The 60,900-nt window shown below is 45.7% G+C and overlaps 14 protein-coding genes across 14 annotated transcripts in view; 7 read left to right on the top strand and 7 right to left on the bottom strand.

Annotated features, from left to right (window-relative positions):
* Positions 1-154, bottom strand: part of J4E78_009670 (uncharacterized protein) — a gene marked incomplete at both ends in the record, with an annotated part of 1,408 nt that extends 1,254 nt beyond the window's left edge. The window contains one exon of the mRNA XM_049370259.1: positions 1-154. This exon is cut by the window's left edge and continues 103 nt beyond it. Within this exon, the coding sequence (XP_049218006.1) occupies positions 1-154 (154 nt within the window).
* Positions 155-5,039: 4,885 nt separating this feature from the next.
* Positions 5,040-7,600, top strand: J4E78_009669 (uncharacterized protein; the record flags this gene model as incomplete). Its single annotated transcript, XM_049370258.1, has 3 exons — positions 5,040-5,203; positions 5,254-5,830; positions 5,879-7,600. 3 exons carry the CDS (start codon positions 5,040-5,042, stop codon positions 7,598-7,600), a joined length of 2,463 nt encoding a protein of 820 aa, XP_049218005.1.
* Positions 7,601-8,458: 858 nt separating this feature from the next.
* CIA1 (Cytosolic iron-sulfur protein assembly protein) lies at positions 8,459-9,484 on the top strand (the record flags this gene model as incomplete). Its single annotated transcript, XM_049370257.1, has 1 exon — positions 8,459-9,484. One exon carries the CDS (start codon positions 8,459-8,461, stop codon positions 9,482-9,484), a length of 1,026 nt encoding a protein of 341 aa, XP_049218004.1.
* Positions 9,485-10,218: 734 nt separating this feature from the next.
* Positions 10,219-11,711, top strand: J4E78_009667 (uncharacterized protein; the record flags this gene model as incomplete). The annotated part of the gene is made up of 3 exons (XM_049370256.1): positions 10,219-10,994; positions 11,042-11,441; positions 11,532-11,711. The coding sequence occupies 3 exons, from the start codon at positions 10,219-10,221 to the stop codon at positions 11,709-11,711; spliced, it is 1,356 nt and encodes a 451-aa protein (XP_049218003.1).
* Positions 11,712-15,699: 3,988 nt separating this feature from the next.
* Positions 15,700-17,789, top strand: J4E78_009666 (uncharacterized protein; the record flags this gene model as incomplete). The annotated part of the gene is made up of 2 exons (XM_049370255.1): positions 15,700-16,653; positions 16,701-17,789. The coding sequence occupies 2 exons, from the start codon at positions 15,700-15,702 to the stop codon at positions 17,787-17,789; spliced, it is 2,043 nt and encodes a 680-aa protein (XP_049218002.1).
* Positions 17,790-20,022: 2,233 nt separating this feature from the next.
* Positions 20,023-21,305, top strand: J4E78_009665 (uncharacterized protein; the record flags this gene model as incomplete). Its single annotated transcript, XM_049370254.1, has 4 exons — positions 20,023-20,211; positions 20,265-20,568; positions 20,625-20,823; positions 20,873-21,305. The coding sequence occupies 4 exons, from the start codon at positions 20,023-20,025 to the stop codon at positions 21,303-21,305; spliced, it is 1,125 nt and encodes a 374-aa protein (XP_049218001.1).
* Positions 21,306-24,148: 2,843 nt separating this feature from the next.
* Positions 24,149-25,064, bottom strand: J4E78_009664 (uncharacterized protein; the record flags this gene model as incomplete). Its single annotated transcript, XM_049370253.1, has 2 exons — positions 24,149-24,604; positions 24,732-25,064. The coding sequence occupies 2 exons, from the start codon at positions 25,062-25,064 to the stop codon at positions 24,149-24,151; spliced, it is 789 nt and encodes a 262-aa protein (XP_049218000.1).
* Positions 25,065-28,310: 3,246 nt separating this feature from the next.
* Positions 28,311-30,623, top strand: J4E78_009663 (uncharacterized protein; the record flags this gene model as incomplete). The annotated part of the gene is made up of 2 exons (XM_049370252.1): positions 28,311-28,401; positions 28,450-30,623. 2 exons carry the CDS (start codon positions 28,311-28,313, stop codon positions 30,621-30,623), a joined length of 2,265 nt encoding a protein of 754 aa, XP_049217999.1.
* A 190-nt stretch (positions 30,624-30,813) lies between these two features.
* Positions 30,814-32,175, bottom strand: J4E78_009662 (uncharacterized protein; the record flags this gene model as incomplete). Its single annotated transcript, XM_049370251.1, has 2 exons — positions 30,814-31,602; positions 31,654-32,175. The coding sequence occupies 2 exons, from the start codon at positions 32,173-32,175 to the stop codon at positions 30,814-30,816; spliced, it is 1,311 nt and encodes a 436-aa protein (XP_049217998.1).
* Positions 32,176-34,785: 2,610 nt separating this feature from the next.
* J4E78_009661 (uncharacterized protein) lies at positions 34,786-35,730 on the bottom strand (the record flags this gene model as incomplete). Its single annotated transcript, XM_049370250.1, has 1 exon — positions 34,786-35,730. One exon carries the CDS (start codon positions 35,728-35,730, stop codon positions 34,786-34,788), a length of 945 nt encoding a protein of 314 aa, XP_049217997.1.
* Positions 35,731-36,440: 710 nt separating this feature from the next.
* On the bottom strand, positions 36,441-38,386 carry SED2 (Tripeptidyl-peptidase sed2; the record flags this gene model as incomplete). The annotated part of the gene is made up of 4 exons (XM_049370249.1): positions 36,441-36,799; positions 36,858-37,077; positions 37,136-38,247; positions 38,296-38,386. The coding sequence occupies 4 exons, from the start codon at positions 38,384-38,386 to the stop codon at positions 36,441-36,443; spliced, it is 1,782 nt and encodes a 593-aa protein (XP_049217996.1).
* A 957-nt stretch (positions 38,387-39,343) lies between these two features.
* Positions 39,344-40,418, bottom strand: J4E78_009659 (uncharacterized protein; the record flags this gene model as incomplete). Its single annotated transcript, XM_049370248.1, has 2 exons — positions 39,344-39,537; positions 40,088-40,418. The coding sequence occupies 2 exons, from the start codon at positions 40,416-40,418 to the stop codon at positions 39,344-39,346; spliced, it is 525 nt and encodes a 174-aa protein (XP_049217995.1).
* Positions 40,419-41,067: 649 nt separating this feature from the next.
* Positions 41,068-42,425, bottom strand: J4E78_009658 (uncharacterized protein; the record flags this gene model as incomplete). The annotated part of the gene is made up of 2 exons (XM_049370247.1): positions 41,068-42,142; positions 42,388-42,425. 2 exons carry the CDS (start codon positions 42,423-42,425, stop codon positions 41,068-41,070), a joined length of 1,113 nt encoding a protein of 370 aa, XP_049217994.1.
* A 987-nt stretch (positions 42,426-43,412) lies between these two features.
* J4E78_009657 (uncharacterized protein) lies at positions 43,413-46,689 on the top strand (the record flags this gene model as incomplete). The annotated part of the gene is made up of 4 exons (XM_049370246.1): positions 43,413-43,420; positions 43,442-44,584; positions 45,628-45,737; positions 45,788-46,689. The coding sequence occupies 4 exons, from the start codon at positions 43,413-43,415 to the stop codon at positions 46,687-46,689; spliced, it is 2,163 nt and encodes a 720-aa protein (XP_049217993.1).
* Between the last annotated feature and the right edge of the window lie 14,211 nt (positions 46,690-60,900).

Below are 60,900 nucleotides of genomic sequence, written 5' to 3'. Positions count from 1 at the left end.
GCGGGAGTACAACCGAATGGTAGCTCTCGCTCATACGTTTCCCTGTCAGCTTGCGATCTTTGGGTACTTCGGGCTTTCCTGAAGGCTCCGTAGGTTGTTTCCCCTCTGACTGCTGTTGGCGCAAGGCTTCTATCCATGGGGTGCGCACGCGCATCGACGTGAGCTCTCGAAATACGCCATCGGTGCGTCGCGAGGGGCTGCAATGAAGATGTCTTCGACCAATTGAGCCCGCGACTGCTACTGGAGACCTGCAAATGGTGTTTTGGGGCAATGCAGCTTGACTGACGCGCCGAAGCGCGTTGGTGGTGAGGCTCCTCATGTTGCGACGCGAGGTGGAGGTTGCAGGACTCGCGAGCCCGCGAGGAAGCAACAACCCTCAGGGTGCTTGCCGAACCCATCTCTTGGCACCGATAACGATACATCACAATCTCAGACCCCGTCGCTCCACCAATCTCTGCAATGCCCATGTCGCTGCTTTCGCCTCCTCCACAGACCGGAGTCTGGTTGGACGATAATGTCGAGATCAATCGAGCTCGGGCGCGCAGTGCTCAGCTCGCCTGCTACTGATCACGAGCTTTGGCTCACAACATTGATCACCATCTCACCAAAACAGGATGCAACTTACCTACAGCAAGTAACATCAGCCGAATATCTAGACGCGTTGACATCTGGTGCTGTATGGGTGAGCCGTGGACATGACATGCACATTGACATGACGCTCAGTCTACGCGATGAGCACTTGCCTAACAAGCAGCTGCAAGACCTCGCAAATGCCGTTCTTGGTGCGCCGGTGAGTATAATTGCTCCTGTTTTGGGATGATATTGACAAAGTGTAGGTCTGGGATCAGTTGACGTTGAAGCCAACGCATCGAACAGATATCGCGATGGATCCCGGGACAATACGTCTGGACATCAACCACTCCTCAGTCACGAGCATGCAAGAAGGAAAGAAGCGTCACCGACTCTTCTCGGATGTTCCAGCGGTAGACATTCAACCGCCCAAGGGAATCGCGTCAGTCTCACTCCTGTCCATACGCATTTGCATGGACATTCTGGAAGCAAGCCCGCGTAGGAGGCCCGCAGTGAAACGAACGACTTCATCCCCGGGTGAGCGAAAGGTAGCGACTCTAGAAGAAGAGGACTCTGATGCACTTCTGTACGAGATTGAACTCCAGGACTTATCGCCTGCTGGACACATTAACCGCACGTCAACTGCTCCGAGGGCTTCTGCGCACAGGAAACGAAAACGACCAGCTACAGAGGGTGTGGTATCGACTCAATCAGCATCACTTGAACAGGCCGAAATATCGAAACGAAGGCGCAATCGACCGACAAACGATTCTGCGGGGCGGCGAAAGTCCCACACGAGTCCCAAATTACCAGAACAGATAGAAATTGCCAGCATGGTCGATGGAGCGTTGCGTTTGTCGATTTCTGGTACTCTCAGCAAGGCCCCGCTGGGACTGAAGGCCAAAGCTAGCACTTTCCGCCTAGGGTTGGCCGATGTCGTTCCTGCGATATGGAAGACCGGATATCTTGTCGTGAGAGAAAGATGTTTCTCATCCTGTGTGCAGTGCTAACTCGTAAGCAGGCATTGTCCCAAAGAGCTCATCTCCTACCTACCATTGCTTGTTCCATACGCCGAATCGGCAGCGTAAAGGCAGCATCCATCTCGTTAAGAGACAAGATAAAGGACTTGAAGATGGTTGCGCACCAAGCCTTGTCAAGTCGCTTAGATTCAACACTACCTGACGCTGACTATGAGGCCGCTGAAGCCGAGTCAGCCATCGCAAGCCATCTATGGGTACAGTCCCAAAGAAGTCTCATGGATAAACCCATGGCCCCGATCAAACCGTGTGTGGCGCCTATTGTTCAACAAGCCCAGCCAGACTCTGACGACATGCTCGCGGATGAGGAACAAGCCTGGCAGCATACTCAGCCCACTACATCATTCCAGGCTGACGGCCTGCACGAGTGTTTCGAGGATGAGTCGGCATTGACAGCGGGTCCCCAAGCGACCCAACAACAAGCGCGATCTCTTGACAGCCCAGACTTGCTCTTCGATGTTCGCGATGATGACGACCTGCTCCTCGACTCGCATTCTCCAAATGCAACATCGACTACAGCGTGTCCAACAAATGAACAGCTTCATACGCCCGGCAGCCCAGCTACATATCCACTCTTTACACCTGACATGTATGTTCCGCAGTCGGGTGCCTCGTCATCTCAGACTTTACAACCTTCGTCGCAACAGCAGCCGAACGCCGAGCAAGAACTTTTACATCAAATGTCAGCTGAAGGTGACGTTGATCATACCGAGGATCTGCTGCTAGTCTCTTAGACACAAAGGGGTCGCACTTGGACTTCAGCTCACTAGCATTGTTGTTACAGGATAGAGTTTCGGCTGTATAGATTTTCGGCCGAAGCGAGCTAACACCCGTTTCATTGAGGAAGGGCAGCATCACGTGGTCGTTGGTATGGCTCCGAAGATATTTATATCCGGTTACTCTAAATGTGGCTTTTCATAGTCGGCTCTGTTATTGAGCCTCACGGAACTACCCTGCGTTCCTGCATTCTGCCACCGGTTCTACAATAGCATATGGGTCGACTTTGGGAACAATCACCCCATGGGCCTATGGTCGACCATCCATCGAGTCAGCAATGGGGTGATGCACGTGTAGGTAGATCACGGCTTCCAGGAACGCCCTTCGAAGAAACCGCCACAAACTCGCAACACGAAGCATGAATCGTGTACATAGACGGCCTTCCTTACTCCGGAGTCCTCCTGCACTCTAGGATTGCTTGGCTGGTGGCTAAAGCTGCACATCATCCTGCAGGTCCTGCACTCAACAGGAAAAGGACCTGTACATCTCGAGTTGGTCCCTGACGGCGTGCGCCTCCACAGAACGATTGCTCAACTCCGATCCAACTGCCGTGGCGCGGACTCAAAGAAACTTCGACTACCAGAACCCCTTCTGCACCAGACAGACTGGTCTTGTTCGTATTTCCGGAGTGAACCGCGTGGCGTAAACAGGTCCGCCCAAACTTTCCTGTCACTCAACGTCGCCGATGTCCAATGATTCGCGTCCTCCGCTGCCGAGGTTGCACTAAGCGAACCAAGTTTTGTTTCGGAATGCAAACACTCACGAAAGTTACCACATACTCAGTAGCCGGCAAAGCGAAAGCGGCTGCTGTATGTCGGAGGTCAGCGGCTCTTCGTGCAACATGCCTGCGAGAGCTGCGAGACGGCATGACATTGTTCTGCAGCTGTTGTACGCTCTCCAACGTCGACCTCTTCTCTGAACGTGATTCGCGCCCCACCAGCTGCACGGGAGGTGATCAATTTCGGCTATCGGGCACAGGCCGTGCCACGTCCTGAGAATCTGCGATCGGAGGAAAGCACGCTCTGTCTCCACCTCACTACTGTTATGTGCCGTCGTACCAACGGCAGGTTTGCGAGCATGGCGACACATGTCAACTCGGCTCTTCCGAGTCTACCACTCGAACGGGCCATCGGGTTGAAAGCTTTGCATTTCGCAACCGCCTCCTGGGTTTGAACATGGCTGGCTGTTGTCATGCTAATGGTATAGTCCTCTTTGATATACACGGCACGGCAGTCCCTACAATCGAGGCCTTGAAGCGCGGCGTTCGTCGCTTGCGCAGAACCATTGGAATGACAGGGCGCTTCGAGTCGAGAAGGTGCCTTGCGAAGATCCATCACCTTACATCATGGTGGAGACCGACAATGTTTCAGTCAATCAATGGTTGTTGTACCGATGCTCTGGATATGCGGAACATGCCCAGAGCGTGTGCGACATGCCCATCCTGGCCAAATCACGCTTCATCAGCGTCAGCTTCCTCCCCGCGGAGACGCCCTCGTTGCCGTGTTGGCGTTCTGAATGAACTCAAATTACCACCCGTACCATATGTCTTAATACCCCGGGATCAGTCGGCCAAGGTACCAGAGTTGAGTCTGCACGCTAGCTTCGCGATGACATCTGGCCCCATTCTAGGCCGCATGACACTCGCCTCTGGCCGTGCAGTCCGCGGTGGTTGTTCGTCGCTTGCAATTCACATCCCGCTCACGAATTCTATCCTCGCACGTATTCGTAGGGAAAGCACGGTCCTTCGGAGATCCATCAGCCACGTTTGTAACACAGCAGGAGACCACGGCCTGTTGGGGACAGATGCATCACTAGCGGGCCGCGTTCGCTGCGCGAGTGGCTAGAAGGTCAGGCCGAACGGGATTCGTGAACTTTGAAATTACTCGAGGCCAGGCCGCGAAGCCACTACACCTAGGCTAATAGGCCCAAGCCGTATCAAGGTCGTTTGCATGAAGGGGCCAGAGCTGTGGCGTGGAAAACTGGATTGGCGCCATGGGCATCTCGGCATGGAGAGGGCGGAGCTATGTGATCGGTCCCAGCAGACGAGTGTGGAGACTTCGTGCGACGGGGTGTCGCTGTCATGCCTCCCGCACCAGACTAATCAGGCGCAGACTATGTCCTCCACTTCAGCGGACGTCTAGAAGGGGACACTACCCACCGGCGCGAGTTCAGGTACAAACGCGCAGAACCCTCTTTTCAGCGGCTACCCCTCCGATCGACTTCTAAGTTTTGACTGCTGCGAGGAGAACCTACATATACACATCTCTCCGCATACGCGCGATTGGACCCCGAAAAGACATTAGCTTACAAGACGCTGGTCACCTCCTTACTTGGATCCTCAAAACGAAACACCGAAATCGCCTTCCTGCGTCGATCTGCGGTGTATGATGCAAACCACTTGACTGTGACGAGCTTCATCCAAGAAACATATCCAAGGCGATTATACCGGTGCGGTTCCGCTCTGCTGACTCCATCTCACTTCACTCCTCTTCTGTAAACGTAAGTGATGAGTAACCTCTCTCGTTCATCAATGCAACAAACATGACCAACTGACAGAGTGCAGCTTTCACAGCTGAGGAAGCTCACGTAAGGCGCATTATCAGCCTCACGAGAGTACGACACATCTCAACACACTAAATCAACAACTGCTTCGTAATGTTGAACCCAGACATCGAGATCAAGTACCCGCTGGGGAGCAGACCCGCTATATCTTTTCTTCCTGCACTCATTGTGGGTTCATACATCGTCAGCCTAATCGGTGCTTTCACGACTGTAGAGTTACTACATCGGCGAGTTTCAGGAGCAGGATGGCGGTCGTGGTATGTTCTGAGCTTACATTGCTGTACGACAACCACTAACACCATTTTAGGGTACAAGTAGGAGGCTGCGCAGTTTCGTTCGGACTGGTTGCTATCTGGTGTATGCATTTCGTCGGCAACAGGGCGATCGTGCTCGGTGACGGAGAAGAAGAGATTCAACTCTACTACAGTTCGACTTACACTGCTGTATCGGCTGTCCTACCGGTGGTCGTCATGTTCCTGGGACTATCGGCGGCGGATAAGTTCTACAAAGGAAGCAAAGGATCTCTCGTTCGGTTTGCATCACTGGGCGTATGCGGTGTCTGTGGAGGAGCGGCTGTCACAGAAATGCATTACCTGGGAAACAACGGCACTACCAACTACCGGATCATCCTAAGCTGGCCACACGTCGTTGGGGCCGCGTCTATCGCTGTGGGCGCTTGTCTCGTTTCTTTCAGTCTCTTCTTCCACTGGAACAAGCATTGGATGAACAACGTCTGGCGACGCATCATCGTGGCCGTCGTACTCGCTTTGGCCGTCTGCGGAATGCACTGGACTGCCGCAGCTGGTACCTGGTATGAAATCCGCGGCTACCACGACGGACCTGGCCAAGAGAGGAACACTAACCTCATCATCTCTCTTTGTCTTGTAAGTCACCCACTTTGCGAACGAAGCACATAGCTGACTGAGAACCAGTGCCTGAGTGCGTGTGCTGTATGCTTCCTTCTCGGCTTCATCAAGCAGCGTCAGCGTCGATTGGAAAAGAACCGAGCTCAACAGGTCGTTCTTGCCATTGCCACATTCGATCCGGAAGGAAGACTGCTCGTCAGTCAAAGCGGACTGATGCCCTGTCAGACAATCACCCACCAGTTCCACCAAAGAACATTTGACGACGAATTCAACACATCGCATCCTGTGTTCCAATGGATCTTTAGGGTATCGCGCAACTGGACTGGCATTTCCGATCTCATCCCCACGATGCGAGAGCATCTACAAGCGACAGGATACCTCCAAGCGCCTACACACGGAAGTAACAGCCGATCGTCTATGGAAGCCGATGACGATATCAGCTACTCGGCTACATTCCGGGAGCTGTTCTGCGTCACAGCGCACGAGATTGCGCAGACACTTGACACGAGCCTGCAGAATCTTGGAAATCTATATGAGGAGGTCTTGACAACGGGTACGGTGATGAACCGCGCAATCTGGACAGGCAACTACGGTAACAAGACCATCGTGGCTGCAGACGTAGCGACAAAGGACCTAGAAGCTGGAGCGGTCAACCCCATCCTATTCGGAAGAGGTCAGATGCTTGTACTTACAAAGAAGGTCGACACCACCGAGGCACATCGACTACACAACCTTGGATACGGATTCGCGAGTGTCGAGCAGGTCAGCGACCATCTGGCTCGCAGCCTGCAAATCCCGCGCGATGACCTCGAGAACCTTGTTGGGCGCCTACAGGCTTTCAGCGAGAGGCAGCTATCCCTTCCCAAGAAAGGCACCTACATCGGATCCTTCCTTGTGCAGCCCAAACCCGGTATGCGAGGCCTGGACGTCATCGTACCGCGAGCTACACCTGGCCGCATCCCGATGGTGAAGCTGAGCAGCGACGAGCTCGACAGTCGGCAGCTGAACATCCTCACGACCTTTAACGGTTGCAGTCTAGACGACTGTTTGGTGCGCATCAACAAGCGGACCGCGACCGACTCGGAGGACGATCTTTTCCTCGACAAGTTCCGCAACAGGATCATGGAACTTCTGCGAGACTGTCCCGAAGAAACTCTTCATCGTTCAGTATTTTCATCGCAGCAGATTGACATGATGCACGGTCAGACCGAGTCCAGCCAGGCCACCCTTTTCGCTTTCTGCGGTATCAAGGAGATTTACGTGCAGTCACTGCAAAGCCTGACACTGAAGACAATTCCACTCTCCTTCTTCCAAACGTACCTGAGGTCACAGCCAGGATGCGCCGACCACGCGATACTGGCGCAAAAGAACCACAAGGAGTTTAGCAGCCTCCGACGCGTACCCTCCATCACGAAAATGCCACCCAGCAGCCGCGGCGGCAAATGGACTCGCGGTTTACGTTCGAAGCGATCAAATTCAACGGAGTTGAGCTGGCAGCAAGCAGATACGTGCTCGGAGAAGGGTCTGGTCAACTGCACCACGCATTCCCAAGCTGAGCCTTCGTCGCATCCATGGGGAGGCATCATGGTTACTTCGACCCAGAACATTCATGTGGACGAGACCAAGGCGGGTGCAAATGTAGAGCTCCACGATCTCGGTGTTCGCGCCAATGTTGGCATGGCAGAGACGGAGCAACAGACATTGGCAGACCGACTCATGTCCATCACGACTGCGTTCCGTGACCCGCACGCGATTCGCCCGCCAGGTTACCACGGCATCCGGAAGTAGATTCTTTCCTCAGTGGAATGGTGTCGTTCCAGCAATTCTTTCTTTTGCAGCATTTCCGGCGTTGGTGTTGTTGGCATTGGAATACCCTTCATAATGACATGCGATGACACAAAGAGGGACATTCACGATTCATGGGACAGGCGTTTGTTGGGTTTGTGGGCTACTGGCTGCTTCAAGGCTTCGAGCGAAGAGTGTAAAGCTTGTAATATGTATATCATGTATAAAGAAGAAATAAGAAGATGTGCTGAACAAGAACAAGATGATGCACTGTGAAGGCCAGAGTGGTCCGATAACGCAGACGGGCCCGCAATGGTGGGAGGCTTGGCGAATGACGCTCATCTGAACTTTCTATGCCCCACGCGCGAACTGCCCCAAAAACATTGACTCAATTCCGGCTGCAAGCCACTACCAAAGATCAGCTAGTGCGCACACTCTCTTACAGCATACGTCCATTCCTGATCCCATTGGAACATCCAACAACCCACCGCCATCGCCTTCCACCCGTCGCGACCAGCCCGCCGCAGCGGCCCCTCCACAATGTCTTTGCCCACCACCACCACACCAACCCACAAACTCACCCCGCTCGCAACCCTCACACCACCCTCCAACTCGCGAACCTGGCAATCCGCGCCGCATCCCTCCCTTCCCATCGTCGCAACCGCGTGCTCCGACCGCAGCGTCCGCGTCTACAGCTTAACGTCATTCACGCTCCTACATTCCATAACCGGTGGGCATAAGCGCAGCGTGCGGACTGTATCTTGGAAACCGAATACACGGGGGCAGAGTGTCCTTGCGACTGGGAGTTTTGATTCTAGTGCAGGGATATGGCGGCGGGAAGAAAATGGTGGTAGTGGTGAAATGGAGAATGATTTCACGAGCCGGCGCATAGGGGACGCAGAAGACGACTCCTCCTCCGAACGCGACGAAGCAGACGACTACCAATTCTCCTGCATCCTCGACGGCCACGAATCCGAAATCAAATGCCTCGCGTGGAGTCCCTCTGGCCAGTACCTGGCGACGTGCTCCCGCGACAAGAGCGTGTGGATATGGGAGGAGCTCGAAGACGATAACTTTGAAACTGTGGCTGTGCTGCAGGAACACGACGGCGATGTTAAGAGCGTGGCGTGGCACCCGGAAGAAGATTTGTTGGTGTCTACGAGCTACGATGATACGGTTAGGTTGTACAAGGAAGATGCGGATGATTGGGTTCAGGTAAGTATGATTGAGGGGCATGCGAAGACGGTTTGGTGGGCGGAGTTTGAGGGGAGTGGGATGGGGGGGAGGGACTGGAGGAAAGATACCACCACCACCAGTACATCGGACGCGTCACAACAGCAGCGATCGGAATATATAACGGAGTTGGAACGATCGGGACCGCGACTCGCGACGTGCTCAGACGACTGCACGGTACGGATATGGCGAAGGAAAGCAAAAGAGGGGGATGACAACGCGAGTAATAAGACGGGTGTACCTAGTATCATTCGCTCGGCAGCTATCGACGAGGAGTGGTATCAAGACGCTGTTCTGCCACAGGTTCATGAACGCGCTATCTACTCCGTGTCTTGGAGTCGGAGGACGGGCATGATTGTTAGTGCGGGTAGCGACGGCAAGGTTATTGTTTACAAGGAGAGGTGGAGAGGGCAGGCTGGTGGTGCCAGTGGTAATGTGGAGGGGGATGCGATGGATGTTGATGGTGCGCAGGCAGGGGGGTTGACGGAGTGGGTGGTTGTTGCAGAATTGTTTTCTGGTCATGATGTCTTTGAGATTAATCATGTTTGTTGGGCGAAGAGGGCGGATAAGGGGAGGAGGAGCGAGGAGGAGGAGGTTGTGCTTACCACGGGGGATGATGGGGAGGTTAGGGTTTGGACTCTAGACGATGCATGAGTGTACCATGTAAGAGTATATACACTGATGCTAATAGGTGAGATATCTGCATCACAGCATCCCGACCTTCGATGCTCAGACTTCAATGCTCCTTCGATATTCACGTCTTCGACCATGAGGATTACGACTTTCGTTTCGGCGCGGATGGACCTCAACGTCTGACTACCTAGGAGTAAAGGCATGATGACACGTTCTCATATCAGGCACAGGGTCCAGAAGTTGACAGGCCCCTGTCACATGCGAATGATGTAAATGCGAGGAATCAGGATGGGAAATGCCACACGTGGGCCATGTTGGCACTCTCAACCAGTCCGCTCGCGTCAAGAGCGTGTGGCGCAGGGAGCGTTGGGCGGACTGGCGTCATGCCAAGGTGCCGATCAGATCAGGATTCAAGGAAGCGCGAGAATTTACGGAGCGGCAGCTAGACGCAATCTACGCGTGTCCAACATTATACTAGACACGCCGTCACCGTCTATTCACTGTATCTACTGTCTCACCGTCTCTGCTGTGTGCGTCTGCGATGCTGTGCAAGGCCGTCGTCACTTCCTCACCCATCTAATTGGCGCTTGCGCATAATTGCCCCGACCTCGACCGTTATCACCCGCGTGTTCCCCCATATCTGGGCATTGCGCTCCCGACTCCTACTCTCCCACCTACAGACCACTCCGCCCTCTCAACATAGTTTTTGAGTTTGCACGTGCAGCGTAATTGTCCTCCACCTCGACCCCACGCCTATGCCGCCAAAACGAAAGCGGTCCACCACTGTATCTTCGGTCAAGAAAGACGCCATGGACGCTGTGCAGCCCTCATCGCGCGACGCCTCGGACGAGGGTGCCGAGGACCCTGTTCTGCAGGCCGTTGCGTCCAAGAAGGAGCGCCAGGCCGATGCTAATGGCACCACCACCAAGCGGGTCCGCGTTAAGAGCGCCCACGGCGACGAAGATACCGACGAGGATGAGCGCGCGAGCAAGAAGAGTCGGCGCACGTCATCGCTCGCCGGCGATGACCACGGCGAGGGTGGTGAGGCTGGCAGCATGCGCATGGAGCCTCCGCCCAAAGCTGGTCTCGTCGACCCCGTAGGCTACAAGACAAACCCGCCGCCAGAGGGACGACCAGTCAGGATATACGCAGACGGTGTTTTCGACCTCTTCCACATTGGACACATGCGCGCCCTTCAGCAGGCCAAGACGGCCTTCCCCAACGTCCAGCTCATAGTTGGTGTTACTGGTAACAAAGAGACACATAAGCGCAAGGGTCTTACCGTCTTGTCGGCGAGAGAGCGTGCTGAGAGCGTGCGCCATTGCAAATGGGTCGACGAGGTTATCGAGGACTGCCCATGGATCGTGACCGCCGAGTTTCTGTTGAAGCACAACATTGACTACGTCGCCCACGACGACCTTCCCTATGGCGCAGACGAGGGTGACGATATCTACGGCCCGATCAAGGAGCGAGGCATGTTCCTCGTCACCCAAAGAACCGAGGGTCTCAGCACAACAGGTATCATCACAAAGTAAGTCTGCCAGCTCAATTCCTCCTGCCTATACTAACACCCCTCAGAATCGTCCGCGACTACGACCAATACATCGACCGCCAACTCAAACGCGGCACCTCGCGCAAAGAACTCAACGTCTCCTGGCTCAAAAAGAACGAGCTCGACGTCAAGCGCACCATGGCCGAGCTGCGCGACAGCATCAAAGCAAACTGGACAACCACCGGCCAGGAACTCAGCAAAGACTTCCGCCAATTCTGGCAATCGAGTCGCCCTGCATCCCCCGCCCGCACACCCACGCGCGAGCAGTCGCAGGCGGAAACCATGGAAGCAGCCAGTGTTGCTCGTTCTCCTTCTGCGATTTCGCGACTCAGTCACCTCGATATTCCGAGGGCGAATAATACGAGGGAGAGTAGCGAGTTTGCGGCTGGGTATAATTTGGGGTTGATTGGTGGTGTGAGGTCTTGGGTACGTTGTCTCCATCTCCATACCCCTGCATAACCGCAAATACGCGGATGAGAAGAATCAAGAGGATGAGTTCACTAACAAGATAATTAGATGGCACGCTCCCGCCGCAACCTAAACGACAGCCGCCCGCAATCCCCCATCGACGACAGCTCCGACGAACAGGAAGCTAGGAGTCCCCATCTACATAAAGGAGAGCAGCAACAGGAAGTCACCCGTGGTCGTACGGGTAAACAGACGAAGAGCGAGCCGGCTATGGATACTGCGGCTTAGGATGCTGTGAATCGGTACCTATATTAGGGCTTTAAACGGCAACAAACGACGGTCGGATCGATGTTGTCCATTCCTCCTTTGGACCTAGCAAGCGCGCAAGCACGCAAGCAAGCAACGACTGCGGATTAGGCTGCTTGTGCGACGACCGACGGATTGTGTATACGTGGCTAGATGGGGAAGCCGTTGCACGACAAAAACGTACATTATCATAATACTTATTTTCCTTGTTATGGAATACTGGCTCAGCCTCCTTCTTCCGTTTTGCTCTGCCTTCGTTCGTGCTACAAACTTGAATTCTATTCTTGGACATGTTGAATATGCTAACCATCCGCTGCTGTGGTGACTGAGATACTGGAGGGCGTGGAGGTGGGAAGGACTGCGACTGCGACTGCGCCTGCTTTTCCGATGAGAAGCTCGCGAGGGAGCTTACAGAGCCTGCTTTGCTGTCGCTGTCGTTGTTGTTGGGGTCAAACGACAAGTGGTTGACGTTGACCAAACGTGTGCTGTGCTTGTTACACCAGACAATCGTTGGCTTGTTCTTTCGCGTATCTTTGATGCTGCGAAGGTATTGTGGCAGTGTTGAAAGAATGATGGATTGCTATTGTAAATGTTGATGTATACATGAAGACATCCAGTATGTACTGTTGATGAACCAGTCTTGCGTCAGACGCACTGCTTGTCGAGGATTGCTCATCTCGATCGAATCGATCTTCGTTTTATCTTATCTACGGTCAGAGCTACAGTCGGAGGCCAGCACCTCGTGTGGTACAGGCGAAAGACGGACGGCGAAGGAGGAGTCATCACGTACAGCACGGTCGATACGGGGTTCGGCGAAGAAGTGGCATATACCACCACACCAATCACGAGCATCTACGGTCTTCACACGAACCTACATCGACTCCGACGAGTGTATAGCATCTCATGTGTATCATAACCTTCACAACTCACCCTCATTGTGCCTGTCCCCCCGCCCCCTCATCTCCGTACATCCGCCTGTGCCCCTACGCCCGCTCGCTCAACCCCATTCGAGCGTGTCCCGTAGGCGCGAGGTTGAGCCAGACGATGTGGGCTGAGGGCGAGTGTAGCTGGTGTAGGCAGTGTGGGAGGGAGGGGGTGAGGGAGGAGAGGGTTAGGAGTAGGAGGGACGGGTATAAGAGAGAAGATGGGTACGGGGATGGTGGGAGGGGGAGATTTGTGAGGTGGGAGGGTTGAGAGGCTGAGTTGGTGGATTAGGAAGGAGGATTGGAGGGGGAGTGAGAAGAAATGAGGCGGAGTGGACGAGGGGGAGGTGATAGGGCGGGTAGATTCATATAGGTAGAAGACGGGGAAAGCATAGGGGTGGTTAGGACGATAGATCCTACATATGGAAAGGTTCTCGAACGAAAGATAGTATGGTACGCGTCGTTGACTCATACCAAGCTCAGTCTTGTCTCGCACTGATCACTGAAGTGGCAACTTTTGGGAGATGACGAAGGAAAAGTGTGCGCCGTTGACTCAAAATTGGGTCATGGTCTTGTTCGCGCTGGTTATTGAAGCAGGAAACACCCCAGAGACGCATGAAAGAAGAATATGCACATCTGATCCAGACTATGGCGTGATCGTATCTCGTGCTCGTTATTGGAGTTGTCCATTGGGGACGGGATGATCGCAATACACCTAGTTTTGACATGTTTTGTCAAACTGAAAACTCTTCAAAGATGAGCAAGAACACCCTCACAACGAGGAACATGTCCGTGGATATCCCATGAATACCCCATGAAGTGGCTTGCTTCGTCGTTTCTAATCACTGAGCTGTCGTAGTGAAGCTGACGCAAGACGACACGTTGTCGCTGTTGAGAAACTTTTCCCTTCATAATCGCAACGCAACGCGGGGTTTGCGAGGTTTACGTGTCGACGTGACTGGACCGGGATGTAGAGTCGAAGTGAGGCATGATGGCTGTTCGGCACTTTGGAGTGGTGCCTGACGATGGCGAAATGATCTTCCAGGACACTACAATACCAACGAGCCTTCCCTGCGCTTACGTCGGGACCTGCATTATCAACAAAACACCACACGACGGGCGGAGGACGTCTGCGAACATGTTCAAGGCCTTGGACAATTAGAGCGACAACCACTCAGCGTGCGCCGGGCGAGGTGGATAATTAGTCCGACCCAACGAGAGTGCATCGTGTGACATCGCGACTTCCTAAGCGCAGCAGCAGGCGCGGTTCTGCCTCAGAACCACACCGGCGTCTCCAGCCCTACTATATTATAGATAAATGGGGCCCTCCATGCTCCCGTTTTTCTAGATGCTCTTGGTCCCACCCAGACTCGCTGCACGCGGTATAGATCGCCTCACACCCGCGAATGTGATATACGACCAGCCCTCTCCACACCCAGGGCCCTCCTTACTAGCAGCCCCTCGGTTGTCCGCCCGTCACCAGCCGTCGCTTATCTGTCATACCATGAGAGGCTGCTCTGCTTTTGCCCATCACGATCTGCGACACACGAACCGGACAGGTCTTCTGAACGAGTCGGTCCTTGGGCACTCGGCAGTTTGTCGGAGCGGCAAGGCTGCTAGATGAAGCGGTTGCGTTTCAGTCGCCTTTGGATCCCGCGCCCGCACGCCAGGACGTCCGACGATCGCACTTGTGGACGACTCATGATGGCATCGAAGGGGCCAGGAACACGACTGACGTCGGTGACTCGCCCTGACGTCGACCCACCGTAAGATGTCTAGAAGCTGTACACGACGTGCGACGCGTCTGGTCCATGGATGTCTGCGCATGCAGCGTCCGGTCAGACTGGGTCAGTCGCGTCGAGGACAGCGACACAGGACTGGGACCGGATTTTCTTTTCATCCCCCGGATAGCAGCGCGGATGCCAAATGCTCGCCCTACTTTCAATAAGTGAGGCGGCCGTGATGCGCTCCCCGGTGCTGCAGCCAATCACGGGTGGCTGCACGCGGTCTCGGCGTGCTGGGCCTGCACATCTGCTGCATTCTGCTCCCTCACGACATCGTCGGATACCGTGTCTGGCGAGCGAGACAGCGCTACTGCGGCTCCGCGTTTACCGTCTGAGGTCTGTTAATTGCTGTCGCTGCTGACTAGCGGTGTGCAGTCGCCGCTGGGATGACACGCGTTGCAGCTTCACGCCCACCAGACACGCCCGAGGTCCCCTACGGAACGCCCTAACGCCGTCGGTCGTTCTGTGGCGATCGCCTCCCACGTCCCAAAGTATTGGATTGCACATTTAAGATATGGTCAGAGCATAATCCACGACGTAGTCACAGGTCTGTGCCCGTCTTTTAAACAAGAATGCAAGGGCACCCGCTCGCACCTAACCTCAGCCTCCGACCTTGCACAACCACCCACAACGACACAAACGTTGTTTGATTTCCGCAGCGTCACCTTGCAGCACTCGCACGCCTTACCTACTACTCCATCCAGTAGTACCCCTTCCTGTCTGTCTCTCTGTTTTTTCGCTCGTTCCGCGCTGTTGCACTTTGCTTTTGCAGCAAAGTGGTTTTCCTACGAAGCCGTCTCTTCACGCTTCGCATCGTCACTCTTCTGTTTTTGTCATCATCGCGAATGACCACTCTGTCCTGCTTGCTATGAGATAAGCCTCGACTGGCATACAAGAGATCCTATTGATCTGGTATCCAACGAGGGCACATGCAAAAAGGTACGACTTGCTAAGCACGATCCCGCGTCTTCGTGCTTGTCTGACTCGGGAGCTATCTCGTTCGTTCCAGCGGCCACCCGTCGCTGCGTCAAACAGCCTATGAACACGTTTCTGGCTTGTGTCTTACAAACCGCTCTGTCTTGGATAGTTTGTAAGCTAACGAGTGGTAGTTGGCGCTTGTAGCAACCCCATGCGCTTTTCTTGAGCCTTCGCTTCCCCAGGCTTCATCGTCGCCATTACGCACACTCGCGCGCTCGACACCTTCCCGCTTTCAACCGCCGTCGTACACCCTACCTACGTCATCTTATGAGAACCCGGCCCACCATGCAGCAGAACTGCGGGAGCATCCGTCGGCGGAAGGAGATGCGTTCCCAGCCGACCAAGCCTGTCAACACGGCTTCCTCTTTCGGACCTGGCTTTGCTTCACGGTCGGCCATGGATGTCGACGACAGAAGCGCTTCCACGTCATGGCACAGCTCTACGACGTGCTTGGATGGACAGATGGAAGAGACTGCGTCAGGACCACGGCATGCGGTTGTCGAGGTTAGATCAAGAGATGGAAGTCCAGCACGAACACTATCACTTTATCACTCCACCATCCCAGAAGAGCTCGCAGGATATCTACGAGTTATGATGCCTGGAGAGACGGGGGTAGAACAGTCTGGCGAGGAGTTGGCAGAGAACTTCCTCGAAGCATTAGATCTACCGCCAGTCACCAAGCAGTCGCTGAGCGAGCTAGACATCCAGAGCATCATCACCAACATCAAGTTACGGCATGACGTCAACTTCGACAGAGACCTAAGCTTCAGACCGAACGTCGATGGCGTCAAAGGCCAAGAGAAGGAGAGGGTAGCAGACAAGTACTGGGGAGCGTTGATCGCAGAACTGGTACTATACAACCGCATGTTCCACGGCACACCACCCCTGTCACCGATCCAAGTCGAAGCTTTCACACCATATGCGCAACGGCGGATACCGATCTTGTTCCAGAACGTCCGCGATGTACTCAAGAGCCTGGTTCCCGATCGCGATCATTCCAGAGTGGACGAGCATCTCGACGTTCCCATGCTGATGCAAGCTATCGAGCGAGGAGTATGTGATCTGGGCCGCTTGTCGGAGTGGATGGCGCAATTACTCAAAGAGCACTGCGCGCCGATGCGCGATATCCTGGTCGATGAGATGGTTACTTGCACAAGACTGGGTGAGGCGGACCGCAACCTCGAAAAGATCGTAGAAGGTCTGAGGAAGCTGTTCGGCATTCTAGAGGCCATGAAACTCGTAAGTTGTTACATCCTATCGATGTGTGCTCAAGCTAACCCATGTAGGACGTTGCGAACCACCAGATTAGGAACCTGAAGACGCTTCTGATCGAGGACAGCGTCAACTTTGAGAAGCACTACCATCTCGACAGACTTGTCCACGGAAGGGCAAGAGTCAACATCAACACGGCACAAACCTGGTTCACAGACGCTGTCGATGAGTTCGGTCCTCAGTGCTCGCCACGACCCCGAGCCGGCCCATGTTTCGAGCTAGAGGTCTTCACTCGCGCAGTCACAGCGATCACATTTGGCCGAGACGGACGGAGTGACTTCCCTGATACCTTCTTCTTAGACCATGATCGCCTAGCATCACTCAAAGCCGAGGTTGACGATCTTGTCATGTTCGAAGTCTGCATGGAGATGTACACACAACTCGCCAGGCAGCTAGGCTACCAAGGCTCCATGACCCTTGCCATCGGCCAACAACTCCGCACCGCACTCTCCGCCATCATGGGCGAAGCCGTCGGCCATGGCCCCCAACAATGGATGCTAAACTCGGAAGCCCTCTCCCTAGAAATCCTCCGCCAGGCCTCGCACCTCGCCGGCCAAACCCCCTCCTGCAGCTTCGACCACATGGCCGAAGCTAACCAACACCTCCGCACTCTGTTCGTGCGCAGATCTTCCTGGCACGCATCCCGCCTCGAAGCATCGCTCCTCCCCCAGATCCTCGCCAACGTCGACCGCCACAGCACATCCTCGCCCATCGAACTCTTCAACGCCCTCGTCTCTATATCTCCTTCCATGCCGCCTCTTCCATCACTGTCTCGACCTAACATCGCCGATACGTTTGCTTTTGCGCATTTACATCCTGAGACGGCGAAATTGACTGATCTCGCTAATCGGGTTACGCATATTATACTGCTTCACTGGCGCATTTGGGGTCCTATTGCTTATGTTCAGGAAGACGGGTCGCAGCGCTCGGCTTCTGCTGATGGGAGTGCGATTTCGAATCAGGTTTCGCAATCGCAATCGCAGTCCCGGCAAGTGGCTTCGAATGCTGAGAAAGACGCTTCTGTTCCTACTAGTATGCGGACGGGTGAGAAGTTGGATGCGGGGCAGGAGTCGCATGGCTGTCATCAGTCGCTTCCGCAATAACACCTCTCACACACGCGTACAACATCCCCTCTTCCATGTTCTTCTTCCTATCATCGGGTTTCCTGGCGTTCAAAAGGCTTCATCTGAACGACAATCTACCTTCGGCGTAACTGGCTTCTTTGCTCTTTTCACGATACCACTTTCCATGCTCACGGCGCTGCGGCAACATTATACGTTGTAATAGAATGTTCAACAAGATTGATTTGTTACTATTATGTTCAGCGATGGGATGGGATGTAGCATTAGCGGAGTACGATTACGGATTCTCCATATCAATGAACGTTATATTTGTATGTTGTTGTTGCTGTTGGTTTGGTGCTGTGATGTGACCATTCACTCACTTCGTACACCATGACTCTTACATACGGCGCTGCCCTTCTCATAGACTGAGACGAGTCTACCAGTAATATGTCAACAGCTCCATCGCCTCTTTCTGCAGTGGTGAGAGGCACCTGCTGCGTTCGTGGTGGCTAGCGTCGAGCTAGTACCAAAGGAGTGTTTGATGGGATACTTTGTTTACTCCTCTCACCTCTGTTCTCACACCACGCAGTCGACTCACCTCAACATCACGACGGCGGCGACCAGCCTCTACAAGCGCAACATGGCCACCGACGTGAAGGACTTTGCGAGCCTATCCGCGCCCAGCGACGCCAATGAGATGTAAGTAGGCAAGACCCGTGGATGTATCTTTACTAACAACGTCAGCACGCGCAGCAACCAGCTCAACTCGCCTCTCTTGCGTCTTCCTGGAGAGATTCGCAACCGCATCTACGAGTATGTCTTCTTCGGTTCGGAAATGATCGTCAGACGTTGGGATGGATTCTCTTCCTATCATCCCAAAATCAAGAGTAACACCCATATTCACCTGCTCGCGACCTGCCAGCAAGTCCGCCACGATGCTACATCCATTTTTTGGAGCGCATGCATCTTCAACGTTACAGATTTCCATAGCATACCCGAGTTCGAGTCTTACATGGGTCAGTCAAACTGCGCTCGCATTACGTCCCTCGTTATCGACGAAGGTACAGCGTTAGTGTTGCTTGACGCGGGACCTGACCTAGCAGAATGCGACTTGGAAAGCTTTCCGATGCTACGGAAGCTATATGTGCAGTTTGACCGCTACAGTTTTGCGGATGATGGAAAGGCCTATCTACTAGACTCTGTCTCCGCCATGAATATCGAAGTTGAGTACAGATATCCAGAAGATGACGTTCGTAAAGCTAGGCGGGCTACCAAGCAAGGATGAACACATCAGCCTTGCGATTCGGTATGGAATGAATGCGTTCCAGCTTTCGTATCCTGGGAATACGTGGTTGGACTCTGTCCGAGACTAGCGATACTCAGATGCATCACTTCACATACAACAAAGAAGCAAACGAAGATGAGCACGCGCACAAGTAGGTGATCGCAAGACACAATCTACGACTATGATCTCAAAGCTTTCCATCCATTGTGAAGTGAACAGTTACAGTACTCATGGGCGGTTGGGCTTGCACTCCCGCATCTTGAGGATTATGTAACACCTTTGAATCATGAAAACATTATTTGATGTACTAAGGAAGAGAATAGCGCATTAGTTCGGTTTCTTCCGTCCATGAAGCGGCTCTCCATCGCAGTAACTCCTCGCCCCGAACCCACGATCTGACCCAGCGCCAAAAGTCCGGACCTTCCCCTCGGTTCACCTGCTCTTCAACCTCTCGATTCGACCTGGAAAGTCAGGTTCCCGTCTCGAGACACGACTAGCGGTCACTAGCCACCATCTAGACCCGGTATCAGGATCGCCGGCGCGGGAGATCGCTCCGCTAGTTTTTCGGTACCATCGCCATGGCGTCGCTGTATGGATACAAAACGTGTCAGATTACTTACATAGCACGCATAGCTCTCCTTTCTAGCAGGATTTTCGTCGTCTTGGTCGCAGCGGCTGCATGTTTCCTCCCGCTACACGTGGGCACGGTGCGAAGATGACGCACCAGACCCTGCAGCGAGTCGATTTCGCGGCTGTCACAACCGGTTCCGGGCAGGGAAATGTGAGGATGGTAACGGCGCGAAATAGGAACGGGTGCGTCAGACTGAGTCGAAGGTCTTGGTGGTTATTTGTTATGATCCACTTCAACTGGGTATGAGCTGGTGCGGTCAATGTCGGCGGAGTCGTATAAAGTAATGGCAGGTTCTTCGAGATGCAGGCACATGCTCGTTCTGAGGCATTGCTATCCTTATTCGTCTTAAATCCACAATGGCGACGCCCATGAACGATGTCGATCCAACCGCGAGGCTGATCGCACCGGATGGTCTACCTCTTGCAATCATCGTCATCTCGTCCATCTTCTTCGCTCTTTCTATTGTCACCGTAGCGTTGCGAACTTACATTCGAATCAAGAAAAGGATATTCGGCTTGGAAGATGCGTTCATGGTTGTTGGCACGGTATGTTATTACTAGGAGTTTGTGACCAGGGCTGTACTGACATGACCCCACAGATCGCATACATCCCTGTGACAGGTCTTGCAATCTACGGCTGCCTCGCTGGCCTAGGAAGAATGAACGAAGATCTGAATGCATGGCAGCAGTCGGAAGCCATCAAGTACTACCTCATTTGGATCTTGGTGTACGTCGTTGCACTTGCTACTGTCAAGTCCTCCGTGTGCATCACCATCAGGCGAATTGCATCGATCAAGAAGCCTATGCGAATCACCGTTTGGGTTCTCCTCGCTGTCACATGGGCGTCTTTCCTCGTTACCTTTGTTGGGACGTTGGCTTACTGCCAGCCGGTGCGGGCTTTGTGTGAGTAGACCCGGTTTGCAATGTACAGGTCGAACAAGACTGACTAATATCTACAGGGACTCCAACGTTGATCATGAGTGGCGACGGAGAATGCGCTTCTGCGGAGACATTCCTCATCATCGCGCACACTGCGACCGTATCAACCATCTTGACCGATATGGCCCTAGTTGTCGTTCCGGCTATCATCTTGTGGAACACGCAGATGAAGAGACAGTCGAAACTCCAAGCGTTCGGCTTGCTATCATTCGCCTCCCTGTAAGCTCTCAGTCATCAAAGCAGTACGGACGGTCACTAACAACACCAGCGCCTCAATCATCACCATGATACGCATCCCCTTCGTCAACAAATTCGAGTCTCAGACCAACCTCCCCTTCTGGGTCGCCCACATCGTCCTCTGCTCGAACGTCGAAACAGGCATCGGATGTTTCGCATCCTCGCTCCCAGCCCTACGCCACTACTTCCAGAACGAACGCGACAACAGCACCGACCCGAACAGCAAGCATCGCGTGGCAACGACCATCACGGCCGGCGGTCGCTCGCGCCGACAAAGGGGTGGAGACAGCTACCACGGCCCCTCGGATCATGGCTTCAGCTTGTCGGCTGTGCATCATGGACGCGATCAGGATGCCTGGGAGAGGATACACGATGGCGCGTCGGATAAGAGCACGGCGCCGATGAACGATAAGAGGATTTATCATGATAGGACGTATACTGTTGATGTAGAGTCTGCTTTATGAGAAGTCCCTTTACTCTGGACGCACCTCTATAATATCTACAATGAACCTAACGGAGATCTTTCTTGCGTTTCGATGCTCAGTCCTCCGCTACATAGCCTTTGCCGTTTGGATCAATAAGTTCAGCGTCCTCTCCAAACGTCTCCTTCATCTTCTTCATCCATTCCTTATCTGCATATCTGTTTGAGAGCCTGTCGTATCCCCACACGAATTTCTTTACCCCAGCGAACGCCCCCTCATAACCACGCGCGTCCATGTGAAAATTAAAAGCAACGCTATAATCAAGACGAACGACCTTAATCTTGTCGCGCAAGCTCTGGCTCGTATTGAGCACGAGGCTACTCATATTGGGGTACCTCAGGTGAAATATGGTGCTTTGCCAGAAAAAAGGAAGGGCTTCATAGCGGCACTGAGTGCAGCTCTGCGCTAAGCTCATCGGGTAAGGCGAGCCGGGAGGGAGTCGAAGGTCGCGGCGGTAATGAACGAGATGTATGTCATTATCATCGAATACATAGAGGTATATTTTGTTTCGTAGCTCGGCGGGGAGGCGCAGAAGAGGTGAGTTGCGCTGGTTCGCAGCGGTGCTGTTGTAATTTGTCAGTTTGCAGTCGACATTCCACTGTCGCTGTCTCTTACATGCTGTCGAAATCCATTGTCGCTTCACGAATGAGCTTGCTCAGTAACGAGATCAGTCGGAGAGTTTGTTTGCTGTAACTGGAGTGGGAAAGAGAAAGAGATTATCAAGTGTGACCGGGTGGTTGTTACCTATGGTACAAGGTCGCACTAGTGCACGTGGCTATCTCACCTGCCTTCCGCATTCACTCCGCCGTTTCGGGCTATGATGCTTCACCAAGCTGCCTAAGTACGACACCTTCATGTCGAAGAACGCGACTTGCGCCCTAGACACCTCCTCTGTATCACGGGCTTTGGATCGAACGTGACCTCAACATCGCGACCCATTAACGTTCCAATTCCACCCCTCACTCGTGTCTCCCACCCTGAGCCAATAGATCCGTATAGATGCCAGTACCTCAAGCCTGTTAGATAACTTGCGTACATCATGCAATCGTCGACACAGCCCGTAGGCGCGGTGAAGCAAATTATCCACTTCATGTTCTTGGCGTTTGTGCGAATTGACTCCACTCTAGCGAGTAATTCTGGCGTTGTTCTATTCACCAGGTGCCTTATCTTCCGAAAGTCGTACAATGAGAGGGTGATGTGAGAGTAGTAGATTGGCTTCGCTTCGTGCTCGATCTGTTTGCATGTCTTGAGAAGGGCGTTTTCGGTATGGTTCTCCCCGAAGAACGCGTAGCCGTATATGCGATTTCGGATCTCGCCTGGAAGCCGGAGGAGAGGGGACCTCAACTGGTTGGCGGCAGTGCTGGCAGTTCTGTCAGTGACGCCGCTACAAAAGTCACAGGCTCATGATCGTAAGGTATTACTTACATGGCCTCGCGATCCATTGTCCTTGATGGCTGAGTATAGTGAATGGGAGTACTGTGAGCAATGTGGCAGGGGACTTGGTGGTGAGTATGAACAGGAAGGTCTTCAACACGCTAGAGCGGATAAGGCACCACATACGCGCTTTGACCAACTGACCAGGTGAAGGTGAGTGACAGCGAGATCAGATAGCGTTTGGTCATTGGAATACAATACAACTTGTCGTATAGCTCCGCTCATCACTCACGATACTTCATTCTTACACTTCAATCACACTCGTACCCATCTCAGTGTGTCGACCCCTGCCACCAAACAACTTCCAGCTCATGATCATTGAATGGCTCTCGTATAGCCAGAAACACGTCCCCCGAACCGACCTGGTGGTACTGGGGCGTAATAGACACCTTCCTAAGCCCCTTGAACGAATGAAACATAGCATTGCGCTGTGACCCCAAATCCGCAAGTCCGGAAGATCTGTTGTTCATCAACACCAACGTCCAAGCCGTTCTCCAAGGGATGATGATATGCACTATGGCTTCATGACCAGAGAGAGTGGCGAGCCCTTTCAGATCCGCAACCTCGTCTACTGATATCCTGGATTTGGAATAGAGAAATGGTGTGGCTTCGGCCCGGATTTGGCGACAGATCCCAAGGACATGGATACACTGACCGATGGTGGGTTGATGTGGATGGATGCTTAGTACATGTCGCCGAACGACTACTATGTCGTTGGTGCCAAAGATATATGCGTACACGGCGTTCCGTAGCTCCCCAGGTAGACGTAAAAATGGTGAGCGCTGTTGGTTCATCGTTATATTCTCCATAATATGGTGTCCGCGTCTGTAACTTTGAGCGATTGTAGTTCAAAGCTAATGAGGTCACAACGGGCTGAAATAGACGCAGTATGAGTAGTATTTCAAAGCAACTGGAGTAGGTGGTTGTATATCTTGTGGGTAGAGAGAGCTACTTGAAACTGAGAACATAGTACATATACTTTCCCCAAGTGATGGGTACCCATGGAATGAGCTTAAGAGTGAGCGAGCAGTGTCGGACTTTGCTACCATTCCATCAAGATATCTTCAAGGTATTTTCTACTTCACCGTATGTAGCCATTCCATCAAGATTTCTTCAAGGTATTCTCCACTTCACCATGTGTAGAATTGCATCGCGGCGATTTTAGAAGGTAAAAGAATGTCATATTAATTAAGAAAAAGATACCAGAGCCGTCACGTCGGCTAGAGAATAGTCCAAGAAGTCAAGTGACAAAGGAGAGAGCAAGCTGCGCCCACAAAGTCCGTCCCACCCGTGGGACTCAAAACCCGATGACTTGCATCGGCCCCAGAACTGCTGTACCAGCCAACAAAGAGAAAGAAAGTTTGTTCATTACGTCGTCCTGCTGCGATATGTTATATCTGCTCCCGCCGTACGAAATTGATGAGTGCATAAGCCCCGCTCGCTACCGCTGCGCCCAACATCGGCCCTAGCCAGTATATCCAGTGGTAGCTAGTAAAACCAACGACAACCGCGGGACCGAAACTGCGTGCTGGGTTCAAGCTGCCACCGGTGAAGTAGACACTGCATATCTCGGCGATGAAAAGCGACATTCCGATGTACATTGGTTTCGCTGACCCGGCTTCTAGCATGAGGATGCTGAGGACGAGTTGCGCTGTGACGAAAGCTTCCAGGAATAGACCTCGTGTTACGGAGATCGATGCGTCAAGCTTGGTGTCGATGGTGAGTTCGCCAGGCAAAAGACCGGAGACGAAGCCTGCTGCGGCTATCGCGGCGATCATTTGCGCTATGATAGTTTGGAGTGCGCGGTGCCAGTGGATCTTTCGTGTGAGCCATAAGGCGGCAGTAACCTGTGGAGAAGTAGGTTAACTTCTGTTACACTGCACGTGTATGATGGCTGTATGTGTTCCCGATATTGCATATGGTGTTACCCAAGTGCCGGGGTCATACGAACACAGACTGCGTGGCTAAACTTACTGCTGGGTTGAATTTACCGCCACTGATGTCGGCGAAGATGGCGACGTTGATGGCGAGAGAGATACCGAAGGCGAAGGCGATGTACAAGAGCTTTCCCACATCCGGTATGGGATTCGAGCTTGCGGTCAAGTCGTTGGTGCCGGCAGCATTCAGTGCGATCTGAGTACCAGTGAAGGCCAAGGAAAGGAACATGAAGGTGCCAATAAGCTCTCCCAGGAAGGCTGTGGCCTCGGTCCGCAGGAAGTGATGCTTTCTTCGGTCTTCCGAGGGCGGTGCTGTGGAAGGCTCATGGAAAGGCAGACCGGAGTCTTTCTCTTTGTCGTGGTCGAACATAGCGTATGGGTGACTAACAGCAGTGATAGAAGAGAAGGGCCTCAAAGGAATGGGAGGTGAAAGCACAATGGCAAGAGATGATCTCTGTTTGTAGGAAACGACGTGCTTTTCGAAAGCCATTATATCTGATCACTGAAATGGGAGGAGTAAGGTGGGCACTCCCGATTTTCATATTCGCCTGTGCGACCCGTGCTCCCGTGCCCACCTGAGAGAGATCATGGTTCCGTCCTCCTGGGCTGAACGTTGTCTGCTTGGATCAGCACGAGCCTGTTGTTGGAGTTGGGATCCATGCACCGCGCCAGGCCAGGAAGCGCTGATGCATTAGCGGGATGTGCGTTCCGACTGGTGTGCCGGTTGTAGCGAGATTGAAGAGTCAAAGCACGATGGAGCTAGAACCGAGAAACATCACGAGGGTCGTCTGACTACGCGCCACAGCAACTCAAAAGTGATGAGGGTTGTCTTCGTCGTCAAGATGAATCATCCCTTCCGAGCGCTACTGGACTCGACGTGGTGCAGCAGTAGGCAATGTGTGTTCTGCTGGGAGCCATCCGTGACACAGGAATGCCATCTCACCACGCGTCAATAGCCTCACTGTCGGTTTGAGAAGAATGAATGCGATTCCTGCGAAGCTGGTGTGCATTGAAGTTCGAGCGTTGCCAAGCGTGGAGCCAGTAGTCAGGCACGGCCAATGTTTTGACAGGTCGTTCGAAACGTTGGTCGCTCCATAGTACTATCCAGACGCGTGCCTCGCCCCCTAGTAGCGGCTTCAGGAGAAGATATTAATCAATGTCAAAGCGATAGTTGCGCAAAGATGCTTGTCAAAATTCAAGTGTTGGGTGCACAAGCGTGGAGTGGGATGCTGCAGCGCGCAGGTATGACGGAGGATTCGTCGCGAAACACGAAGCTTCAGTCCGCGGAGGTCGTATACAGGTTGCTCCTGTGGACGCGCTTGAATGCGACGCGTGGCAAGTGATGCCAGAATCCTGGGAGAGATTGCAACACTGCACCTCCCTCCATGAAGGTGTCGAGCTCTTGATGCGCTGCTATCGCGTCGATCGCCTGCGTGAGGTCAGTTGTTGGAATCGCAAAACTTTGTGCTACCGACCTATTTCCACATGTGTAATCCAGTTGCGTTGGTGTGCGACGTGCCTCAGGCCAATCCTGGTCTTACGAAAGTTTGGTTCCGGTGCACAGGACTGGCGTTGTACGCTTAGGCTGATCACCCGCCCACAGCCAAACGTAAAATGACATTCCCTGGGTGAACAGTACCTCCTTTACAGTACAGCGACTATCAACTAGTGTACAAACAAGCTGACGTTTATTGGGATTTACCCCACGTAATTTTGATAAACCGCCGGCATTCAATAGTGAGAAAGCTCTTTCATATCATGCGTTTGCGCTACCAGAGGTCGTCTGAGCGCGTGCAGTGAGTCTGTAGATTTTGAGTTCGCCAATTGCCTCTGCAAATGCTCCGATAGTAGGAGGGTCCCTGTGCTCGGTGTCGAGTTTGAAGAGAAGATTGTAGCGACCTCGAGCATACTGCGCATGCTTGCTAGTGGTGCCGTTATCCGTGACGATTCAGTCAAAGTGTGAGCTTGTGGCGAGACGTTGACATCTCCGCCACAATGCGCATTCAATGGCCTGATGCAGAACATGCGAAGCGCTGATGGCTTTCTTAGTATCGCCCTGCCTTTGATGAGTAGTTTCAGAATCTCTGTAACAGCTATGATGTGCTCGGGCCGGAGTTTTAGCTCTAGCGCGCCGTTTCACTCGAGGATCGCCGAAACAGGACACACGGATGACACTTTGGAAAAGGCCATATATGATCGATGCAATGCGAGGCGAGGTCTTCGTAGGCTACTTAGGGCGACCAGCCTTTTCGTCTTGTCGCCGGCCGACCGCGGGAGGATGCTATGGGCGTGCCGGTCTTGATGCGAATCGCGACGAACGATCGAACAACGCCCAGATATCAGACGGTGGCCTGAAAGAAGCGCGAACAGTATATGATGAGCAAGCGTCGCTTTCACACAGCTGCTCACTTCGGACTGGCTGCCCAGGTGGTCTTGATCGCGCGTGGGTGGGCAAGTTTGCTCCAGACGAGCGCAGCGGGACCACCGGAACCTTCTGAAAGTTCGTATGGGCGAGAAGGTATTTCCAAGGTCGCAATGATATCCAGAGTAAAGAGCAGGGCAGTAGAGCGACTCCCCAGGTTTGTTGACGGGTTGCTGGGTGGGAAGGTAAGGAGATGGAGGAACTTCCGAACCCTGCGCAAGCTACGGAACCTTGAGGCAGGGGCAAATTTCCACGATCGTTAGCGAGCCGCCGCCGGATATCGATTTGGGTACGTGGAGATCACGCCAAGAGCTAAAGTTGTCGGATTCGAAATAGTACCATTGCTTCTGTTGAAGCTAAAGCAGACTTCATGATTGAGTGTTGAGTTAGCTGCACCTTCACGGAGTTGCGCCCTAAATGAATGCATGTCGCCCATACTAGTGCCTCAAATGTAGTTGTTAGACGTTGTCGACTGAAAGGCGTCAATTGCAAGGGACGACCGGTTGTCTGTCGCTGTAGACGGAGAAGCCTTTGTTCTTTGCGAGTATTGTTTTGATGTTCGGCTTCGACGAGAATTGCTGCCCAGGTACGATGTGCCAAGACGATGTGCCAAGACGACGCTAGTGCCTCCCGAGGTCCCGCGCCAGGGGCATTGCGGGTTTCGCTCGTACGCAAGCTTCTATCCTCACATCCCCCACGAGCCAGCAGCGCGCACGGCATCCCACGTGCATGTTCTGGACTGCGAGGCTCTGCAAGTTGCAGGGCTAGATCGAAAACTCAAGGGCGCCCCTCAACGTCGGCAGCAGGAGTGGTATGTTTCTCGACGTGTGGCTTGAGAACCACCAAAACTACGCTAGGTTGGGACTGAACGAGTCAAGTGGCTCGTCAGGACTTACCTTCTTGTGGTACTCAAGCAGCCTATTTCGATATGTGGCACGATCTTGCTCGGTTCACTCAGCTACGCCTCGAGAAAGCCATGATGTTTGCATGCTTCAGCTGCGGCGACTCCGCCCTCCATGGCGTAAACTTGTTTGGATCGTAGTCAGGACGAACTCTTGCAAGGCCTCATCATGAATATATAAAGATCCATAAAGGCACAGGAAGTATAGTCAGCAGCAGCAGCAGCAGCCTCTTCACTCATTCACTCACCCGCTCAGTCACTCTTTACGCTCGAGCAACCCACTATCTTTAATAATGAGGTACTCATACGTTTTTTCTGCCGTTGCGGCCTTCGCCGTGGTAGGAGCTCAAGACATCGACTTCGCTGGAGTTGATGCTACGCCTGGTATGAGCTCTTCCGATGAAAGACTGGTATCATACTAACTAGAGATAGACCCAGTAATCAACATTATTCCCGGCTTGAAGGAACAAGCAGTTCCTTTCGAAGTAACTGAGGCTATTGCGGATGTCGTCTCCGAGGTCGTCGCTGATCCTCTCGATGTCAAGCCTGTGTCTGAGCCTTTGGCCGTACCGGAGATCAAGAAGCATCTGAGGCGTGGGGCCTGCGACCCTGAGCCCAGCAACCCCAACACTTATGGCTTCGACCTGTCATCTGCCAGCAAGTTCCGCGCCGATACCAAGATTGCATCTGTAGCCAAGGATGCTTCCACACCCTCTGGGTACTTCAACACCTTCACCAACTTGCAAGGTGCCAGCAGTGCCTACGGGTACCTTGGCTACAAGGTAGTCGAGACCTACGACCCCTCTCACTGCGCATCTGAGTGTAACTCCAAGGATGGGTGTCTCGGTTTCAACATCTATGTTGAGCGCGACCCTTCGGCAAACCCAGGACCTGACTGCCGAGACCCCGAAGCTGTTGCCAACATCAAGTGCTCATTCTGGGGCGGACCAGTCTACACCGACACTGCCAACAACAACGGCCAGTGGCGAGAACAGTTTGAAGTCGCCATCGCTGGAAGCAACGGCTACTCGTCTCTCACAACACAGTCTGCTGAGGGCTACAAGCAGGTCGAGCTCAAGAACAGTGCAATCAACTCTCCTCTCGACTGCAACAAGCAAGGCTCCTACATGGGTTACAAGCTCTTCGTCCAGCCCGCATTCGATGCCAAGCTCTGTGCAGCTGCCTGCAAGGAGCAGAACAAATGGGCAACTGAACACCCACCTGCCGATGGTAAGCCACAGTTGTGCCGCTACTTCAACACCTACATTTTGCTCAAGAACGGCGTCTCTCAGGGCCAATACTGCTCCATGTACACTCAGGAGTGGGATGCTTCCTTTGCTACGAATGATGGACAATACCGCGGCGACGACCACTACACTATCCAGTACAGCTTTGGTTTCACTGATGAGAGCGACGATGGTGTACCTGTCTGTCCCAGCGACGTTTCTTACCTCAAGTCCAGCGGCGAGGAATTCTGCAGCAGCTACATCGGCTACTCCCAGCCGACTACAACTTCAACCGCCATCGCTACCATCACACCAGCTCCACAGACTGCTACAATCACAAGGACTGTGACAAGCACCTCCACCTCTGGAGTCGCCATCGTTACTGCCGCCAAGTTCAATGGAAGACACGCCAGACGTGCGGATAACAGCACCGAAGTGACCAATGACGTCGTTGTCGACCCTTACGAGATCGCAATCGTGGCCGTCAAGACCCTCTCTCACGATGATGACCCAAGCATCCCAAAGCTCAACGACACCATGGCAGCAGAGCTCAACAGGGCCGTTGAGAAGCGTGACCTCGCAGCACCGGCTTCCATCGCAGCTTGGCCCACCAGCAAGATCTCAGCAGCTTGCTCTCAGGTCGCCACCGGCACCGCCACAACCACTCAAACCATCACTACTACTGCCGCGACCTCATTTGCGACCGAGACAAAGGACTTCCAGACCATCGTTGTCGTCCAAAGCACCTGCAACGTTCCCGCACCCAGACCAACAGCCCCTTCTTACACTAGGATCGCTGGTGGCGACCCATCAGAGGGCGTGCCCATGGTACCCGGCCCCGCAGACCGCCCCTACTTCAACGAATACTTCACCCTCAACCTGCCTTTCGCTGTCAAGATCTTCCAAACCTCATCCACGCAGATCGGCATCACTACCGGGGGTGTCATCACAGTGGGAGATTACGTGTTCAATGCTTTCGCAGAGCAATTCTACATCTACGGAGGCTGGAGACACGGTATGTTCTACCGTGTTGATGGCGATATTGGCGCTCGCAAGATCCACTTCTCCTGGTTTGCGGGTACTATTATGTGGGGTCATGAGCGCTTCCACGTTACGGCCATGTTCGACGAGGCTAAGCCTGGTGTTCTCACCACTAAGGTCTTCGACACTGTAGGCCAAATTGATAACAGACGCACCATCTCTGTTGAGGGTGCCGGCAAGAACGTCGTCTTCGCTCAGTGGGGATCCACCAACGTCCACGAAGGCCAGGAAATTACTTTCGATACTACCGGTGCTGGAAGTGTCTCTGCCAAGGACTTCGATCGCATCGACTGCTGTACGAAGACAGGCTGGGAGTGGCATGTATGCTCTGAGGTCTAACCAACTTACCTCAAACGTTGACAGCTCCTTCGAGCTTCATCTTCCCTTTTCAACATCCTATCACACACTGAAACACAGTATCTCATACATAATCTAGCAATCTAATGTAATGTAATCACATTTCGAGCGTTTCTGCACTACATTCGTCATCGTGAATCTCCCAACTTGCGCCCTCAAAGCGAATGCCATCTCACATTATCTTCAGCATCTCGGTCTCAAACTTCTCCCCCTCGCCATCCATAACTCCATGCAGATACGAATCACCGATGAGAACGTACCCCTCACCACGTCTTCTCAACGCATACGGAACTCTGCACCCTGCGAAGAAACCAACACTATCCCCTACCCTGGCTGCAACCGGCACCAACCCAATCAACCCCTGTTCGGTGATGGCAAACTGTCGCCCCCACATCCATGCCATATGGCAAGTCTGAAAGTCTCTTTGCTTGATATGCAGATGGTCTTGCCAGGATTCCCAGGCCTTACTCCAAGCAACGTTGAAACAAATAGCAAAGAGAGGAACAGCGAGCGGTAAAGCGTATCGCAAGAACCAATTCCTGCCCCGGAAGTAGTATGCCATGGTTGGAGATGACGCTGTAGCGACGCCAAGGATCCAGCGCTTAATCCTAACGAACTCGGGGCTCGCTTCTAGAATGATGAGATTGGTGAGAAACGCATGATAGCTGCTTCCATCAGTGGGAGTCTTGAGTCCGTACGTGGATGTGCGATTGCAGCATAGGGTTCGCCAGAACGCATCGTCATGGGACTCGCCAGTAGGTCGGTACATGCTGTCGGCATCAGTGGTGTCTGTTCGTTGCGTTTCTAGTATTGCATCCACGCGCAGGAGCCAGTCGCGATAAGCAGATATGTTTTGTAGGTCGTAGGTTCCGACTGGTTGTGACCCGCCTTCGCGCAAGAACGTCGGAAACGGAGCCGTGTGAGCGATCGTATCGAAAACAGTACCGCGAATACGGAGACACTAGTGAACTGCTTAGTACATAGACAAGCTTGTTTTTGGGGTGCAGCTTACCTCCGGCCCATACTCCTCAGGAAAGCGAAGCTCTGGCTTGCGTTGAATGTGCGGCTCTTTAGAGGGGTATCCACCCATAACAGGCGTGTACGAGCCCTCGAAGTTCTGCGGCTTGAAAACATCTACCACCCAGCTTGGCTCTGCGATTTCGTCGTCCTCTTCACGTGTAATCAATGACAACACATCTAACACATTACCCCAGGTAGGCTTGATCCTGCCTTCCAGAAGCATGAGGTTCAGGTCCCTCATCAGGTCTTCGTAACTTTTGGAGTAGTCCACAAAGCTCTGATTGATGTCGCTTGTGAGGCCAACAAGCGCAAAGACCTTGTCTCGCCGATCCGTCGCATCGAACCAGCGGGTTCTTATGAGAAGCTTCAGGGTACCAATCTCCGCCTTGTCTCGTGCCTTTTTGATCGAGAATAGCACACTCGCGCATAGCAGCTTAAAACTCGCTGACCGGCGCACGTGGACGTCCTCGATGGCCCTTACAGCAGCTAGGGTTTTGTGAACACAATTTGTCATGTCTGACCATCGCGCGATCGCTTCAAGGACTGGAAAATCTTCATTTGCCGTAGTTGGCCCACACCAGATTGACACCTGGCGTGCGAGCAAAACCTCTTGAATACTGCCGAGATGTCAATATGGACTTGATATCATACACAGGTTCCAAAAAGCTTATGTGATACGTACATCCACATACGACTAAACCATGGCCGCAGGAGAAATGCAGCCAATGCATCAAAATGCTGCTGTGTCACTTTAGATAACGATGCATCCCAGTGAAAGGCGACTTCTTCAGCCGACAGATCCAGAGTGTTTTCAGGGTTTGCGCAATGCGCATGGACAGCTTTCAGCAAATTCAGTGCCAGCTCATCTGTCGCTCCTGCGTCTCCCAACCACACGACCACGCATTCTGCTTCAGTGTAAATGTTGTCCATCATGCGGACCTGAGACGTCCGTTCTGAGATGTTGGACTGGTCAATGCATATTGCATCAACCCAAAGAGGTGCTTGAGTTCTCCTGCGGCGGTACTCATGTAAGGCGGAATGGAGGTTTGATGTTACTAAGAGGGGATGCAAGTTACAAGTTATCGAGACGGGGGAATAATTTGCCCCCCAGCAGTATAATAGAGCGTTGTAAGTGATCGGAGTCGTGTCCAGACAAGTTTCCGATAGTTTGCATCGCAGCGGGGCCGATAGCTCGTCAGGCTCTATAGTGAGCAGGCGAACGCTGCGCCCTGTGAGTTCATGTGGATAGATAAGCAGATTTGCCATAGCCAAACATTTGTAGATGCCACGCGAAAGAACTACTGTCTGGTAGAATGCGTGAATAAGAGAACATGTTGTAACGCTGACAGGCAGAATCTAGGCGACATGGCTGGCGGCGCATCGCTCGCTCAGTCATCCAAACCTAGTAGTTCAACGCGAGGTTGCTGCAATGCCAGGACCAGTGACGAGCTAAGACCCGATTGTGCAGACGCGCGTTGCTGATCAGGCCTGTAAGCCCCTTCGATCGACGTAGCGAGCTGAAGACCTCGTATGAAAACGCAGTTTAAACATCATCTCAGTAAGCCCCTCGATGTACACAGCGGGGAGCTGCGTTGGTTGTTGTAGAAGAGAAAAGGTAGAGAGAGATAGCAGGAGCTCCTGTCGGATAGCGAAAGAGCCCTGGAGCGAGAGATCACCGGCGCTAGTCCAGATCTACGCTAGCACAGCCTTGCCTAGCGTCAGACAATCAAGATTACGAGGCCTTCGTTGCGGTCCCCCTTCCATCAAAATCCTCGAGATGTGCGTACGCTATCTTATCTTGTAACGAATTTAATGATGTAGAATACCATGTTCGAGCCTGGAACAAGAAATCTCATACACGTGGACTTCGACATGATCAAGCAATCTTCACGACCAAAGTTTACTTACGCAAAGAACTTCAGGCTTGAGCGGAAGGTCCAGCGAAGCAACACCCTGAAACATATAGCAGATAATTAAGCAACTGTTTCGTCGCAATCAGACTACTCGGCTTTGAGGTGCTTCACTCGCACCAAACCCCCAAAACGCGTATACCATCCGCACCTTGTAGGACAAATCCATTTACACCCGGCTCAATGGTATCACCCGCCACAAAGCTTGCGAATTCATATACTTTACCCATGATATTACCTTTTGTACCACTTCGTGAGCTCCACCAAAACGGCTACAGGAATTGGTACCTCGATACGTACCTATCAGCCACCATAATGCCATGATCAGGCACAGCAAGGGGAATGCGCACCAAATGCTAGTGGTCGTGTGCGGTATCACCGTTTCGTGATTGGGATGATGTGTCACGCAAACTCAGGGGTTTCGTGCAATGTGACGAGGACAAGTGTAGGGTACATAAAGCCGTGACTGAGCTGTACATGTAGGTTTCTCTTTCTTGTTCACCTGTAAACATACCGGCTCCGAGAAGTTACAGCCAGACCCGCAAAACCACGACTTCAAAAACATCCAACACCACTCAACACCATGCGTTTCTCAACCTTCATCCTCCCCGCCCTCGCCGGCTTCGCGCTCGCAGCGGAAACGTAAGTAACTCCCCATACATACACTACCATCCTCCTACCTCATAACTTGACCATACTGTAACATACTAACACCCCAACCCCAGCAACCCTGTCGCCTCCGCATCATCCGCCCTCTCATCCGCCGCCTCATCAATGGCATCCTCCATGTCATCCGAGGCCACAAAGACGGAGGCGAAGACCACCGCTACTGAAGCGAAGTCGACTGACGCGACATCAACGGGCGCAGCTGTTGCTATCAGCGCCGGCGAGGCCGGTGGTGTTGTAGTTGCTGCATTGGGAATTGTTGCTTTGATGCTGTAGGACAGTGCAACTATGGGTGGAGAGGATGCAGAGGGAAGTGTGGTGTCGTATGAAGTGAGCAGCGTGAGTGTACAACAGAAGAAGGATGAGAGATGTGATGAGAAGTTTGAATTAAACAATCATTGATTCATAACCGATGTCTAAGCACCGTGTGCAAATATCTTACAAAACCGTTCCTATTCCAGTCCATGCATATGCTGTCCATATCTTCATGCCTTGCGACTATGCCCTCTTCTGCCATTACTCCTCCTCACTTGTGCTCCAACCTGCACCTATAAGATAGCAATCCTCCTAACCTGCATCACCTGCGCCCTAGGCACAGTCACCTTGAGCGCACCGTCCTTGAAGCTAGCGCCTACATTGGCGACATCGATGCGTTCAGGGAACCTGAAAGTGCGCTCGAAAGATCCGTGGACGCGTTCTTGTTGGGGCTGCTCTTGGGGTTGGGGTTGCTGGACCGGTACCTCGGGCTGTGGCTTGGCTACAACAGCGGTCTCGGTGTTCTTGGGCTCATCGACGGCCTTCTCCTTGCCCTTGGGTTCGCGGGGCTCGGTGGGAGATGATGGTCGCGAAGAAGGGAAGTCGGCGGCGAGGTCTTCGAAGTCGTCTTCGACGGTGGGCTGGTATGACTTATGCGATGAGGTATCGCTGTCGGGTGTAGCGGCGCGAGTTGTAGGTGCCTCCGTCTCAGTGGTGCTCTCGACTTCTGGCTCGGAGTGTGTAGCGGTGGGCTGCTCAATGCTAGCGGCAGGTATGGGCTGGGCTTCGATCTGAGGTAGCTGTGGCTGAGCTTGCGACTTCTCCGACTGCCACTGGGTGTTGCCAGCGATCTTCAGTGTATGCTCATCGATAACCTCAATGTTGATGTTGTCCTGTTCGAAGCCCTGGATGTCTCCATCCACCTGCCATCCCTGCTCGATCTGGTTGACTTGGAAGTCGGCTCGAAGTGCGCGCTTGCGCTGCAGCTGTCGCTGGCGGTAAGCTTCGCGTAGTGCCTCTCGGTGGGCCTCGATCTGCGCCTTGCGCTGAGCCTCGCGTTGTGCCTCGCGGTCGATCTCGCTCAGGAGCTCATCGACCTGGCTGAAGAAGTTGTTGTAGGGCGAGTATTGTGGGCGGCGAGGCTGAGGACGAGAGACGAGATAGCCGTGGGCGGGTCGTGATACCGGGGCGCAGAAGCCGAAGGGGTTGCACTGCTGTGCCTCGTAGGCGGGTGCCATTCGTGGAGTGAGGATGAACGCCATTGCTGGGGTACTTTGTTCGAGGTGCGAAGCTTGCTGGTCGATGAAGAGAATAGTGTAGAGTAGTGAAGCTCAAGAGTAGCTGTAGATAGTAGATCTGTAGATGTGGCTGTCTTTCGAATTGATGATGGGCTCTTGGAGAGCAGGAAGACATGGATTTATAGCCATTATGGAGGCGTCACAGGCAGCAGCCGATTGCGTGCGCGTTGATGAGCAATGCAGATCCCGTAAGATAGAGGACGATGCTGGAACAGTGTGGACGACGCGCGACGATTGTTGATGCTTCGAGGTTTGTCACGAAGACGCGTGAAGCTTCGCGATGTTTCTCGAAGCTTCTACGTCATCCAGCGGCTGAGATGGCTCGTGCCCCGCTTATGTAACCACGCCTGCCCTCACCAGCCTTGCACGTGCTTCTACGACGAGAACACCAATACGATGAACGAACGACCCTGCAGATTTCAGGGTTCATCGCAGAGTAGCAAAAAGAATGAGGTAAGCCACGACCCTGCATTGAAGGGTTCGGTGATGTCCCTCATCATGACAGGGCGAGTAGCTCACATTACCAGTCCACTCGGGGCTTGCATCGTTCCAGGTTTCACGATTCCATGTCGTTGTTTCTCAATACTTCAATTGTAGTTTATCCTAGTCTATATTTATAGGAACTGCTTTCAGATTCTCCATCCGCTCATCTAAGCCTTATACCGAGCAGGCATAGCAGCCTTGAGCAGCTTCGGGAAGTTGGGTGTGCCAAGACCAGAGACCGGGTCCCATCCCGCAGTAGCGTTCCAGCTAGCATACGGAATAACCGGGCTGCCGTTGGGCTTGCCGTTGAAGCGGGCATGGCCATCGCATCCGGTGCTACCACCAAGAACGATGTCGTTGAGCGCATCAGGGTTGGAGTACAGCAGGGGGTTCAAGAAACCAATAGCGGGCTTCTTGGCGCGAAGGCGAGCGTCGTTGAGGAGAGCGACGATGCCACCGAAGGCGGGGGCCGAGCAGGAAGTTCCTTGGTAGCCCTTGAGAGAGCCTTTGTCGTAGACGCGGTAACCTGGGAATGTGTATTAGTCTTTGTCTTACATGCAGTTCGTGTAAGGGATGTTACTTACCGAAACCCTGGGCGGAGACGTCAGGGAATCCACGTCCGTGACGGTTGAAGTAGGGCTTGTTCTTCTGGCCGAGCTGGTGGAAGTAAGCCTTTACGGCATCGTCCTGGTACGAGGGACGCTTCCAGTAGTCAGAGAAACCGCCGGAGGAGAAGAAAGTAGCAGTCTCGTTGAGGTAGCGAGTAGATCCAACGGAGGTGACGAAGGGGCATGCAGCGGGATACTGTTGGGGTACGAAATCAGTATATGTCTCACATACACTTCGTACAGTCAAAACTTACCTGGGGCTGGAACTTGGTCGTGTTCTTGCCGTCGTTGGAAAGGCAGGCTGAGCCGGTACCAGAGTCGCCGGAGGAGAAGATGACGGAAACACCACGGCTACCGAGCTGGGCGAAGAGGTTGCAGACGCTGAGGGCGTATGACTTGGGTACGCTCTGCTCGTTCTCGCCGTAGGAGGTGGAGATGACCTGGGGAAGGTCCTTCTGCTTGAGCTTGAGCACGCTCTGGAGGAACTCGAGGTAGGGCTCGTTGGCGCTGTCGGCCTCATCGGGCTGGTCGAGATCAGCGACCCAGGGGCCACGGCCGCCGGTGCTGTACTCGGTGACGGGCAGGGGCTGGGCAAGACCGAGCATGTACTGCAAGTCCAAGTTGGCCTCGCCACTGTCGTCGCTGGAGTTCTGGTCGTTCAGACCACCGTTGAACTGGACGACGGAGAAGTTCTGGCCAACGGCCTCGGGAAGGACGTTCTTCTCGAAGAGGGCGAGGTCGCTGTAGCGAGCGTACTCCTCGAGGTAGGAAGCGAAAGCTGCCTTGCTGCCGCTCTTGGGGTCGGGAGTGTAGTCGATCTTGTACAACTGCTTCAGGCACTGGGGAGTGATAGAAGCATCACAGTTGACAGTGATGTTGGGGGAAGAAGCGAGCTGGATACCGAAGATCTCACGCTCAGTCTCGTGGTTCGCACGGATGGCGGCGAAGCGAGTGGTCGGCTGAACGAGGTTGATGTGGTCGGCAATCTCGTCAGGCACAGAGTACTCAAGGGTGCGGAGAACCTTGCGGGGTGTGCTCTCCTCGCTAATGAACCAAGAGAACTTTGTTCCGAGGAGCTCGTTGGCAACACCGACGGTGGTCCTGAAGGTCACCCAGTCGGCATCGGTCTCGAACTTCTCGATACCGGCAGACTTGAGCCACGAAGAGACGGAAGAAACAGTCTCCTCGCTGGGCATAAGCATGCGCTTCATCTCCTCGTGCGACTCGTAGTGCTGGCCGTACTTCGGGTTGGACGGGGTGGAGATGTCCATGACGGTCTGCTCGAAACCCGCGGTATCGCCTTGCGTGAGCGCGATCTGGAGCTTGAGCGTGTGTGCATCAGATGCCGGGCCTTGAAGCTTCCATCCTGTTGATCGTTAGCACAGATCCAAACTTGTTACGGCATACAACCCACCCTCTGGAACTTCGAAGAGCTTCTCAAACGGCTCGGCGAAAGCCCTAACAGCCAACAGCGAGCCAACGATGAATGAAAGCACAGGAGCCATCTTTGCCACAACCGGTTTCCTTGAGCGAAGGTAGTCCGAAGCGAATGCGGATGAAGAGACAACGAACAGCGGACTGCATTGTAGTTTTATACCGCACCCACGGTCGACTCCAGTCCCTGCATGATAGTCGTGTTATTACCGACCTACCCCATGGAGTTTAGATTGCGATTGTCACTCATGTCGTGGTGCGCATACGCGATGCGTTGAATGGAACCGACAGTGTCCAAGCAAGGGGCTAAGAAAGACAAGCCTCGGACTGGGGCTCTTGACAAGGCTTGTGTGCCGGATAACCTCCTTCTTGTTTTGGCCGTGGCGTTGCGATAACATGACCGACGACCCCACATGGGTGGTTGTGACAGGTTGTGACGTGTGGATCTTGTTCTGTGCGCGCTCGTTAGCACCGGGCTAGGGCCGCCCACTTGGGTTGGCGTTATAACCGGACCACTGCCTCGGCCACAGTTCATGCAAGGCACATACGAGCACCTTCCGGTAACAATGTAGTATTGGTCTCTAGAGCATGTCACCTGCATTCGAGATCTTCCTAGATCGTTTGGTAATTACAAGCAATCTGGGTTTCTATGATCTTCGCCGCCACCTGCATCCTGGAAGGAACCGTAGCTGAGATCGTCGCAAATGAGAGAAGTCCCAAGTATAATATACTGAGATCGTCGCAAATATCGGGCGGATAAACACTAGACTAATATTGCGAACGGCCTGCCTATGAGGACCGAACTCCCTGGGACATATATCAAGATATTAGTTGTTGCCTTTTATTGACTCTATCGTTACTTCTAGAGACTTGCTATTCTAAAGCCTCTAGCACATTGTACCGATGTGTATGCTGCCGATAAGCCACATGTGTGAGAAATAGCTTTGTTCCTAAAGCTTCGCGAGACGCATAGCATTCTCGTACCTGATTCTTAGTGTCCTCTACTTATAGCTTAGCTCGTGATTGTTCTAGCAGAGCTCGAAGCCGTTTGCGCGGAACCACTCGATACGAGTAGCTTCGAGTTCGAGTATAGCCTCCACTTGCTCCTGAGAGTAGTTAAGAAGGACCCTCTCGAGTGCTGCTACAGTGATCTTAAGGTAGGGATATCTGCTTGAACGTCTTTGCCCACCGATAGTTCGCCTTAGTGTCTCTCGCAGTCTATCTAGCATGTGTTTATTCGGCTTAGAGTTTATTGTCAGTTTATAATGTAGATATGACAGCTTCTTGTTAATAAGCTCATGCCGTCGTTTTTCGATCTTATCTATCGCGAGTTAGAATACTACAAGTGTCTTAGAGCTACATCGCTAACTTACCTGACAAAGATTGGGGTATAGGAAGTCCTAAGGTGCGTAGTTTGCTTTCGTTGCAGTAAAAAGTCATTATCTTAACAAGGAGAGCGATACAATCTTTGCTCCCAAAGAGATAGAAAACCTAAAGCAGCAGTATCAACTCGCGGCAGTATTCACCCTCTATTCTATCACTATAGATTTCGTTTATCCAGACTGCAGTGAAGAATTCCACCGCACTGGCGCAGTCGTAATAGTCGACGAGGATTCCTACCTTCGCTATTAGTTCGAGGCTTACGGACTTCTGGATCTGAGGGCTGCGCAAGTGTAGCATGTTTATGAAGAGGAGGAATGCTTTCTCCTCCTAATCGTCTGCTGTGATATGGTAACGACCGTTAGCCTGCTTGCATCCCTTACTCTAGGTACTAGGTGAGAGCGCTGCTTTGAAGACCGGTGACGCCAGTTCGAGATGGCGTGACGAGACAAGATAAAGGACAGATCCCTCAGGAACATTAAGGATTACCCAATCCGACTCCTTCGTGATGAATGCCCTCGCAGGCGGCTGGTGAACTTCGATATCGTCCGAGATCGACATCTTTGTGTCCCATTCTTTCATGCTGAAAGGGAGTTGATCAAGTATGTCAAGGTTGTCGAACGGTGAATCATCCCACCAAGCGAAGTATTCACCATCACCCGGTGATCGTAAGATTATGACTGTATCCGCGTCTGGGTCGATCTCATGTACAACTGGAGCCATACTCGGATGTTGTGGGTGAATTAGGTTGAGTGGTAGTGATTTGATGTTAAGCAGGAAGATCCGGCCGTATGACCCTTTAAGCCACTGTGCATACGATTAGTGAAGTCGCCCAGTGTTTTTGCACTTCTTTCGATGAAACGCAAATGCACGGACAATTGCAAATGGTTATTAACGGGTGAATGGAAAATGTAGTAGTGCTGGGAATCTACTGCCCACCGAGACGCTTCAATACACATCGAGGATGCATTGTCGCTTTCATCAATGCCAATCTTGCTCTACACGTGGTCGCGATAACGCCAGGTAGAACTTGCGCTGTCGCGAAGTAGAGGTGTAGCATACTGATCGCGTGGGAAAGGGTCACGGCGCGTGAGAGGCGCGAACCGCATGACGACACAGACGCCACTAAGAGCGCTCGCTTCCGTCATCGTATCGTATTGCGCGTAGTATCGTGTAGTCAGTCTCAAAAAGCAACGCGATGCTCGAATCAATGAGGGAGGTGTTGGAGGCTGCGTGGTGTTTTGGAGCTTGAGGCGCGATCCAACTAATTGGAGCTTCGTCCAAATCAGCACTAGCGTGAAGCGCGTCCCCGATTTCGCCGCTGCGTGAGCAGCCCATTTGCTCCTTTCTTCCTTGACACTCCCCATGCTGTTCACATCACCGTGCACGCCATTGCTACGACGAGCTGGGCTACAGCTAGACCAGCGCCTATGGCTCCTATCCTCGTCGCCCCTCGTCCATGCGCCGCCGTGTATCGTTTATTCAGTCTTTGGCCCATTTGATACGTAAGCGCGTCGCGTTCTTTCTCCAGCTGTTCTAACCTGAGCGACATGTAGCTTTGCGAGGTTTGCAGTGTATTTGCTGAAGAATATCCTGCACTTGAGGCTTCGTAGCCGTCATCGGTTGAAGGTGTTTGGGCAGTACTTCTAGCTTCCTGCTGGCTGCGCTCGATCTCCAATTGCCGCTCGATACGTTGCGCGCTCGACATAATTGTTTTATCATCTCGTGCAAGATTCTTGTCCCATACCATCCGGATGTCGCGGAGGTTTACTTTCGTACGCTCCATGTCTTCGTCCACGGACCGCATATTCGCATCCATCTCGATAATGGCATCTTCAAGCTCGTGCAACTCGTCTCTCCGGGAATTATGAGCCATCTTGGCTAATCTTCCACGCGCATCGTCTATCTTGGCTTGTAATGTCTCGAACGATTCTGTCAGATCCTCAAACAAGACTTGACCGGCCCGCGTCTCATGGATAAGCCGATTCTCATCTACCAACTCTCGCTGGAACGCCAGTGTTAGCCTCCTGCCTTTCCCCACGATGTGTTGAAGTATTTTTCCTGCATCTATCTCTACAGCTGATAGCCTGACTAGTTTACCGCCGTGCTGTATAACATCCTGGATCTTCTCGCGGAGTTCCTCGTGTCGCAGGTCAGCTCTTACGAGCTCGTCTTGGGTAGCTCTATCCCACATGGTAGTTGCCACTACCACTCCAGAGAATGCTTCTTCTCCGCACATGCTCTTGAAGGCACTCAGCGCTCGCACAGCAGAGCCCTGTAGGCGGTTGTTCGTGATGCAATGGAGGTAAATGATTCCGCTGAGTCTGATCTTTCTTTCGTAAGCGGCTGCTAACCAGTATGCCAGTTCCTGTAATGTTTCTCCATCAGATCGCCGACTATCGTTGAAGCCAGGCGTGTCTATGAGATGGACAGTCTTTCCGAGTACGCTAGTGGTGTGTATCGATACCTGGCTCGTACCTGTTTGTTGGAATCAACGACCGGTTAGACTTCAGGGCCGCCGAGAAGCCTACATGATGAGAGTCCATGCCCGGAAAGACGTTCTAAAGAATTGGTACAATGCTCGATGAAGGTGGATTTGCCAGCACCAGTCATGCCCATGACTGCGATGAAAAGGTCATCGGGGCTGCCAGGCCCAGTCAGTTCTGCGTCAGTAGAACCAAGATTTACCTACTCAACTGGTTTCGAGCCTTCAAGATTCACGGTCTCCATTGTGGAACGATGGGTGACTGTACTAAGTCGCAAATCAGTATGTACAGTTGGGTCTGGGTATTGTCCAGTGATCACGTTGCTATAGCCCTGCTACTCCGCAGCAGCTCTGGGTGCGGCTAAAGGCAATCCTGCGGCAAGGTTGTACAGCCCACCTTCCCGCCGCATGGAAACCACCAATCAGCAACGCACACGTCAAAGCTACCGCAACCGCTGTGCTGCAGGCAATTTCCAATCACTCCTCTGCGCCCAGGTACGGTCCGTGCGCGACTCCGCCTGCAGGCCGCAGAATAGCGCCAGCTAAGGTCAGCATCCCAGCTGGAGTGTGCAGCACTGTAGCCTGCCCTTCTTGGCAGCTTTGGATGCGCTTGCATCTGCTGTCATCGCATTGCCTCATTGTAACGCGACGTCCTATTACGAAAACCGTTTCAGTGTGATGTGCGCAGTATGAGCGCTTTCAACATCCCGCCGACCAGAAGGGGAACTCACGATGCGCTGGAGCCGATCCGCTCACATGGAAGTTCCTCCAACACATTTCCCCCTACAGCTCTTACAGTTACGCGGTTCAACCAAAATGCGACGTCTTCTCGGTATGAACTGAGCATTCGTCCGGTTTCGTTGTCTGATTTGTCGCTAGAGCGATTGGCATTCTCGTTATGGGCCTCACTGGCGCTGGCAAAAGCACATTCATCTCGCAAGTCACACAGAAGAGTGCAGATATCGGGCATTCGCTAGAGTCATGTATGTTCGTCTTGAATGATGGGAACATCGACCTAATCATTTTAAGGTACCACCGATGTCGTGTTTCAGACATTGCAGCGAAAAAACGGCCAAACAGTATATCTCATCGACACGCCAGGCTTCGATGATACCCATCTGGAATATGCAGCAGTCTTTCGAAAGATTGCTTCATTCATCTGCACCTACTGCGATGGCTATGGACACAGTATCCCAATCGGAGGAATGATCTATGTTCAGCGAATAACAGACATGAGAATGTCGGGATCTTCACTAAAAAGCCTTCGGATATTCGAGAAGATTTGCGGCGAGCGACATTTCCAGGATGTTGTGGTTGTGACGACCATGTGGAACTCGCTTAAGACCAAGGAAGCGCAAGATGCCGCAATGATGCGTGAGAAAATGATGGGAGAAAGACCTGAGTTCTTTGGAAACATGATGAGAAATGGAGCTAGAATGGAGCGATACCAAGGCGATACTTATAGCGGCATCCGGATCGTCGAACTATTAGCAGACAGACGGGGAACGATCACTCTGCAATTGCAGCGCGAGATGGGACGAGACGTAGCAACGAAACTCGAAGACACGACAGCAGGAAGATATATCGACGGTGAATTGGCCAATGCACGCGAAAAGTACGAAACGCAAAAACGAGAGCTAGAAGAGTGTGCAGAAGACACCGGGGATGATGATGACCTCAAAAGCGAATACGTCGAACAAGCTGAAGACTGCACTCGTATGGTCAAGAATATCACAGCCGATCAAGAAAGCCTTTCCGTCACACTTGAAGACATGCGGAACGAACAGGTGGCATGGTGTAGCAAAGGTCACGACGACCATGCGGAGGATGCTATGCATGAGAACACCTCCACGCGCATCTTCGAGCTCGAGCACAAGGTCCAAGACCTGGAAAGAGTAATTCAAGAGCAGCGCGTGGAAAGTCTCAATGCACAACGTGAAGGGATTGAGAAGATAGAAGCGGGCAAGCAGGACATAGACCAGGCAAAAGAACGCGACCAGATTGCGCGGGATAAAGCAAAGCAGAAGCGAGCACCTCCAAGTGAGGTTATCGTGTGGATGCGAGACTTTTTTGCTGGAAGACGCACTACAGAATATGCACCACCACCACGTCGAGCCGACTCCATGCCCATAGAGACAAAGCCCACCAAGAAGACTGATAACCAAGTCTGGAAAATTGGAAGTCGACCTAAAGGCCGCCATAGTGGAAGGCCGAATATCAAGCGCACATCCTCTGACGATCACCCGAGAGAGCCCTACGCTGATTCGCAGTACCTTCAGTATCAACAGACCTGCGAGCCTGAGTATCTTAGCGATGCAGAAAGCGGATTGGAGAGCGAGAGGGAGGGCTCAGCGCCTCCGATGTATACGCCGCATAATCCTCATTCGTATACACCCGTAGCCCCGTACGTGCACCACAGTCGCTATCACGTCTCGCCTCACGATGTGTCCAGCGATCCTACTGGGATGATACGTGTTCCACCACCACAACCTCAGCCCCTGATGCGAAGAATCCCACATTCTGTTGGTCCGCCATATGGCCAGCATCTTCTCAGAGCTCCTTCACATAACAGTGGCTCGACTGGCGATCCCAATTACCGTGGATAGAGTAGACAGGTCGGATCCAAATCCGATTAAGTTCTCTTAAGTATTCATCTATCTACGGCGGGTATCCTTCCACTCCGTAGCGCACTTGGTAATGAGAGATGTATCGTGTACTTGTCACTAGGCTTGCAATGACGTACGGTCTTCATCGCTGCATCCGCGTGAACTTTCGGACATCCAAAATCGCTCATATCTAGATACTATCAAGTGTGGCACAGTCTATACCAGCTCAGCGCGTGGCTGCATAAACCTTCAGTAAAACAAGCTGTGTCATGACAATTGGGCTGCATGCACTGCCCCGCGATGAGATGCGCGCAAGTCAAAACGTGGGGGCACCGCGGAGCTGAGAACTATCCGGTGAACCGCAAGGGACGGCTGCGCGATAACCGCAATATGGGTACTCTACGATGGAGGGGCAGGTACGACGTTGGTTCGTCGTTCGCTAGCCTATTAGCCGCCGTGGTGCGTTGTCACCACATCACTAAGCCGGGGGCTTGCATACAAAGGCAACGCCGTACATCGAGGCGCAAGGCTGGCCCTAGCTTCCTGTGAGGCTATGCATGAACCTGTAGTTCCCATCCCAGGATAGTTCCTTACAAAGCGGTTGCCTTGTCGCCTTGTCGGCTATGCTACAGCATCCACTCCAGGAATGAGAAGCTTCCATCGCTCAGCTTGAGTTACTAGAAAACAACATATCCTTTGCCCTCCATCCGTAGTTGCGAAGAATTGACCACAAGTATGACGAATAGAGTGGATAGCCCTCATCGCGAGGTACCTCATCTGCCAGAATTGACGTACGAGCCTATCAACCTTCTGGTGGCTATCTACTGACTTCATTGCGAAGACCCGACGACATAATTATTGCAGTGATGGGCATTACTGGCTGCGGAAAAACTACTTTCGTGAACCTCTTCTCTGATCGCAAGCTCGAGGTCGGGCATGGACTAGATTCATGTGAGGGCCATCGTCCGCTCCCTGCACATCACGGACTAAGCAATGTTTAGGCACAGTATCAGTCCAAGTCGTACCTTGTACGTTCGAAGATGGCACGAAGGTCTATCTCGTCGACACCCCCGGCTTTGACGACACTTATCGGTCCGACTCCGAAATCCTGCGTGAAGTCGCGCTTTGGCTGAATAAGGCGCACACAGAAAAGCTGCGACTAGCTGGCATCATCTTCCTCCAACGAATCTCAGATGTTCGAGTAGGCGGTAGCGGAATCAAGAACATCAAAATGTTCCAAAAGCTGTGTGGTGACGGCCCGCTGTCGAGCGTGGTACTAGCGACGACAATGTGGGACATGGCCTCACCCAATGCTGCAATCGACCGCGAGAGAGAACTAAAAGAACAACCACAGCTATGGAAACGAATGATAGACCACGGGAGTTGCGTCTTCCGCCACGACAAAGGAAAGTCGTCAGCGCTCAAAATCATCAAGTACCTGATGAAGCGCAAAAAGCCCGTAACACTCGACATACAGCGCGAAATGGTCGACCAAAACCTCGAACTAGTCGACACAGGCGCTGGAGGAGCCCTAGCATCATCCGTAGAGACACTCATCAAGCACTACGAAAAGAAGCTGAAAGAGCTGGAACAAGACCTCAAAGAGGCCCGCGCCCAAAGCAACAAAGAAGACCGCGAGATTTTGGAAGCAGCGCAGAAACAATACCAAGACAATCTCGCGAAGCAACAGCAGGAAATGCAGAATTTACAGGTTAGTGCGGCGCAGCTGATAGAGGATACTAAGAAGCGGTTTGAAGAGAGCGAGGTATCGGCTAGGGAGAATATGCTACGAGCTCAGGCGAATCATGCGGCGGAGCTGGAGAAGCAGAGGGTGGTGTTGCAGAGACAGTTTAAGGAGAAGTATTTGCAGATGATGCATGAGCGGGCGTGTAATGTAATGTAGCGGAAGATAATGTAATAGCGATTCTACGTAACATTAGTGTCTTGGGACGCGTGCGTCAATGACGTTCTCAGTATTTGATGTCGGAACCATGTTCGATGTGCAGTCATACAACATGAATGACTCGAGGCGCGTCCCTGAACGCGTCTTGCCTATCGTGTGGGAATAAACCGGGACGCGTAGCCAAAGCGAAGTCAGCCCTCGCTGAAACAGACGCCTTCGCCTGGGGGCAAAAATGACGTGGAAAGGGTCGTACCACGCAGAATGATGCGGTGTTCACTCAGGAAAGAAGTGGTGGGATGAGATGGACGCAATGTTCTAGTCCAACGCGTGTTGGATGCGCGTTATTAGACTAAAGTAGTAGGTACAAAGTAAGTGTATTTATTAAAGTAAGTATTAAATAATAAAGTAGAGATACCTAATTTATAATACTATAAGTTTTATAAAAAGTTTAGTTATATTTTAATAAACGCGTACTTATTTATAAGAGCTTAATAAACTTCTTAAAAAAAAACTTAGTAGTTTATTAGTATTCTATAGTAGTCTAAATTATAACTATAGACTTATAGATAAATAAAGTTATCTAAACTTAAAACTTAATTTAGAAGTTACTAAACTTTACTCTAGAAATCTAGTTTAGGCTTAAAAAGTAGTAGCTTTTTAGTAGAGATAGAATAGTTTATAGAAATAAAATAAGTATTAAAAAGCTTTATAAGTAATAGTACTTAGTTTTTAAACTATTTATTTTTTTTTTTTTTTTATTTAACTTATATAAGACGCGCTACTTATTTATAAAGCTAAGATTATTAGATAGAATAATAAGAATAGAACTATAAGTCTTACTATCTTCTAATCTAAAAAAGTTAAAAAGTAATAAATAATTATAAGAGCTTATATTAAGTTATTAGAATTTAGTTACTATAAGTAAAGAACTATATAAAGTTCTTTTCTAGTTCTTAGTATATATAATAATAAAAATACTTAGAGTACTTTAAGATAACTATATTATAGTATAAAAGATAACTTACTTTATAAAATAAGCTTATTACTACTTAAAAGTCTATCTAAAATAATAGTAAAGAAAGTCTACTAGTAGATTAGAGCGTAAGAGAATAATAATAAGTTTTAATTAATATACTATATACTAGACTATAATAGTATAAAAGAGTTTTCTATAAAAGCTTTTAATATAGTTAATTAGTAACTAATAGTTCTATAATAGAGCTTATATTAGAAGATTAGATAAGTTCTAAACTAGTTAATAAAAAATTCTACTAAATCTACGTACTTATAGAGTCTCTTATATAATATTATAAACTTACTAAATCTAGTTATTAGTAGAATCTATATAAAGCTAGTATAGCTAGAACTTAGCTTTATTAAAGTCTACTTTCTTTACCTTAGTTATATAAAACTTATTAGAAATCTTATACTTTAAAAGAAAGAAGAAGTATATTTATAAGCTATGTTAGTCTTAGTAGTTAAACTAGTAAAAAAGATAGTTAAAACTAGTTACTTTAAATAATAGTTAAATAAAGTATATAGAGATATACTATTTATATTCTATAAAGTAGTATTAAAGACTACTCTTACTATTACTACGCGTAATAGCTACTTTAGTTAATAGAGTTCTTAGTAATCTATATATAGTATTAATCTTATACTATATAAAAACTTAGTAGTAAGATAGTAACTTAAGTATATCTACTAGAGTATTTATTATATAAGTAGCTACTTATAAATCTAGTACTAGAAACTTAAAGTTTATAAGTTAAGATTATAAACTAATAAGCTTAAAAGTTATATTAAGATTTACTATATAGATAGTTTTCTAAATCTCTATAATACTCTTAAATAAAAAGTAATACTATAATTCTTCTACTAGTACTAAGTATTTATTATTATACTTAATATATAGCTTCTATCTAGAGAAGTAAGTACTAGTTTATAAATTAATAAAATTATCTAAACTCTAGGCGTAGTATTATATTCTTATAAGCGCCTCTAGAAAAAGAGTAATTAGTATTTAATAAAGACTATTATATAAACTAAGAGATTTATAAGCTAATAGTTAAAGAAAGAATTATTAAGAGAAGTTAATAGAAATTTTACGCCTATTATTCTTAATATAGCTAATAATATTAAACTAGTTTAGAAAAACCTTTATATAACTAGAATCTATAACGCATATAGTAATATAGAACTCTACTTTAGCTTTTTATTTTATAGTAGTAATATATAATTAATCTTCTATATAGTTTAAAGTGCTACTCTTTATATTAAAAAGAACTAATATATAACACTAATACTAAGTTAAGTTATAAAATATCTAAACTTACTTATAGATTTACTAAAAGCGCTTTATATAGTTACTAAATAGAGAGTTATTATTAATAGTAGTATAAAGTACGCTATTAGCTAAAGTAAACTTAAATAAGCGTAGTATAAATAAATAGACTAGAAGAAATATAAATACGTTAGCTTTAAAGTGCGTACTATAGTTATATTTAATAAAGAAGTTAATATTAGCTAAAAAACTATTATAGTTACTATTAAAGAGTATAGCGTAGTAGTTAGAAAAAAAATAAAGTAAGAGAAAAAAAGCGTTAAAGGCGTGTAGTAAAGGTTTACTCTACTAGGTAAATATTACGCTACGTTTACGTTATATAATCTAAGAATTTACTAGAAAAATAATTAGATTATATAACTATTTATAATTAAATTATATCTATATAGTTAAATATAACGTAAAGCTACACTATTATATAAAAATACTATAAAAACTACTAATAGCGCGTATAACTTTAGTAATCTATTCTTTACTACTAATAAGTTTCTAGTATAATAAAATAGGTAGATATATATTTTATATATTTTAATAGTAGCGCTTATAAGTAGAGGCACTTTAAGTAATACTATAACTACTTTACTACTTTCTTATTATATAGCCTAGCTATATTATAGTTATAGAACTTAGCTACTAAATAGAGTTAGTATATATAGTAAGATAATTCTTATAAGCGTATTAATTATAGTATATTATAGATATAATAATTTTAAAGCTAAGCTTATTCTTCTTACTAATTTAAAGTTATATAGATAATATAACCTAAACTAGTATATTATAGCTCTAGATATATAAGTCTCTATATATATAAGAGAAAATATATATACTTTCTAAATAGATGTTTTATAGATAGAGTTAGCGTTTTTAAAGATTAAAAAATAAAAGAAAGTAGTAAAGCGTAATCTAGCTAGATTTTAGAAGCTAGTAGTTATTTAAGCGTAATAAACTAAATAATAAGTACTAGTAACTAAGTAGCGTAGTAAATAATAATAAGATAATTTAGTAGTAAATAATAGTAGAGCTAAATATAAAGATATAGCTTTTAGATATAATATAGCGTATATTTAACTATAATAGTATAGTTAAATATAAAGTCTAATTTAAAGAAAGTAATTCTATAAAAGCTTATATTAACTAATATCTAGTTAATATTAAAAGTAGCAAAAGATACACTAAAGATAGAACTATTAAAATTAGTAGCTTTTTAATAAATAGTATAAGTATAACTATTTTATAGCGTAGTAAGATATAAATATTAGTTTCTATATATATAGTTAAGATAGTTAGTAAGCTAAGTCTATTATATATACTATAAGACCTATCTTAATATTTATAGTACTATTAGTTCTTTACTAGATAGTACTACTTATAAGTCTTAATTAATATAGCTTCTAAGTTAAGACTATATAAGTAAAGAATTATATTCTAGCGCTAATTTCTACTCTAGAGAGAAAGAATGTAAAAGAAAGTTTTATAGTGTATTATATATTATACTTAAAGAATTCTAAAATAAATAGTAACTTTTAGTAATATAATTATATAAGTTCTTAAAGCTAATATAGAAGAACTATATAAATTAAGAATCTACTTTATATCTCTTCTATACGCCTTAAATCTAGTCTAACTTTTACTTTAAATCTAAGCTCTTTTATAAACGTTTTAGCTAACTAATAATATCTATAAAATTACTAATATAGCTAAAGTAGAGTAGATTTAATTATAGTAGAATATAAAAAGTATATAGTATAGAAAAGAGTAGGTAGTAGGCGTCTAATATAACTTATATAGAGTATAAAAGTATAGACTCTAGAGAAGAGTTAAGTTAAAAATTAGTAGTTATATAATATATTTAATAAAAGCTTTTAAAGTAGTTAGTCTATTCTTACTAGCTCTATATATAGCGTATAAAAACTATAGATAGTATAACTAATCTATAAAGAAGTAAGTAAAATACTTATTATATCTAAAAATAAAAATACTAAAGGTCTTCTAGTCTAGAACTATAGCTTTTAGGCTTAAAGGTCTAGTAACTCTAGCTATAATAGCTTAGTAAGAATATAAAGAATTCTTACCTCTATAATACTATAAGTTTATTTAAAGCTAGAATATCTATCTTATTAGATAGTAGAAGGTAGTTATTTATTTTATTATAAGTTTTATTACGTACCTCTAGCGTAATATAAGTACTAAAAAAATAAGTTAAAAAGTAATAATTAAATATAAAAATATTATAAAGTTATAGCTATACTTTTAGCTTTAGAGCTAATCTACCTTATTTAGAGATTTTAGTATTACTAGTAGTTAAAGTTAAGTCTTCTATATTAAGTTTATATAGTAAGTAAAGTATAGTAATATAGCTCTATATTATACGTAGTATAATAAGGCGTAGCTATAAAAATATATAGTAAATTATATTAGGCGCTAGTTTAGTAGAGGTCTTACGCGCTTACGCGCTAAAATACTTAGACACTTAGACTTCTAGGCCTACTTTAGCTTACTTTTAGAGCTACTAGTTTTTTTCTATACTTACTAAAAGCTTATAATAGTTTAACTTAAAAAATAGCCTAGATATAAAGCGCTTTAAGTAATATAGTAGCTCTATATAATTTTAATAATAGCACACTTATATAGCTATATTAAAAGTTATATAATACTAAATATAAAGATTATAGTACTAAGTTCTAAGTATTCTATAAAAGAGTATAGAACTACTTAAATTACTAACCTCTACTATTAGAAGCTATACTAAATAACTTTATATTCTAGCTATATAATAACAAAAATATACTACTAGCCTAGCTAGTTATTCTAAAGCTCTACTTAGCTACTATTACCTTCTCTAATACTTTAAAGCGCAATATTCTTAATAGAATATATATTTAAATACTTTTTTTTAATTTCTTTTAGTAAATAGAACTAATATATAATATAAAAGTATAGCGCTTATATAAAGAGAAAAAGAAGATTATATAGAATATAAACTAGTATTAAGTATATCTTCTACTTTATAAACGCGCTAATCTTAGTAATATATAAAAAGAGAAACTCTTTTAATAGCTTATAATAAGCCTAAAGAAGTAATAATAGCTAATTAAGATCTAGAATAGTTATTAGAAGTCTTTTCTATAAATAGCTTTAAGCTAAAATATTAAAACTTTATAGTATATCTAAATAAAGTAAAGAGCTAGTATTTATACTTACTACTAGTTTATAGACATAGTAATACCTTCTTAATACTATATATAATCTCTAATATTCTAACACTACTATATAAGACTAGAAAGTAAGTTTATATCTATACTAAGTAGTAAAAGATTAATAACTATATATAATACTTCTATCTAATAACTTTATTTAATAATATCTCTACTAAAAAGTACTTTATTCTCTAATAAGAGTTAAAGAGTATAACCTTTATATAGTAATAGTCTTAATAAGAAGTAAGTGCCTTAAATACTACTAGTCTTAATAGCTACCTAGTCTATCTATATTATTACTATTTACTATTTACTATCTAATTCTATAAAATCTATAGTATAGACTCTTAGACCTAATAACGCTGCTAGCTAGATCTTATAAATAGTTCTTTTTTCTTTTACTAACTATTACCTATAGAGCTTATCTATAACTACTATATAACTATTAGTTATAGTTTTAAATATCTTCTATACTATATATAAAGTATTATTACGCTTATAAATAAGCTACTAAATAGAATAGAAAGCTTTAGCTCTATAGATAGTATATTATATATAGTATAGCTTTATATAGAATAAAAGAGCTACGCTATTAGCTTAGTATAGAGTATATCTATACTAAATAGCGTACTTAATAAAGAGTTTTATAATAACTTATAAGCTAGACTTAGAGTAAAAGTAATAAAAATTAAGTTAGTAGTAGTAAGTATAAGAGCTATAAGAAGAGCTCTAAAAAATACGCTTTATAGCTAGTTAAAGTTATTAAATAATTATAAAAGTAAATTTAGGTAGTTATAGTAGTTAGAAAGAGTAAAAGAAGCTAAACTTATATATTTTAATAACTATACAATTGTAGTCTATATAACGTACTAGCCTTCTAGCTTACTAATACTATATAGCTATATATAAGATACTTCTAAATTCTAAAAGAATAGTAGATAAGTAAGCTACTAATAGTATAAACGTAAGCTTAAAGAAAGAATACTATACTAAGTACTTAACTAGAATTAACTCTTAGTTAATACCTAGTATTCTTATAAGCGTTCTAAAAAGGCTATATAAGAAGTTTACGTACTTATATAGCTAGTGTACTAGCCTTTATATTATTAATATAGCTCTAAAAGCTAAGTTTAGTAAGTTATTTAATAGTACTTTTAAAGTAAGCTTCTAAAGTAGTAAATCTTTCTTTAAAACTATTATTATAAGCTAGTACTAGTGTAAAGAGATACGTAAGAGGTAACTTATAAACTTCTAGATAGCTATTTATATAGAACTAAGATAACTCTAGAGCTATAAAGCTTATAAAGCTTATTAATCTTTAATCTCTATATACTCTATTTCTCTACGTTTACTATAATAATATCTTTCTTTAATTCTAACTTTCTAAAGTTTAATAGAGCTAGAAAATTCTAGAGCTCTTTTAGTATTAATTTACTAATATACTCTATTTCTTAAGATTATAGAATTTATATTATATTAAACTAGAAGAGATTATTAAAGAGCTATAGTATCTATATCTACTTATTATACTACTTAACTTATTAGGTCTATAAATAGCGCGCTATAAACGTATTATCTAGATTATTTATAGAGTTAAATTTACTATACTTACTAATAAAGCTTAAGGTCTATAAAAACTTTTTAGTATTCTAAGAATTAGAATATTTTTATATAAAGGTACTAGTGTATTTAGTAAGAATTAGTAGTTATTATATATTAGTAATTTACTTCTATAGATCTACTAAGCTACTAAAAATAACTACTTTCTTTCTAGAATTAGCTTTACGTTTCTTTTACAAGAGTCTTAGCTTATCTTCTTAAATATTATCTTTAGCGCTACTTTTATTATTATTAGTGTAGTTTATATAATAGCTATAAAGTTATTTTACTATTACTATCTACTTATAATTAAGTACGTTATAGAAATCTAGTAAGTTCTAGTAAGAATAGTAATTAGTAAAATATAGTATAGCGTAAAAGATTAACATAGAAAGGTAAAATCTATATATCTTAGTATAGCTTATTAATACTTAAGCTTTATCTACTAATATCTTAAATTTTTCTATAATCTATACTTTTATTATCTTTTCTATAAATATTTTTCTAGTATTATTACTTTTACTACTTACTATAAGAAGCGCGCTATTATAGTATTATATTTTTATCTTAACTAATAACGCGCGCACGTCTATCTATTATAGTAGTTCTATTTTAGATAATATATATTATCTTTAGTATATATTAGCATAGTCTTCTAACTAATAGTGCTAATACCTACTCTACTATATATTAAGTAATTCTATCTACCTACGCTATTATACTACTCTCTACCTAGTACTCTACTTACTAGTATCTTCTACTCTACCTACGTACTTATAAATATTATAATACTATCTTACTAATAGTTTAACTTAATATATATAGCGTAAAAGCTATATATATATAGCTTTCTATAGTAGACTAGAATAAGTCTAAAAGTATCTTAGCTTAAGCTACTACTTTAAAAGTTATACTAACTATATAGAAAAAAAGCTCTAGCTTATTATTAAAGGTCTAGTAGCTATAGTAGTTTACTTTCTACTTTTATTTACTCTAAACTACGTACTAGTTAGTCTAAATACTATATAACTAGAGCGTTTTAAAGAAGTAATATAATAGAAACGTATAGTATTCTATAGCTCTTAGCTAATACTTCTTTTTATTTAGTTTTAAGTTTATATATAGTAGTAAGTAGTCTTTATATTTAAATACTACTAGATAACTAATAGCTTTTTCTAGGTCTATAGTAAAGCTTATCTTAGTAGGTTTATCTACTATAGCCTACTATACTTTAACTTTTAAGATTATTTATTAAAGTTTCTATAACACTAATTATAATTATAAAAACGTACTATCTAGTTCTACTATTATAAAACTAAAGCCTAGTATTATACTATATAGAATATTTATAAAAAAGAACTAGATTCTAGAGTATATCTAGCTTTAAGTAGACTATATTAGAAGCTATATAGCCTTAAACTCTTATTATATATACTAGTATATTTTCTATTATAGAGCGCTCTAAGAATATAGATATATAATACTTTATTATTTATTATTAGATAGACGTAACTAGCTATCTATAATTACTAAATAGCTAAGCCTAAACTTAATTACTATTTTTAGTAATAGCTTTTATAAAAATAGCTAAGATTAGCTTAATAATTTCTTTAGTATAAAGTATAACTAGAATAACGTAGTCTTATATAAAAGTGTAGAAATTTACGTTATCTCTAGTATAGATTAGAACTAGCCTTAAGAAGAATAATATTTAGAAGTAGAAGTACCTCTATAAACTACTAAAGTATAGAAAGTAGCTATCTAGAAGTAATTAAAGCGCGCTACTACTACTAGTTAAAAAAAAGTAAAAGAAAACTACTTAATATTTTTCTTCTATTTTAGTTAACGTTTTATATTATTAGTTAGAATAATATAGCTAGACTATCTACGCGCTATTAGGTATTATAAGTTTAATACTACTAATTATTATTAACTTAAAGCTTAGCCTTAGCTATATTTAGAAGATAAAGTACCTACACTATAGTATACGCTTAACTACTACTACTCTTATAGTATAATAGTAAGTAACTCTAATATCTTTTATATATTTAAGTCTATTAGTTAAAAGATAAAATTTACCTAAAGTTATGTTATATACGTAGAAACTAATAGTTTTAGTAGAAGTAGTAAATTATATACTATAGAGAACTTACTTCTTAAGGTTAGCGCTAAGCTATTCTCTAAAAGTAGTGTTAATATAAATATTACTTTTAAAGCTTTCTAACTATTAAGTATAAATATTAACTTTTTTAAGTTTTTCTATAATAAAAATACGCCTAGTATAGATAAGATAGAGAATAAATTTCTTAGAAAGCTTAATTTTATTATTTCTCTATTATAACTCTATTACAAAGTAATAACCTTAAAAGCTTTCTAATTATTACTAGAAAAGACTTATAAGTTTTATAAAAGTAGCTCTACTAATAATAATATAATATTATCTTATACCTATCTTATTATTCTTATATACACTAAAAGGTAGACTATAATAAGAATAAATATATTATTACTTTATCTATTTAATATAGTAGAGAATAAGTATAATAATACTATAACTAATATTAAAGAAGATAAGAAGAAAAAACTTTAGTAAACTACTATAATTAATAGTAGTTGTATAAATATCTATATAGTACTTAAAGCTATATTATTAAGAAAGCTTTTTATTATCTAAAATACTACTATAAGTAGTATATTCTACTATCTTATTTTTCTTAGCTTATATTTACGTAGATTAGCTTACTTTTAAAAAATCTTCTAGCTTAAAATTATAGTAATCTTATAATAATCTATTACTTAAGCGTTTACTCTCTCTAAAGCGCTATTTATTAAACTATATAAGATATATCTTACTACTATCTATAGAAGAAAAGTAAAGAAAGCGTAGAAGTACTATTAGAGAATAATAGACTAGTAGTTATAGACGCTATAAAGAGTATAAAAGCTTACTAAGCGTTTTAAGTAGAACTTATCTACGTAATAGATCTACTATATAGTAGGTATAGCTCTTTCTTAGATACTCTATAAAAGATATTTTAGTGTCTACTATAAGTTCTTATCTATACGCTGTTTCTCTTATACTATATAATATAGTTTACTATTTACTTATATATATATAATTAATATATATATATAGCCTAAACTAGATAAAGTTAAAGTATTATCTAATTACTAGATCTTCTATAAGAGGTAATTTATTACCTATTATACTAGAAGATCTTAGTAGTTATAAAAGTTAGAGGTTAGTATTTCTATAGTAAGTAGAAGCTTTTTTATATAATTTTAATATACTTTAGTTCTTTTTAAGATACCTTATAGATATTACATACTTCTACTTATATATAAAGCTTTTCTACTAACTTTTCTCTATATTACTATCTAATTTCTTTTTACTTATATTATTCTCTCTAGTTTCTCTAGTTATAGTTTCTTTAACTATATTAGCTAGCTACTCTCTAGTACTATTTTTATTACTATACTTCTTAAGAAATAAATAGATAAGAAATACTTTTATTACTTCTCTAAAACTATAAGCTCTAGTATTTTATAATATATCTTTAAGTAAAAGTATATTATCTAGATAGTTTATAGTAGCTTTATAGTAGTTACTAGATTATAATATCTTTATAAGAAAGTTAGCTAAAAGATATTTATAAAGTACTAGAATATACTCTAGACTAAAACGTAAGATAAAAATATTAATCTTAGTACTATAATTATACTAGTTATAAACGTTTTTAGTAGCTCTCTTTATAGTAACTATAGAATTATTTACTATAAGTAGCTATATAAAGAATTATACTTAGAAAAGTATAGTAATTTCTACGTTTTCTATTCTAGAGCTAAGAAGCTAATAGAGATTATAGTACTATAATATATAGAATAGCTAGATAATTCTATTAGCCTCTATATTTACTCTTAGTACTATTATACTATAGTAGTAAAAGCTAAACGCCTTTTTACGCCTCTTATAGAGAAGGTTACTAATAGCTAACTATAATTCTTACTAGGTAAGAAAAGAGGCTATATTATTACTATAAACTTTTATATACTTAATAATAAAAGCTAGAACTTTAAGCTATTTTAGGCGCATAAAATAGCTCTAAGAATTTACCTTTTTACTAATAGTAGTATACGCTATTAAATTATCTACTACGTAGTATCTCTTCTAATTATATATATAATCTAGTATAGATATAGTTTTAATTTTAGTAGTAGTATTAATAGCAGCGTTCTCTAGTCTATAATTCTTAGTAGTGTTATATATAATAAGCTACTTATAAAGAATTCTAATAAATGTTCTATAGGTATCTATTATAAGTTTAGTAAAAGTAGATTCTAAAAGTATAGCTAAGATAGCTTATAAGTTATCTAAAAGCTTTAGAAGCTTTATATATTTAGTAAGATTATTTATTAAAGCTTAGTAAGATAGTAAAGATATAATTAATAACTATAACAAAGTAGAAGAAAGAAAATAAAGAAAAGAAAAGTTCTTTATAGTAATAAGTATAACTTATTATAAGTAACACTTTATACACTTTGTTTAAGATTTTTCTAAACCTTTTATTAAGTATTTAGAACTTCTATAACGCGTTAGAAAGTATTTAATAACCTTTTATAAAAGTAAATACAAGAACTAATATTATCTATTATAATTATAATAATAAACTTAAGAAGTAGTAATAAATAATTAATTATCTTTAAATATATACTAAGCTACTATAGTAAATAAGCTAGTATCTAAAAGTATATTTTATAAAGAGTTATATAATACTAAACTACTATAAACTTCTATACCTTTTACTATACCTTTTACTATACCTTTTACTATATCTTTTACTATACCTTTTACTATACCTTTTACTATACCTTTTACTATATCTTTTACTATACCTTTTACATAAAGAAACATATATATTATATATTCTAACTTTGTTTATTAGAGGTAGCCTAATTCTAAGCGTCTATAGGCTAGCTATAACTACTATATATAATATATTATTTCTCTACTAAAGTATACTTCTCTATACTCTATTATCTAGAGACTTAAAAGTTATTATAATCTACTCTTAAGCTTTTTCTACGCTAGTCTATACTATATATAGTATTATTTATTACTATAATATTAGTACTAGTAGTAGTATATTCTTTATGTATATTAATGCTATAACTCTACTAATAGTAGATATAATAAATACTATAGGTAGTATACCTAGAGGTATATAAGTTAATATAGTTATAGTATTTAGTTATAAGAATATCTAAAGTAATTTATCTAAGAGTTAGCTTATATATTAGATAAATAAGCTATATAATCTAGTTAGACTTCTATATACTTAATAGAGTTATTATAGAGATAAATAGCTTCTAGTAGATAATATATAAATAAGAGGCCTTCTACTATTAGAGCTTGCACTAAATCTAGAAAAAAACTAGAAATAAGTTATAATATAGTATTACTACTTAATCTTTTAAATAGGTATCTAGTTTAATACTCTAAACTCTATATAAAAGTCTAATATAGTTAAGCTAAGTTTATATAAAGTAGCTATATATTATATAAATCTAGCTTATAACTTAGCTAGAATTCTATTAAGAAATTATAATATACTTATTAGCTATCTAAGAGTATATATAAGTAATTTAAAAAAAATAATATTCTTAAAGAAAAGGCTAGTAAAGAAAGAAAATAGAATATTTAGGCTATTAATTTCTAATCTCTTTATACTAGACAAAGATAGCTAGTAGAATATATTTAGTTAGTAGCGTAGAAATACTAAAGTATAAATAGAGATAGTATTACTAGTATAGAAAGCTTATAAAAGAGTATATAATTTAAGACTATATAAAAGAGTATAAAGCTTAGAGAGTATATAATAACTTATAATAAAAACGTCTATTAGTTATATATAAGTTACTTAAAATATAGAATAAAGAAATATTACTTTCTAGATAGAACTTTCTAGTTACTATTAAAACGCTAAATAGAGTATCTATTATATATTACTTATTACTAAAAATATACTTAACTTTATAAAAAGACTTTAACACTAAGAATAACTACTAAATAGTAAATTAGTCTATTCTTAAAGTTAATCTTATACTTATTATTAGTAATTATTCTAAGAGCTAGCGTAGATAGCTTATAATATAGATTATAATATACTAAATTAATATTATAATACACTAGATAATATTAAAGATAAAGTATATAGTAAAGAAGTATTTAAAAAAGAGAATAAAGTATCTAAGTAAAGATAAGGCTATAAAGGTATATATAATAAGAGTAGTATAGCTAAAGATTATATAATAGAAGATAATAGTAGTCTCTATAGTATATAGTATAGTAGAGAAGAAAGTATTAATAACGCTTTAGGCTAGAGTAATAGTAGAGCCTTAAAGCTATCTAATAGCTATAGTATTAAGTATTTTCTATAATAAGTTAGAATAACTATATAGTAATATATTTAGTTATACTTACCTAGAATAAGCTAAGTGTAAGAAGGTAGTTTCTATGTATAATGCGCGCTAGCTAGATATAGTAATAGAAAGATATTATAGTATATACTAGAATTATAGCTAAGTAGTAAGCTAACTTATTACTAAACTTATTAATAAAGATAATTATAGAGATAAGTTATAAGCTTACTTAGTAGCTAGTAGTAATAAAGAGTAGTAAGGTAGCCTTTTTATAATAGAGTAGATAAATAATTACTTATAAAATAAGTAGCGCTAGTCTAAATATAGCTACACTAAAGTTTAGAATATAATTTAATATTTTAAATATACTTTAAGCTTACTTTAGTTATAGTAATAATAAGATAGATATAAGAGCTAGAGTAGAGTAGAATAAAAATAAAGAATATATTTAAGAAAAAAATAGAAAATAAAAGTATCTATTATAAGTTTACTAAGTATATTAATATTAGATAGTGTTTAAAAAACACGTATAGTCTAGTGTAGTAGAGCTAACGTATAGAGGCTACCTTTATTCTATAGTATTTTATATAGTAATACTTTTACTAGCTTTATATAGTTTAGTAGCTATTCTTATCTTTACTTTTATTATAG

This window comes from Alternaria triticimaculans (assembly GCF_023758025.1).
Source record: "Alternaria triticimaculans strain BMP 0046 chromosome Unknown scaffold_22, whole genome shotgun sequence".
Classification (NCBI taxonomy): Eukaryota; Fungi; Ascomycota; class Dothideomycetes; order Pleosporales; family Pleosporaceae; genus Alternaria; species Alternaria triticimaculans.
Note: the sequence above shows the minus strand (reverse complement) of the source record. Positions and strands in the feature narration are given on the sequence as shown.